The sequence below is a fragment of the Sciurus carolinensis genome, chromosome 3, assembly GCF_902686445.1.
Source record: "Sciurus carolinensis chromosome 3, mSciCar1.2, whole genome shotgun sequence".
NCBI lineage: Eukaryota > Metazoa > Chordata > Mammalia > Rodentia > Sciuridae > Sciurus > Sciurus carolinensis.
The window spans coordinates 164,829,126-164,883,823 of NC_062215.1; the positions used below are offsets into that span (position 1 = coordinate 164,829,126).

Below are 54,698 nucleotides of genomic sequence, written 5' to 3' on the forward strand. Positions count from 1 at the left end.
CCAGCCCAGCCCCATTCCCAAACTCTAATAGTGCACAGCAAAACCTCGCCCAAGTCTTGCTTTCAGAGTTGTGGATGTGGAAGCAGCAGGAAGAATAAGGTAGCAGTCCAATTCTTCAACACAGAAACTACTGGACTTAAACTCCTGCTTTGAAAGGAAGTGAAGACTTGTATCCTTCAATAGTTTGTGACTGGATAGGCAGGTCCAGGGGGATTTGGTTCTCATTTCCTCCCTATCTTGGGTCCCCCTAAGACCTAACATCAAGGTCTTTGGGGTCATGATTCCTGGGCCTGGCAAGGGCCCCTTGGCAAGTCTCACCTTCAGCCATGGAAGGGAAAAGGGTCATGAGCAGCAAATAGTGAGGGCAGAAGTAGCAGCAGCAGCAGCAACAGCAGCAGCACAAAGGGGAAGGCAGCAGAAGCTCAAGTATTCACAGAGGGGACAAGAAACCGTGCAAGGAAACTTTATTTTGAAAGGATTTTGCAATAAACATAGTAAGTAGGCTCCAGGCAGCTGTTCTATTCTTCTCCTTCGTCCTCGTCCTCATAGGAGTCGATGCCCACCTCCTCATAATCCTTCTCTAGAGCAGCCATATCCTCTCGGGCCTCAGAGAACTCACCCTCTTCCATGCCCTCACCCACATACCAATGCACAAACGCCCTCTTGGCATACATCAGGTCGAACTTGTGGTCCAGGCGGGCCCAGGCCTCGGCGATGGCGGTCGTGTTGCTCAGCATGCACACGGCACGCTGCACCTTGGCCAGGTCACCCCCAGGCACCACGGTGGGAGGCTGGTAGTTGATGCCAACCTTGAAGCCCGTGGGGCACCAGTCCACAAACTGGATGCTGCGCTTGGTCTTGATGGCAGCGATGGCGGCATTGACATCCTTGGGCACCACGTCTCCACGGTACAGCAGGCAGCAGGCCATGTACTTGCCGTGCCGGGGGTCACACTTCACCATCTGGTTGGCGGGCTCGAAGCAGGCATTGGTGATCTCTGCCACCGACAGCTGCTCGTGGTAGGCCTTCTCTGCAGAGATGACTGGAGCATAGGTGGCCAGGGGGAAGTGGATGCGTGGGTAGGGTACCAGGTTGGTCTGGAACTCCGTCAGGTCCACGTTGAGGGCCCCGTCAAAGCGCAGGGAAGCTGTGATGGAGGACACGATTTGGCTGATGAGGCGGTTGAGGTTGGTATAGGTTGGGCGCTCGATGTCCAGGTTGCGGCGGCAGATGTCATAGATGGCTTCGTTGTCCACCATGAAGGCACAGTCTGAGTGCTCCAGGGTGGTGTGGGTGGTCAGGATGGAGTTGTAGGGCTCCACCACGGCTGTGGACACCTGAGGGGCTGGGTAGATGGAGAACTCCAGCTTGGATTTCTTGCCATAGTCCACAGAGAGCCGCTCCATCAGGAGGGAGGTGAAGCCAGAGCCGGTGCCCCCTCCAAAACTGTGGAATACCAGGAATCCTTGAAGTCCTGTGCACTGGTCAGACTGGAAGGCAAGAAAGAGATCAGTGTAGGTAGGGGAAGGACCCAAGGAACTCTGTCTTGTAGCTGCATGTAGCCTAAAATATCTGAGAAGTCAAGGCAAAGACCAATCTGTATCCCATGGAAGTGTCACATTCTGGAACATATACTTCCTGAAATGGATGAGAAAAAGCTCCCTCCCATGCCAAATTCTCACCAGCTTGCGAATCCGGTCAAGTACAGGGTCAATAATTTCCTTGCCAATGGTGTAGTGACCACGGGCATAGTTGTTAGCAGCATCCTCTTTCCCAGTGATGAGCTGCTCTGGGTGGAAGAGCTGTCGGTATGGGCCATTTCGGATCTCATCTGGAAGGGGATAAACCACACTGTTAGGGCAAAAACCACAAGGCTGCGCTCTGCAGGGACCTTCCCCTGGGGTGGTAGCTGTGGCCAGATATAGAGAAGAGCTAGCTCATCCTTCTGGCAGTCTAAGATACCATAATGTGAGAGAAACCCAGACCTGCTCTAGTCCAGCCTGCCTAAGGTCAGGTTTGCCATCTTCAGCTTCAAATAGGGATAGAAGTTTTCAGGATCAGGAAAGTCAGCTCTAGACACCCTCTCTCCGGAGTCACTCTCCACTTCCCTCAAATTTGCTCCCTCTACTCACCAATTACAGTGGGCTCCAGATCCACAAAGACAGCCCGGGGCACATGTTTTCCAGCACCAGTTTCACAGAAGAAGGTGGTGAAGGAGTCATCCCCTCCCCCAATGGTCTTGTCACTGGGCATCTGCCCATCAGGCTGAATCCCATGTTCCAGGCAGTAGAGCTCCCAGCAGGCATTGCCCATCTGGACACCTGCTTGCCCCACATGGACTGAGATACATTCGCGCTAAGGGATAAAGAGAGGGGTCACATCATAAGTGCCACATCCACAAGTCCTCACTTCATGTTCCTTTCTCCCACCCTATAACCAGCTGGGATGACTCAGTTGGCAAGAAGGGAGGCTTAGGCTGGCAGTCTCCCCAGCTGGAGGTACCAGGTAGGGCAAGCAACCCCTTAGTCTACTTCACACTGGGGAATTTGTCAGGTGAGAGCTGAGGCTCAGCATGACCCTGTCACTTTCACAGGACACTGAGGACAGAGAGGGCATGTGCATGAGACCAGCAGAGGCTTCAGTAACAGATGAGGATAAGAGACTTTCCACCTGCTCCCAATCCCTCCTAATCACAACCCGCTTCTCCAGGTTTTCTAGAGTTAATATCCAGAGGCCTCCCCAATTAATTTTTTGCTTTGAGGATGAACTAGAATTTCCTATAACCTTCTTCCCTTCTTTCTTGTGGGAGCAGAGGTCTTTCAGCCTTTGGATCAGCTGACCACTCTGTTCATCAAGATGCCCTCTCTCCCCACCTTTAAATCCCATCTGGCTCTGGGGATCAATCCCATCTGTCTTCTCTCCCCACATCCACCCCCGCACTCTGCATGTCTTCACCACCTTCATCCACCGCGACAGCCCGCACAGAAATAGCAGTGATAATGCTGGTGAGCGCAGACGGCAGGGGCTGGCAATTAGGGTTGTGGGCACTGGGGCATTCGCTGCCTTAGGTAGTGTTCCTACCTGTCCAAAATTAACCCTTGCAGCACCAAAGTCCGCAGGGCTCGCGCACCTCCCTACCCACAAGACGGCGGGGCAACAGTTTCCAAATACCCAGAAAAGGAAGCGGAACCTGCGGTGAGGCCCCAGAGGTAACCCGCCTTGACCCAAGCAGTGTGAGCGCCATCCTGCAGCCAGACCCTACATCCGCTATCCCTCTGGAGTCCTTCCAGTTACATCCTAGCCGAAAGTGGGGATTGGGTTTCGGTCCCCGCTCATAGGCTATAAATACCACCCCCCCTACACACACAGCTTTCCCCTCCCCCCAACCTGGCCTCTGTCTGTGCTGTCGCTCAACCGCTCAACGCCAGCTGTCTCTGCCAGTCCTCCGCGCACCCGAGCTCCCGCAGGAGAGAGGCGGGCTCGCCTCACGAGGCCGAACCCCATTCCCGCCACCCCTCCTGGCTCAGAAGCGGGGTGCTGAGTCACGGGGGGGGGGTTGTGGGTGCGAGGGATGCACACGGGCAGGAAAACGGGATGCGGCACCAAGTAACTTGACCCCTTCCACCTTCTGGAGCCAAGCACGTGTTCGGTTGGTTTCAGGGACTGGGAGGGGTGGGATTGTGGCGGGGGCAGCCAAGCGGGTCAGGGCGGAAAGGACCGTGTGGCTCCCCTCAGGAGGGTTGGGGCACAAATGCTTGGTGAGACAGGAGGAGATTGCTAAGAGAGCTCCTTTCTCCTAGTGGAGAATCCCACCCCACGCCACCCCCCATCCCCAGCCTCCGAAGATGGTCAACACACCAGGTCAAAGTCACCCCCAGAGGGGGTTGGGGGAAGTGCAAAATCCTTGCACCTCCCTGAGATCCGGAATGCTGGGCATAGGGTCCCAAGCATCCCTGGAAGGAAGTTGCCTGGAAGGAGAAAGACAATTAGGGGACGGGACGGGTACAATCCCGGTGAGGCCCACTCACCATGGTGAATCCGGGCGGTGCGTCTCACGTTGAGTCGGGGTGACGGGTCTCAGTGAGAACTGCGCTAGCTGCAGTGCCGCACTGCTCTTATAGGCGGGAGGCGGGGCCCGCGCGTTCCGCTCGCCCACTAGGGTCTGGGTGACCCGGAGGCCACGCCCTCAAAGGGTAGGCGGTCCCGAAGGTGGGGCTACTTTGGGTGCCAGCCCCTTTCCGTTCCCGGGTACCTCACCTGTCAGGTTTGGGTTAGGAGTAGCGCCCAGACTTTAACCCTTCAATTCCTGTTGTAAACTGACACCCCAGACTCCAGAGAACCCCAGCAGGGATGTAGGGTACGGTGACACTGCGCGTCCCGTTTGCACCTGCGTCATGAAGGCGCCGGTGGTCCAGCTGTTCTGATTTAGGCATATGCTGGTGAAATCTTCCTTCCCAGGAGGCTGCAGACGGCAATCGCCGGAGGCCCGCTCCGCTCCCACTCCCTGGAGGCTCCAATAGGCTGTTCGGTCCCAGCCTGTCACCGGGGACCACCTTCCAATCACACGCCGCCTGCTGGTCCTGGTGGTGACGACGGTCCTTGGCCCACACCTGTGCGAGGTCGAGGACTGGAGCTGCACAGCCTGAGTCCCAGAGTACCTAATCCTTAGAGCGGAACCCCGCAGCCTGTCAGCGAAGATCGACCCTGGGAATCTGCTGAGGCTCTCCGGCCGCCAGGTGATCAGTGGTCCCTTCATCAGCGTGGTCACTATTAGTGAGGACTGTGGCCACCTGAACCCTGGAGCGCTGAACCTGAAATTCTGTGGACTTGGAATCCAGATTGTGCTGTGTGATCTTGGGCAAGTGACTTAATCTCACTGATACCTTAGCATTTTCAGCAGAAGCCATTTCTTCTTTCTACATTTCATTTCCAATTTTACAAGGAAATGTCTTTTCAAGTGATTTCTGCTTTTCCTGACTTGCATTACATTTTCTGTCTCTCTCCATCGGGGGGTTTCCTCAAGCAGTGCCCATGTGCTGGTTGACATGTCCTTAAGAACCCGTCTTTCAAGTCAATCATCACTTGGAAAGGATTCACCTGCTTCTCTTCCTATCCTGTTTCCCCAGGGCCAGGACTGTCTGGCAATGCAACACAACCCCACAAAATAACTAGTGACAGAAACTTTCTATCAACAAAATAGCTAATTGGTATTTGACTTAGGCAAGATGTAGAAAGGAATACAGTGAAATGTGACAAGGTATCTCTTCCCAGTAGACTTGCCATCTAGTTGGGAAAAGAAGACTCATTCATAAAAATAAAGCCAATAAGGGCACATAGTAAGGATCCTTTGGGAAATTGGATCATGGTCTCTGCAGAGGATGGAGCATTGGCGATCGATCACAGGGCACAAGTCTTGCAGACTTTCCTTCACCATCTTTTTTCCTTCTGTACCCCATTCCAGCAGAATGAATACAGTGAGACCTGGGTTATGTTAGGCAAAAGTCTTAACCTGTTTGACTTTTGGTGGGGCTAAAATGAGGATAGAACTCTAAAAAGACAGAAGTTGAAGACTGACTGCCTGGAGGCCCAATTCCCTCTCAGCAAAGTTTTGTCTGGCCTCTATGTTGTTAACCACCATAGCATTTAAAATATGAGAAGATTGGGAATTATTGTGTTGTAGTATACCCTAAACCACCCCATGTTAGCATATACACTGGAAGGACCCACTGGAACCCATGTATAGTCATGCTCACAGCAAAGGTTTATTACAGCAATGTAGTAAGGTTGAACAACTGGATCATCTGGAGGAATCTGTGTCCTCTCTCTCCCATCAGGCTCATACTCTTCCTCCAAAATATAAATGCAGTAACATTTACCTGCAGTGTTTCTGCCCAAGGAAACCCAGTACAGACTCAGTAGTCAAGATTTTTTTTTTTGGAAGTTTGTCACATAGGCACCTCTGTCTAGCACGTACCAAAATTCCAGACTCAAAGAAGAAAAGCAGGTACAATGAACCATCTTCTTTCTAAGAACATCAGTCTCAGGCCAGCTGTATTAACTTGTTTCTGCAGTCATATCAAATCCCTGATGTCTAGCCTATCTTGGAAAGAACTGGAGACTCTGGTCCTAGCAAACCTGCATTCCCATTTAGCAACTGTGTTAGGTAGAATAATGCAACCCCAACCCCAAGATACATTCTAATCCTTGGAACCTGTTACTATGTTTCCTTACAGGAAGAGAGACTTTGCAGATGTGATGGTGAGATTAACCTGAAGCATCCTATTGGGCCCAATGTTATAACAAGGGTACTTATTAGTTACAGGGGGAGACAGAATGGTCAGAATCAGAAGAGAAGAGGTCAAATGCAGAGACTGGGATGACATGATTGTTGACTTTAAAAGTATGCCATGAATTAGGAATGAGAGCAACTGGTAGCAGATGGAAAAGGCAAGAGACAGTGTCTCACTTGGGATCTCCTCTTCTAACACCTTAATTTTAATTCCATAGACTCATTTTGGACTTTTGGTCTCCAGCACTGTAACATAATAAATTTTGTTGTTTTAAGCACTAAGTTTGTACTAATTCATTGCAGCAGCAATAGGAAACCAGGACAGAAATAAATGGAGCTGCTAGCGGCTATCTTCTTAGGGTGAGAGATAAGCTCCCTCCAGTTCACCAGCCCTTTTTGCTCTTAATAGCTCTCTGACACAGAAAATGAGTAACTGTTGCTATTTAACTTCATACACTCAGCCCATGTTACACTGGGTTATGTTACCCTGACTTCTGAGCTAGGAGTTTAACACCCCTGAGCAGGCCTTTTTAGCTGAGAAAATGGAGAAGACAGGAGTGCAGGAAGAAATGTCCAGGGCATGTGAGTAGAATGTTGATGTTGCTTCTGATTGTGTGTGTGTGTGTGTGTGTGTGTGTGTGTGTGTGTGTGTGGTGTGTGTGTATGCGCGCGCAAGCGCATGTGTGTGTTCCCTCAGGATATATACAGACCTCTTGAATTAGGGCCATAAATTCTGTGACTGTGAAGGTAATGGTCCAAAGTATTTAGACATTCCCATGCATCTACATAATCTAGAGTGTTTCTTCACTCTTACCATTGAGTCACCTCTTAGTCCATCTACTCCATGTGGGTATCCATTGGTTCTCTCTCCCTCTTTCCTAACCTGTTGTTACCGCCATCATTTCTAACCCCTTCCCAGAGTCTCACCTTCACCTTGGAACAGGGCAGCAAGGTCCTTAAAGTTTAAACTGTCTCCATCAACTCCATCTTGGAGAGGTGGAGCTGTAGTTTTGTGTATCCTTCAGTTTGTCCTGAATTGGAACTTCTACCAGTCATCCTCCTTCTTATACAATAACCTTTAAAAGGGAGTGTCCCTATTGTCACCATCTCCATGTCTTCATTCCTCAACACTTGCCAGCAGCCTTGGCTCACATGCTCCACTCAGATGCCAGTCTTTAGTGACCCAAATCTTGCCAAATCCACAAAGGCATGTCTACATCTTTATCTTTCTCAGCCTCTTATAGTGGTGTTTGACATGGTAGAACATCCTTTCTCCTTGAGATTCTTTCTTCATGGCTCCTTGTTTTTGTCATGGCCACTCCTTCTTGGTGGTCTCTGATGGCTTACCTTAAACAGAGCTTCCCACAGCCCAGTCCCAAGTGCCCTTATTTTCTTTCAAAATTCTTTTCCCGGGTTGGAGAGATAGCTTAGCTGGTAGAGTGCTTGCCTTGCATGCACAAGGCCCTGGGTTTGATCCCCAAAACCAAAAAAAAAAAAAAAAAAAAAAATTTTTTTTTTCTCCCTGAAGTAGTACCTGTTGAATCTCAGTGACGAGTATATAGAATTTTATTACATTATTTCCACTTTGGGGTATATGTTTAAATGTCAATAATAAAAAGTTATCTATCATAACACTCCTAGAATTATTCATAAAGAAGTAGAACTACTGGGTGTGGTGATGCATGCCTGTAATCCCCTCAACCTGGGAGGAGGCTGAGGCAGAAGGATTGGAAGTTCAAAGCCAGCCTCAACAACCTAGTGAGATCCTAAGCCACTTAGCAAGACCCTGTCTCAAAATAAAAAATAAAAGAAAGGCTGGGGATGTAACTCAGTGCTTCTGGGTTTAATCCCCAGTGCAAAAAAAAAAAAAAAAAGAAAGAAAGAAAGAAAGTAGAACCACACTGTGTATATTCTCATGCAACAGTAAAATAAAAGGATAAAAAGAAAAGGATATGTCTGGGGGTGTCTCAGTGATAGAGCACTTGCATAGGACATGAAAGGCCTTGGATTCATAAAAACAAATCAAAACGATCCCTAGCACCCCCCCCCCAAAAAAAAACAAATCAAAAAATGGATGTCACAGGTATGCTGATGACTCTCAAATGTATTTGCCTTCTTGATATCTCCACTCGAAAGTCCATTAGACATCTCAAACAGCCCATTTATAGTGGAGCTCTTAATTTCCAACCCTCACCTGCTTCCCACCAAACCCTCTTCTGTTCTAGACATCCCACTCTGAGTGAACAACATTGCTCTGAACCCAAGTGCTTAAGTTAAAACATAGTATCATATTGTTTTTCCATCTCTCCTCCCCTTCTTTATTAGTTTTTTTTTTGGCTGCAAATAATGGAAAACATAACTAACCATGGTGTAAACAATGAGGATATTCATTATCCCATTACAAATCAGAGTGTAGGGCAGTCCCAGGGTTGATTCAGTGATGTCACCAATAACTCTGGTATTTTGGCTTTCTGCTCTTGCATCCTCAATGGGTTGGTGACATTTTCCTGAATGATTAAAAAGATGGCCACAGCAGCCCTAAGTATTATGTTCTCATATGACACTTTATTACAGGGGGTTTCTTCCCACATCTCTTCTTATCAAAAAGAAAATCCTTTCCTTAAAGCACCCCCTTAAAAAAGTTAAAAAAAAAGAAAGAAAGAGGGAGAGAGGGAAACAGACAGACATACAGACACTCAGAGTTGGGATGGGGAGGAAGGGGAAGGGGAAGGGAAGAAAGGAGGAAAGGAAGACAGAAAAAGCACCCTAGCAGATATCTCCTTGAGTTTCCAATTGCTGGAAGGAAGGAACAGAATTACCATGAATGGTTTACACTGATCTCCACTTACCTGAGCATCTGGGGAAAGTCGTTTTTCTTGAGCAAGTAGAAGGGTGAATACTCAAACAAAATCAATTCCCTGCCAGCAAAGAAGTGGGGGCAGGGGCAGGCCAGGTTGCTGGGGAGGTCTGTCATGCTTTGCCTTAGCAAGAATGGTTTTCACTTTTCTTTCTTTTTTTTTTTTTTCTTAAAGCTCAGTTACTTCCAATACCCCTCTGCTACATCTCTAGCCCAAATTACCTTCACTCATTTCTGGATGTCTCCAGTAGCCTCCCAACCTGCATCCTAAATCTGCCCTTGAGCCCCTAGATTGCATCCTCCACACAACGGCTGCAGTATTCGCTCTAAAACACTTAACTCCTGCCACCCCTGTGCTTCTCCCTTCCAAGGTCCCTTTCCCTCTGTGTTCTTTGAACACCTGGGCTTGCTCCTGTCTATCAAGTTTTGCACTTGCTGTTCTTTCTTCCTCGAACACTATTTTTCTAGAATTTGCCATGGCTGACTCCTCATTCAAATCTCAGTTAAATATCTCCTTCTTAGAGAGATGCTCCTTCTGTTTGCTCTGAAATAGTAGCTCCCCCATCTCTTTCTGTCCCCTTATTCTGTTTTATTTTCTTCATGCGCTATTGCTGTCTGAAATTTTATCATGTGTCTATTGTCTGTCTTCCCCACAAATATGTTAAACCCCTTAAGAGAAATTTTCTGTCCTCTACCTCATCTTTGGCCCCTGTGCTTGGCATATAGCAGGCACTTAGTAAATAAATATTTGCTGAAGGAATTAAGAGTATTGACTGCCTCTCTTTTTATAACTTAGATACGTTGATATGATTTTTTAAAATCTCAGCTTCTTTAAACTCTGTTTTATAGTAAGACCTCCACCTGCTGTTAGGATAGTAGAGTTGGTGATATCTAGGCCTCATCTGAGATGTCCAAGAAGTTTAAGTGTCACACAAAGAAGTTTGGGGCTCAGTAAGCCCTCTGGGCCTCAAATACCTTCATTCAGATAATAATTCCTCAGGTCGATGGTTTCATGAAGTAGGGAGTTTAGCTTGCTTACTTTTGATGTGTTGGTTGGCTGTATCCTCTCTCTGGTCCTTTTAGGTTCCAAAAGAAGAGAGAAGAGTTCTGACTTTGAAGATTTCAACCTGTAGTCAAAGCCAGAGTTAGTCATCTGGAGATTCAGGGTCATTCCCTGAGATGTGGGTGATGAGAGGGGCTCTGAAAAAGCCACCATCTCAAAATAACTCTTCTACTGCTGGCCACAGTGGTTGAAATTTCACATTGGTAACTACTTACTGGATAGGGTTGCTAAATAAAATACTTTTAGTTGCTAAATCTGGCATTCCTATTCCTGGTTATGGTTGCCATCTGGAAGAGTGATGGGAGAAATGTAGATGGTTTCCAGGCAGCTTTAGGGTCCATTGGAGGTTAGTGGTCATTCGTTTGAAGGCAGAGCAGTGAGCATGGTTCTGGGTTTTTCAACAGCCATTGTTTAATGGGTGAATGCAGGAACGAAGTTGATGAAGAAATGGATTTAATTAGGGGTGCGAGTTAGTCAAATAAGGATACTGAAGCTAGAGGGAGGCAAGTGAATTGAGGGGTGTGCAAGGAAGTGACCTGGATAGCCATGGATTTGAAGATGGTAAGGAAGGAGAAAAAGGCATTGGAGGGGCTATAGGGAAAGCATAGCCTGAGTCTCAGATGAATCTTAATTTCACTACTAATGAAACCCCATGTGCCCTTGACAGACACCAGAGGCTTCAATTTCCTTTTCTTCATTATGGGAAGAGGACCACCCTGCCTACCTCACAAAGTTGTTGAGAGACTCAAAGGAGATAAGGTGCAAAGCTGCCTTAAGAACTATAAGGTGGTAGAGGGCTGGCCTAAGCAGGCACCAGGCCCTGGGTTCAACACCAAGCACAGGTTGTGGGGACAGTGTATAAAGCAGGATGTAAATACGACAGATTGAAATTTTTTATTTCAGAATTTTTCCCAAGGCAATATGGAGTCTCCTTTGGGGACACAGGGCCAGGTTAGTGCAGCCATGACTTGCAGTACACTTGGGAGAAACATTTAAGAACAGCGTTGGGACTCTGCTCATCATCTTGCTTTGCCTTTAGGGAACAGCAGCAGTTCCATACTAAGCACTTGAGAGAGTTTATCTCCTTTGAGCCTCACAATGTTACAGATGAGAAAACTGAGTCCAAAAGAAGTTATGAGCTAGTAAGTATTCAGCGCAGGGTTCCCTATGAGACCCTAGTTCCTTATGTTCTGTGATATTGGGACTTTGCACCCAGAACATCCCAGGTTTGATCTCTTGCCCAAGGACTCATTATTTCTGGATGACTGCAGATATCTTCTTAGTCCCACCCACACTACTTCAGGTCTCACTAATCACGCGGGGAGGGAAGAGGGGGTGGTGTTTGGAGTTCTGGGGGTTTGTTTTCTAAATCCTCTCCCACTCTTAAAGGCTGGGCTATAACCAGAAAAGGGATAAAGTGGCTGGCAACAGATAACAGGTACCCAGGGGCCTGAATAGCTGTGGGGGTTCCTAGTCCTGGCCCTTCCTCTGGCTCCGTGTGGGCCCAGGCTCAGCCCTGCCTGCTGTGCTGTATCCAAGTCAACAGGCCAGTCCTCCTGGGGCCGTTTCTAACAACACTCCCCCAGAGAGCAACCAGAGAGTATAAGGAGGTCACAGTTGTGTGTCTCTCACAGATCCACCCCTGCCTTCTACCAAGAGGCAGACCCACAGACAGAGGACCCAGCCAGGCAACATGGTGAGCAGGGCAGATGGCTGGTGTGAGGGGACTTTGGGGGTCCAGGTATTCGTCGAGCTATAACTTGAGGTGAAGTGAGGTGAGGCAGGGAGACAAAAGGAGACCTCTGGATATGCGTGTGCCCCACCCCACCAAGTGTGCTGGTATGGGGGAGTATGCACAGGGGGTGGGGAAAGAAAAGATGACAGTTTCCAGGGCTGCATCTGAGCCTAGCTCAGGAGCAGGGTTGCTGAAGGGCTCTGAATTTAGGGGTGGGAAACATGTGGGAAGCAGGACTTGAGCAGAAAGTGTAGGCAATTTCCATACTGGCTGAATCTCCAAACCCTGGATCTTGCCAGAGATTCCCTGTTGGGCTCTGGTCCCCTTTCTTATCTGTGGTGACATGTCCTCCACAGAAGCTGCTCTTTTCAGGCTTCTCCCTTAGTTCTGCCACCTGTTCAACTTTGTTCAACTCCATATTTCTGCTCCAGATCAGTGGGAGAGGGAGGAGGAAGGAGAGGGAGTTGCTCCACCAATCTAGAGCCACTGTGCTGCGCACTGTGCTGGGCACGTTTGATATCTATAATAGTCTCCCTGCCAGGCAGGATAGAAGCGCAGTTAAGAGCATGGTTGGAGCCAGGTTGTCCCTCCTCTGAAGATGCTACTTTTGCTCTTGACCTTAAGCAGGTTACTTAACCTTCCTGAGGTCAGTTTCCTCATCTGTAAAATGGGGATGTAAAAGTACCCACCTAAGGTATCGTTGTGGGGATTGAAGGAGGTAATGTATGAGAAGGGCATAATACAGTGCCTAGTATCTAACCTGTGCTTTTTAAATTGGCACTAAACAGCACAGCAAAGTCTGCCACTTTTACTATCAAGAAAAAGGAGCTCAGGAGCTGGGACTGTAGCTCAGTGGCAGAGCACTTGCCTAGCACGTGTGAGGTACTGAGTTCAATCCTCAGCACTACATATAAATAAATAAAATAAAGGCATGCTGTCCATCTACAATTACAAAAAAATAAAAAATAATAAAAATAAAAAGGAGCTCAGGAAATCTGAGGTGAAGTAACTTGTCAGAGGTGTAGAGGCCAGGTCTGTGTGGCTCCTGAGGCTGAGTTCTTTGTCCCAAACCTGCTGCCCCAGAGTATGGGGCATTGTTCCCTGAGAGACATCCTGTGTAGACTGACAGTTATGAGGACCAGGATGGTGTCTGGTTTTGTGGACAGAGTCTGGGCAAGCTCAGAGGTGCAGCAGGCAGGGCTAGCCTTGCAAGGTGATAGGTGACCAAGTCAGCTCTCTCTCTGGAACCTCTCTTTAAGTCATTGTATCCCTACATCAACTTATTCCCTTCTCTTATCATGAAACCAGGAATTGGGGGCAGGAAATTGGTAAGGAGACCCAATATGTAATGGCATACCCTAGCATGTGTCAGGCAATGGCCAGACAGTCTGATGGTGTCCTTCCATTCAACTCTCTTCCATTCTAGGAAGGGACTTTTGTTATCATTCCCATTTTACAGGAAACCATGCCAACTTGTTTAAGATAAGTAGAGAAGTCATAAGGCTGGGATATAGATTACTTATGAATTAATTCCAGTCATCTGAAAATCCTAAGTCAAGGTTCTTATTTCATATTTTAAAAGTCAGTGAGGTATTAAATTTAAGGATTTAAATTTTAAAATTATGAAGTATTTCACATATACAAAAGTGTATAAAGAATAATGTAATGAGTTCTTTATGGGGGGAACTGGGGATTAAACTCAGGAGTGCTTAACCACTGAGCCAGGTCCCCAGCCCTTTTTTGTATTTTATTTAGAGACAGGGTCTCACTGAATTGCTTAAGGCCTTGCTAATTTGCTGAGGCTGGCTTTGAACTGGTGATCCTCCTGCTTTGGCCTCCCCAGCCTCTAGGATTACAGGTGTATGCCAACCTGCCCAGCTAAGAATAATGTGATGAACACTAGCTACTAAGCTTGCCTGCAGAATCCCATTCTAGTTGCATTCACTTCCTCCCCTGCCAGAGAGTATCAAATTCAGTGTTCATGTTTTCCCTTGCTTTCCTCACCAATGGCTCCTCATTTCTTTCTGAACATGGGTGGATTGATTATTGCTCTCTGCCAGACTCATCTGATCCGTCCATGTTCCTCACTGAGATGCTTAGTCACTGAGCAAGGCTGTATGATCTTCAATCTGCCCACATCTGCTTCCTTTGAGGGTTTCCAATGCCACCAATAAATGCTTAGATACAGGAGGTGGGGCAAGGGGAGCAGAGTCCAGGAACCTTGGTCCTCAACCAGAGAACCATTCAAGGAAGACAGGAAAGAATGATGTCCAGACACCATACTAAGGTTGTTCTCTGCCCTTTGCCACTCAGCGTGAGTGCATCTCAGTCCACGTGGGGCAGGCTGGTGTGCAGATTGGCAATGCATGCTGGGAGCTCTACTGCTTAGAACATGGAATCCAACCAGATGGGCAGATGCCCAGTGACAAGACCATTGGGGGAGGGGATGACTCCTTCAACACCTTCTTCAGTGAAACTGGGGCTGGAAAACATGTGCCCCGTGCAGTCTTTGTGGACCTGGAGCCCACTGTGATTGGTAAGTGATGATCAGTCCCTACCATAGCCTATTCCATCACTGGAGAGCACTGGAGTGAATGGTTATAGCCTCCCAGTTGCTGTAGCCAGTTAGAACTCCAGATCTACAGAATCGTTGTCACTCAGATCCTGAGTTCCAAGGCCACCTCACATCCCTTTCCATGTCATGGGAAAGCATGTTCAGGGAGGGTAATGACAGCAACCTGGATGTAGCTCTTCTGGATTCTAGAGTAGAATCTGGGATCCCATTCCCTATGAGTACCTTGGGACTTGGGAGTTGGATTGCAAATGAGGTGGAACCTAAAATTCTACTCCTTGCAGATGAAGTTCGGACAGGCACCTACCGCCAGCTCTTCCACCCAGAGCAGCTCATCACAGGCAAGGAAGATGCTGCCAATAACTATGCCCGAGGTCACTACACCATTGGAAAGGAGCTCATCGACCTGGTGCTGGACAGGATTCGGAAGCTGGTAAGGGATGACTGAGGACTAGGGCATGGGAATCTGGATCCCTGTTGTGAAATGCTCTGAAGCCCAGACGGGGGAAGGACAGCCTTATCCCCTGGGAAAGCCTTCTAAACAAAAGAACTGGAACCAATGAGGAGGGCCCCTGCTCTTATCAGTGGAGGCCAACTATAGTCCCAGCCTGGAACTGGCTGTCTTCTTTATTTTCCATAGTGACTGGCCCAGTGCTAGGCAATGACCCCTAATGCAAACATGTTGGCAGGTTGCTTGGCCAAGTTATGGAGGTCCATAAGCATTCCAAGAATACCATCATGAAAATCAGGGGTTAAAAGAATGTTAGCACAAGATTCTGTGATTGACTGGCTTCCATGAAGGATGGTCCTGAATTGTTGATCTGAGTAGAGAAGCCCTCCAGAAACATCTGAAGTTAAATTAGGGGGACATGGGCGTGAAGCTGGGTGGAATTGGCAAGTCATTGACAAAAATGACTATGTCACAAGATTCAAGAGAGCTGTGCATAGAAGGCCTCAGGAGATTGTAGAAAGGAAGAGGGATAAAGAGAAGAGTGAGGGATAAAGGAAGAGGGATAAAGAGGCCTCCCCACATGGATCTCTTGTGCTTTTGGGAAAGTCTTCCAAGGATTTCATGAAGCTTTTGGGGATTTTGAACAGCACAGATGGTTGTTTCTGTTTGCCAGCTGTTCATCAGACCTCACATTTCTCTTCTCTTTCACTCGACAGGCTGACCAGTGCACAGGGCTGCAAGGATTCCTCATCTTCCACAGTTTTGGAGGGGGCACCGGCTCTGGCTTCACCTCCCTCCTGATGGAGCGGCTCTCTGTGGACTATGGCAAGAAATCCAAGCTGGAGTTCTCCATCTACCCAGCCCCTCAGGTGTCCACAGCCGTGGTGGAGCCCTACAACTCCATCCTGACCACCCACACCACCCTGGAGCACTCAGACTGTGCCTTCATGGTGGACAACGAAGCCATCTATGACATCTGCCGCCGCAACCTGGACATCGAGCGCCCAACCTATACCAACCTCAACCGCCTCATCAGCCAAATCGTGTCCTCCATCACAGCTTCCCTGCGCTTTGACGGGGCCCTCAACGTGGACCTGACGGAGTTCCAGACCAACCTGGTACCCTACCCACGCATCCACTTCCCCCTGGCCACCTATGCTCCAGTCATCTCTGCAGAGAAGGCCTACCACGAGCAGCTGTCGGTGGCAGAGATCACCAATGCCTGCTTCGAGCCCGCCAACCAGATGGTGAAGTGTGACCCCCGGCACGGCAAGTACATGGCCTGCTGCCTGCTGTACCGTGGAGACGTGGTGCCCAAGGATGTCAATGCCGCCATCGCTGCCATCAAGACCAAGCGCAGCATCCAGTTTGTGGACTGGTGCCCCACGGGCTTCAAGGTTGGCATCAACTACCAGCCTCCCACCGTGGTGCCTGGGGGTGACCTGGCCAAGGTGCAGCGTGCCGTGTGCATGCTGAGCAACACGACCGCCATCGCCGAGGCCTGGGCCCGCCTGGACCACAAGTTCGACCTGATGTATGCCAAGAGGGCGTTTGTGCATTGGTATGTGGGTGAGGGCATGGAAGAGGGTGAGTTCTCTGAGGCCCGAGAGGATATGGCTGCTCTGGAGAAGGACTACGAGGAGGTGGGAATGGACAGCGTGGAGGGGGAGGGAGAGGAGGAGGAAGGGGATGAATACTAGAGGATCCTGTGTATCTGTCCTAAATAAAGTACTGTGGCCTTATTGTCTCATAAATGTCTTTTTCTCTCAGGGAAAACCATGGGGGAGGAGGGCTTATCCTTCACGAGAGAAAGGAAGGCTGATGTTCTAGCCTGGGCTCCCCTGAAGGCAGATCTGATTTAGATTTCATTAGACTGCAATTCCAGTGAGCAGAATGGGGGCCGTGGGGAGTATGGCAGGAAAGGAGGGCGAATCTAGCCTAGAGAAGATGCGGCTGTGTAAATGGCATCTCAGGCCATCCTGGAGTGAGTGGGCAGGCGAGGGTGGAGGAGCTTATGCACTGCTCCATTTTTCTGTGAGCTAGACCTTCACCCCACCAAACATCAAGTTCCCTGTACTTCTGGGCTGCACGCACTTGGGCTGCAGAGTCAATGGGAAACCCTGGGGGAAGAGGTGGTGCTGTGAAGCGTGCAATGTGAAGTTCACCCAGGGCTTCGACAGGAAGGCCCAGAGCGATGCACTAGAGAAGTCAGACGTGGCTGCTGCTCACTGGTCCACCCCACAGTCTGGACGCCTTTGCAGGGAGGTCAGCATACAGAGTCCAGAAGTTGGCAGTGAGACAGTAACATAGTAGCAGCAACAAAGAGGGAATGGCTAGCAGAAGGGCTAACCTCTAGTAATCTCCATCAACACTCATCACTTTTCCTAAGACATGTGACCAGCTAGGTGTGGTGGTGCACATCTGGAATTCCAGCACCTCTGGAGGCTGAGGCAGGAGGATTGCAAATTTGAGGGCATCCTGGGCAACTTAGGGATACCCTGTCTCAAAATGAAAAGGGCTAGGGATCTCAGTGCTAAAACCTCCTGCCTTCAATCTGCAGTACTGCAAATAAATAAATAAAATAAAAACGAGTGACCTTTTCTCAATCCTATGCTATGTGTTATGCAAGTACATGTCAAGTTTCCACTTCCAGGCAGAAGGTGGTCCTTAAGCCTTTCATTTGAACTTCCTGGAGACCCTTCTGGGTTGAGGGATGGTTTAACCATTGGGATTGTTGGAAGTAGGGTCATCCACATCTGACCCCAACAAGCAGGGATTCAATTCTCAGTGTCACCCTCAGCTTCCTTTTCCCAGGCTTAGTGCCACCTCCCAAAGATGGAAGGTTAGGAAGGTGACCTCAAAATTAGCAACATGAGGAAGCTGCTGTCACCACTCAGGCTAGAGGAACCAACAGATGAGATATGATACCAGAGCTGGGACCACCAGGAGGGAAATGGAACCACAGCAGGGTTACTTGGCGTTTTCCATCTTCCCATCTTCAATCTCTTCACTGGAAACCATTGGCTGAAACTAGACAGAAGCCATTTGGCAAGGGGGACAAAGGACATGCAGCCCTGTGAGATACAGAACAGGGCAGGAAAGGTAGGGGAATGGATCTCAGAGAAAGCAGGTGAATCACCAGAATCAACTGCCATGAGGTCCAGCACCAGGATGTCATGCAAGGAGTGGCTCCTTCCCCTCATGTCCTTGTCATTCTTGTCCCAACAAGTACTTTGTAGTAATAGAAGATGGAGTGGAAGCAACAGGATAGTGGGGGTTTAGAGGAGAAAATGGGCATGTCCAGCCCAGTAGCTTCCTTCCTCTCTGGGAGTTACTCAGAGGCAGCAAGTGTTCTAACTCATCTTCCAGGATTTATGCTTAACAGGCTCAGTTCTCAAAACAGAGAGTCTGCACTCATGTGTGTATAAGCATGTCATGTGCTGGGGTGCAGGGTAATTTAATTCAGAGAGCATATTTAGAAATGCATTTTGACTGAATAGCACAGCTATATTCTCGATCCATGTTTTTCTCTACTTAAAGAGCTGATTTTTAAATCACCGTCTGACTCCTGTGTCTCTCCCTCACCTAGCTTCAAATCTGGGAAGGAAAGAGGGTTACTTTGGGGGCCCTTCACACCCCAAGAAATTGCTGCCATTTTTTGAGCACCTACTATGTGCAAGACTCTGTGTCCATACTATCTTGTTTCATTCCGCAGTAGGTATAGTTACTATGCCACCAAAAGGGGAACTCCATGGGAACAGGACCTGGTTCCTCATTGATACATTAGACACTCAGTATTGTTGAAGGAACTTGTTACTTGAACAGAGATGGGGACTGAAGCTCAAAGAAGTTGTATGACCTGCCCAAGTTTACCCAGCTAGTAAATGCGAGGAGGGGGAATTCAAACCCAGATCAGTCCAAGCTAAAGCTTGGGCAGCTGCCCACCTTCCCTCAGATATTCTCCCTCCTACCCACAGTGGCTCCTCTGGCCTGTCAGGTGCCTGATGCCCAGACAGTGACTCAGGCACCTCCAGGGCAGGGAGGGAATGATGCCTGACTCTGCCCTGCCCAGGTTCTGGGGTGGGGAGGGCATCAAGGCTGTGGGCAGGAGCCTAGTATCGGGCCTGAACTAGGACAGATGCTTCTTTGGGGACAAGTCTTGGGCTTTCCGTGTCCTTTGGAAAGGGTCCCCTGACATCTCATAGGAGGTGGGGTAAGGGTCTGGGAGAGGCCTAGAGGACGGGCTGAGAGAATGTTGGGACTGTTATCTGCTAGTATGTCTGGGCATCCAGAGAGGCAGCCTATCTCCCCTCCTGCCTGTTGTGCCAGCCAACCTACCCTGGGCAGCTGTATGACTATCTCTTCTTGTCAGGCTCTGAAAGGCATCCCAGTGTACGCCTGCTGGCACGCACTGGCAAGCCTGGGTTGGACTGGGTGTGGTATTGGGAGGTGGCAGCTGGGAGGGCCACCCAGCCTGGCTCCTGGGGACTCCCTCAATGCAAGGGAATGCTTTCATCCCTGATGCTTCTAAGGATAGGGTACAATTACCTCCTGCAGATAGACACGAGAGGCAGCTTCCCAGAGTTGGATTCCACCCACCAAATTTCTTCCCTCACCTCTGCTGCGTCAGGGATATGTGTGCCTCTGGAGCTGCATTCTCACCATTCCCTTCTAGAGCGCCACCTTCCCCTGCTCCTCTCAGTGTTGCTATTCCTTCCAGTTTAGGTCGCAGCCATCCAGAACCTTCCAGCTCCCAGGCCCTCCCCTCCTCTGGATTCTCCCAGCCCCTACTGTCTGTCTCCATCACTCATTTGGCACTTGGTATGGGCTGCCTTGTAGAGCAGCATGTGGCTTCTTGTTCATGTCCTAGTTCCCAAACTAGGTTTTAAAAATTTTTATATGTATTTGAACAGTCCTTATGTGTTCATGCTTCAGGATGCAAAAGGTACCAAAGAAATCTGCAAAGTGCCAAAATCAATCTCCTTTGTCTTGTTCCCCTCTTGGCAGCCACCACTGTTAATTTTTTTGTTAGTGTTTTCTTTTAGAGACATCTACATACATCTCATATGTGTGTATGCACATTTAATACACATTGTGTTCTACACCTTGTTTTTTCATTTAACAATCTGGAAGATGGTCTTTATCAGTACACGTAGTGATGTGTCATTCTTTTGAAAATATTTCATCGAACAGTTTACCACTGTCACTCTAAACAGTCTGCTAATAATAAGTGTTTAGGTTATTTCTAATCTTTTCCTATTAAAAAGAATGCTGCAACCATACTTCTTTTCACCTATATACAACCATAAATTCTTAGAATTGGAGTTGCTGGATCAAAGGCCATGCACATTTAATGTTGTTACCCCATACTGCTCTTTAGAAATTATACCAAGGCCTGGGGACATGGCTCAGTGATTAAAGCACCTGCCTAGCATGCACAAGACCTTGGGTTCAATTCCCAGCACCACAAAGTAAAAATGAAAAAAAAATAAGCTTAACAGAAATTATACCAAATTACCTGCTCTCCCACTACCAAGGTATGAGAACATCTGTGCCTTGCTCATACAATGTATTTATACTCTTTGATCCTTGCCAATCATTCAGTAAGTGAAGTAGCCAGATGTGGTAGTACTTGCCTATAATCCCAGCAACTCTGAAGGCTGAGGCAGGAAGATTCAAATTGAAGACTGGCTTCTGCAACCTAGCAAGACCCTATCTCAAAATTTAAAAAAATAATAAAAAGGGTGGAGGACATACTTAGTGGTAGACTGCCCCTGGGCCCTAGTACCACAAAAACAAAACAGATGAAATAAGGTATTTTGTTGCAGTTTTTATTTATTTATTTATTTATTTATTTATTTATTTATTTATTCTGGTACCAGGGATTGAACCCAGGGGTGCTTAGCCACTGAGCCACATACCCATCACTTTTATTGTATTTTATTTTAACACAAGGTCTGGCTGCATTGTTTAAAAACTTGCTAAGTTGCTGAGGCTGGCTTTGAACTTATGATCCTCCTGCCTCAGTCTCTGGAGCCCCTGCAATTACAGGCCTTTACCACCAGCTGCAGCTTTTGCTTATAATTCTTTTGTTATAAATGAGATTGAGCATTTTTCATGTGTTTAGAAGCTAGTGCTTCATCTTCTGTGAGATGCCTGTGCCCTTTTCCCACTTTTGAAATTACGGTGGAGGCTGGGATGCAGCTCAGGGGTAGAACCCTTGCTTAGCATGTGTCAGGCCCTGGGTTCCATCCCCACCACTGAAAAAAAAAAATTGTGTTGTTTTTTTCTTATTAATTTTTGAATTTGTGGATAAAGGAAATTAGCCTTTTGTTTGCCAGATGCATTTAATATAATTTCTCTTGGTTGTCATTTGTTTACATCCTTTGTCTTATGTTCCAACTAGATTTTCATCTCCCTGAGAACAGGGACTGAAACTGAAACCTTCTGAATTTCTACCCTTACTACAATCTCACATATACGGAAGGTGCTAGGCAAATGTCTGTTCAGATGAGAGAAGAAAGAAAGATAAAGGCAATGACTTGGAAGATTTTCCAGTGACCTAGCCTTGCTCTTATACAAAATCTAAGTCCTCAGTCTTTGGGTCACTCAAGACTTCTATTGTAAACAGCAGATGGGAACTCTGGTAAATTTATAAAAGCAACAAAACAACAACACTCTCCCACCTTATCCCTGAAAATGTAGTAGCACACAGAATCATTACAAGAGCTGGAAAACAAGGCTCAGCAAACAGGCAGGCACCTGGGGAAGCTTGGCAGCCTGTATAGGAGACCCTTGTTCCCTCCACTAACTTCAGTGACCACGCCTCCCTTACAAAAGGTATTGATGCCGACATTTTCTTTTCCAGACACTAGAGGCCACTGCAGTCCCCATGGCAGCCACCACCACACAGAAATGGGTTGTCAATTACCCACACCTGCTTCTTGGTGACTTGTTCCAGATTTAAAGTCCCAGTTGCAGCACCTGATTGGCAGACCTTATGTCTTTTGCCTGCCCTTCCCACCCTTAGAGCTGGGAAGTCTGTGGGAGCAAGCTGGGCGCTTTAGTGGCAGAGGGCCATGTGGCAAGGCCCATGCAATGGAAATTCCCCAAATGTAGACGGGGATTCCCCAAATGTAAGCAGGAGGTTCTGATGGTGGACAGCCAGGAAAACTGAACAAATGCATGACATCTTCTTCCCTTATGTCTGGCTCAAGCATTGATGAAGCATTTCCAGGTCACCCATCCTGAAACACTTTTCTGGACTCATTAACAGTTACTCCTTGAGCCAACTGCGATGCCAGAGATGGTTGTACTAATAATATCTAATATGTACCATGCCCCATTTGACTTTCAAACAACCCTAGGCATTACCTACATTTAAAGAGAAAAAAGTGAGCCCTCAGAAGTTTCCCTAAGTCACAGAGCAGTGCCAGGTTGCAAACCCAGGTCTGCTTCCAAAGCCCTGGGGATGGGCTGCTAGTATATCAAGTTGTAGTCTTTCTTCTCTTTTCCTCTCCTGCCTCCGTTTCTTTTTTTGCAATGCTGGATATGGAACTCAGGGCCTCATGCATGCTGGGTAAATGCTCTACCACGGAGCTCTGCTCCAGTCCCCACGTTCTTCTTTATAAATCCTGGCTGCATCTAGTATGTAGAAGATACTCAACTATGTGGATTGACTGCATAGGATCTAGTAGGAGCCATTTCAGGAAGGTTCTTTTAACTCTCTCATAAGGCCTGAACCCAGGAGTCATTCTGAGGTGGAACAGGCCTATTCCAGGATCCATTTGAGAAGAAAAACCTTGAATCTGGGGAGTTTCCTTTTACTGTCTCCTGTAACCGCACCACTCCCAAATGTGTCAAACTGTCACCAAGGGATTTGCATCTGCTGGTTATTTAATTATCCAACGGATATTTTGGAACACTGACTACTGCCCTACATACTAGTGAAAAAAAGGACACAATCCCTGCCCTGTGGAATTTACATTCTAGAGGGGGAAGTGACTGCGAATCAAATAAGCAAACCAATAAATGCTAATCTGTGGCTCTGACAAACTTGCTGAGGGAAAAGGCGCGAGACGTTCTGAAAGGCAGGTCTGACCTACCTGCCTACTCAAGGAAGTTAGGGCAGCTTCTTTTGAGGGCCAGGGACAGGAAAAGGAATCTGAAGACGGGGAGGAGTTAGGACCAGAGGGGAGTCGGTGAGTCCTGGAGGTAGCCTTGACCTCCGGAGGGGTACCCATGGATCATAGAGTTTATAGCCGAGCGACAGAGGGACCAGAGCCAGGGACCTTGTTCGTTGGCTGCTTCTGCCTGTTTGCGCAAGTGCGTCACGCCTGGATGGATGGCGCTGGCCTCAGCTTCCCAGGTCGCACCTGGGGATGACGTAGCCCGGGTGCAAGCCCAAAATAGCCAGCTCCGCCCCCATCTCCCAGCAGCCCCTGCAGCCGCCCTCCCCTCTGTGTGACGGGTGGAGCTGGCCTTCTCCCGGTCTCTAGTAGTTTCCGTGCAGCTGACGCATGCTTGTCGCACAGCTGGGCCGGGTGCGTCCTACGCAGCAGCCGCAAGCCGCGAGCCGCGCTGCCCGTGCCAGACGGTTCCCGGCGGGGGGCTGGGGCGGGACTCCGGCACCGAGGTGCGGCCGGGCCCGCGTCAGGCTGGGGCCCGACCCAGGGTGCTGAAGTTAGGGGGCTCCGATAGGGCTTCCCGGGCCTGCGCATCCAGATAGCCCTGGGCACCGGCCTGCGGGGGCAGATAAGGCTGCGGAAGGAGTCTCGCTGCCGACTGCAAGCACCGCCCCGCGGGCTCCGCTGTCACCTCCGAGAGCCTCCCGCCCCCCCAGGGGTCTCCGCCACAGGGAGGGGCTGCTGGTTCCTTCTGCCTGACTCCTTCTCTCCTGCAGCCCGGAGAGGCCTGCCTGACGACTGACGAGTTGCCATGGCATCCTACTACGAGATTCTAGATGTGCCGCGAAGTGCAACCGCTGATGACATCAAGAAGGCGTAAGTGCCTCCGCTGTGCATCAGAAAACCTCCCGCTCCCTGCCCCTCCCCCCAGCCCCACGGGGCCCTTCAGAGTGACTCCCGCAGGGAGCAAGGAGACCCCTGGAAGAATAGAAGGAGGAAGTCCAGAGAAAGACCAAGTTGTGTTGGGAGCCGCACTGTGGTTCTTTCTCCAGTGCCCTCCCCTTTGCTCCCTTCCACTCCCCTCCCCTAGATGTGGGCTTTCTCAACATGCAGCTCAAAGATGCCCAGGCTGTAGGAGGAGGGTCAGTGCTCCTTGGTGCTGGTCCAGTTAGGGTCAGGGTGGGGGCATTCTCACTCTGGCATTGTCTGCTCATCATGTGGTCCCAGCTCTGGCACAGAAGGGAGAGAGGAGAGCTCCAGGAAAAGATGGCAACAGAGCAGCCTCAGCAGCTGGGGTGGACTGGGTTACAAGTTGTGAAAGGACAGTGGTGGGCCAAGGGAGAATGAATGGCTGGTTCATTTCCCTGGTGGGAAGAGCCTGACCCTCCCCTTGCTCCCATTTCCTGCAGGTATCGCAGGAAGGCTCTACAGTGGCACCCAGACAAGAACCCGGATAATAAGGAGTTTGCTGAGAGGAAATTTAAGGAGGTGGCTGAGGCCTATGAAGTGCTGTCCGACAGTAAGGCACTGGGTCAGGACAGGGCCCAGCACAACCCCTCCCTCTACTCATGCCGGTCAAATTCCTTCCCAGAGCTATGCCTCTGCCACCTGTCTCCATGCTTTTTTCTAACTTGGCATTTAAGTGCCCCCTTCTATAGGAAGAACTTTGTCTCCTCCCCAGAGTCTGGAGAGTGGCATGCATCCTGACCAGGGAAGGGAGTGGGGCAGGTGACCAATGTGTGTGAGCCCATCCGCACCAGGCCTTGATAATTTCCATGGGTCCTCTCAGGCAACCTGTGAGGCAGGTGTTCTTACCCCCATCTTGCAGGCAAGTTGACTGAGAGAGGTGAAAAAACTTGCTCAAGATCACACAGAGCTGGAATATGAGTCGAGGTCTGTCTTTTTTGTTTTGTTTTGTGGTGCCGGGGATCAAACCCAGGTCCTTGCACATGCTAGGCAAGTACTCAACAATTGAGCTGTCCCCATGGCCCCGAATCTGTCCTTTATTCATTTATTCGAAAACTATTGATTGGATTTTTACAGTGACAGCCATTAATTAGGTACTGGAGTGGACAAGCAGGCATTGCCCTTGTCCTGAGGGTCAGTGAAGATAGATACTAATCACAGAGTTATAGCCTGTGAAGAGCATTTCAAAGTAGAATAGCAGGGTGATGTGATAGGGAACAATGGGCACCTGTGTTATGGTGGTCTCAGAAGGTCTCTCTGAGGAAGTTGATCCTTTGGCAAACCCTGACTAATAATAACATAGTGATAATTAACTGACATTTATTTTTTATTTTGTGCAGTGCTGAGGATTGAACCCAGGGTCTCACACATGCTAGGCAAGCGCTTTACCACTAAGCTATACCCCCAGCCCCCAGCCAACATTTACTGAACACTTGTTATGTATCAAGTATTGTGCTAAACAGTTTACATGGATTATTTCATTTAATCCTTGCAAAAACCCTAGGAGGTAGTTGCTGTTGTCCATTTTACAGATGAGGAGCCAGCTGTGTGAAGAGCTGAGTTGCTGCTAAAACCCACAGCCTGTGTCTCCTGGACACCCTGCTACACCCTGCTCTCCCAAGCTTCTGTCTCTGGGCGATCTTCTGAGGGCCATGCTAGCCTGGGAGGGTAGGCCATCATCCCAGAGGGAGGGAGAAGTGATCAGGTCTCTTTTTTTCAGAGCATAAGCGGGAGATCTACGACCGCTATGGCCGAGAAGGGCTGACTGGGGCAGGTAGGCGGGGTCTGGGGTTGGAAGTGGGTCAGGGAGGAAGGGGGAGGGCAGACTCCTGCCATGGATGCTTTCTCTGAGATTCCTGGCCATGCCTTAGGTGGCACCTCTGGCTTGAGGTGAGACACACCTTAAGCCTCTTCCTCATGCTGCCTCTCCTCCAGCAACTGGCCCTTCTCGGGCAGAAACCGGAGGTGGTGGGCCTGGCTTCACCTTCACCTTCCGAAGCCCTGAGGAAGTCTTCCGGGAGTTCTTCGGGAGTGGAGACCCTTTTTCAGAGCTCTTTGGTGAGTGGACTCAGATGTGCTCAGAATGGCTCAGCGTCGTCTTTCAGGGCTGACCCCCATCAGCTGGAAGGCCCTTAGGCAGGAGGCTGAGAGGGAAGCTGAATTCCACAGGCAGAAGATTTTGTGCAGTGGGCCTGTGTCCAGTGAGGGCTGGGACAGAACCTCACACATGCCAGAACCCACGTGACCCACTAGTGACACTTTACAGACTGGCCTTATTAAATGACAACAACAATAGCACATTGTTGGACTTCCATAATAACAGCCATGAGAGCAAGACTCAATGCATCATGTGACAATAATAGTAGCATTACACATAACACCATATACTAGTTTTTGAATGATTACTGTCAAGTATTTTACATCCCCCAGTCCTCTTCTGAACCACGTTAGAGGTGAGTAATTTTAATCTCCATTTAAAGATGGATAAACTACAAAGAAAGAGAGAAAAATTGATAAACTGAGGCACAGATAGCTTGCTTAAGACTCATACCACAAATGACAAAGCCAGGACTCCCTGCTGTTCCCGCCTGTCATCACATCATTCTTACTTGTCTATATACGTGGAAGTAGCCATCTGTCCTTCCTGCTGTTTCCCACTTCCTTCTTTATTGTGAACAGAACTAACCAGCGAGCATTTTCATTTACTACCTTAAAAAGGAATTTATTTTGTGAAGAAGTCCAACCAAAACAGCAAAAAATCAGAAATGTATCCAGTTACTTAGCAATTTTTATTTCTAAACTTATAAGCAAAGTTCATACATTTTGGGGGGAAATCTGCTCGCCAGTGACTGTTGCTCTGCTTTCTTTGTTGCAGATGACCTGGGCCCTTTCTCAGAGCTTCAGAGTCGAGGCTCTCGACCCTCAGGCCCCTTCTTTACCTTCTCTTCCTCCTTTCCTGGGCACTCTGGTAAGTGTTGCCCCTTCCCACTTTTGGAAGCTCCAAGCCCTGGAATCCCCGCATCAACTTGTCACTTTTCCAAGCCTGTGCCCTATATGTAGAGCCCTGCCTCTGGACAGCTCTGTGGAAGGCCTGAGGTTCCTGGCCTTTGGTGTTTGTGGTGGTCAGTGCACAGCCTCCCCCTAACAGCCTCTACTCTGCCTCCTTCATCCCAATGCCAGACTTCTCCTCCTCGTCTTTCTCCTTCAGTCCTGGGGCTGGTGCTTTTCGCTCTGTTTCCACGTCCACCACTTTTGTTCAAGGACACCGTATCACGACACGCAGGTGAGAGCTCCTGATAGGGCCATGTGGGTGGAGAGGTCTGAGGTTGAGGGGTAGAGGTGGGAGCTGTGTACAAACAGAAAGTGTGCCCCGTCCACTGTGGTGACCAGAGTCTCTACCAGTCACTGAATTGTGCTGTTTCTCCCAGAATCATGGAGAATGGGCAGGAGCGGGTAGAAGTGGAGGAGGACGGGCAGCTGAAGTCAGTCTCCATCAACGGTGAGGGGTGGCTCCACTAACCAGTCCCTGGTCGGAAGCTCAGCTTTGGCCCCTGCAGCCCCCTCCCCACATTGACTCCTCTCTGAATTCCTGTGGGGCCTGGGCCCTAATTTCAGTCATAGACCAGATTCTCAGAATCAGAGATGACCACAGGGGTAGTAAACAGATCTGAGACCCAGCTAATCACCATCACATTAGTGGGGTGCCTTACATTTGCAGAGCACTTTACAATTTTTAAAGCATTTGCATGTATATAGTATCTCCTGTATTCTTAAAGCATCCAGGAGGACAAGCACAGCAGGTAGTATTTGCCCAGTTTTATTTGAAGAGACTAAGTCACAGCATGGTTAATGACCCCAACTTCCAAGTAGCCCTTGGTGCAAGACTCCTTCCTGTCAAGCGAGGGATAAAATAAACCAGGAACCAAAAGCAGGATGTGGGATTCCCAGAGCAGACATCACCATACCCAGCTCCCCCAGGATTGTAACCCCATTGCTAACCTTGCTTGCTTGTGATGCTAAGCACTGTGTGCTGAGTACTTTACATAGGTTGTCTTAATCAATCACTGGAACAATTTGCATATGTAGGCATGGTTATCATTCCCATTACATAACTGAGGAAGAGAGGCACAGGGAAGTTACAGAGTTTTCCCAAGGTGACAGAGCTGTGACCTGGTGGAGCTGAAAACCTCCCTTGCTCATAACCACTACCCTAAGGGCTGATGCATGCAGGCCAGTTCCAGAGTGAGGCTGTAAGTAGTCTGGGCCCTCACTTGTGTGAAGAGATGGACCTGAGTCTGGAGCCTCATGATGATTGTGACTCTTGCAGGTGTCCCGGATGACTTGGCACTGGGCTTGGAGCTGAGCCGTCGGGAGCAGCAGCAGTCAGTCACCTCCAGGTTGGGGGGCATGCAGGTCCGGCCAACCCCTGCCTCACGTCCCTCTGATAGTGACCTCTCTGAGGATGATGAGGACCTGCAGCTTGCCATGGCCTACAGCCTGTCAGAGATGGAAGCATCTGGGCAGAAACCGGCAGGTGGGCGGGGGGTGCAGCAACGACGGCAGGGGCAGCCCAAGGTCCAGCACCAAGATCTGGGCATGGGGGGGACCCATGAGGGTGCAAGGGGTGAGGCAACCAAACGTAGCCCATCCCCAGAAGAGAAGGCTTCTCGCTGCCTCATCCTCTGAACACCAGGCCCAGCTTGAGTTGACTCAGGTCTTGACTTGGGGTCCGACTGGCTGTCAGGAAAGCTGAGTGGAGCATGGCCTGAGTTACAGCAGCCCATGTCCCTCCATGTTTCCCTCCCAGGCCTGCTGCACTCTGGTGTGGATTTGGAATTTATTGTGCTCAGCCTGGGGCTGATAGGTCCCTGGGTGAAGCCCAGGGTCGGGGCATCAGGGCTGTGGAAGGGCTGAGGACGAGCCCAGATGCACTTGCTGGATGGGGAGTTTCTGAGTGGCATTAGTAGTTTGGTTGGGCCTTTTGTGCCAGGTTTTCTGTCACCTATGTTGCCAATTGTTTCAAGGAAGGAGGACTTGGCCTGGGGTGCTCTGAGCCCGAGTTGACAGCTGCCCTGGGCAGCAGTGCAGGCTGAGCAGCATCTGCGCCCTGTGGGTCCAGCTGCAGCCCCCGCTGATTTCTGTGCAGTATTGAGCTCTGACTGTGTCTGTGCTTCCCTTCTGGTGCTGCTCTCCTTTCTCCCACTCTGCTCTCTGCAACTCCCTGCGGGCCACATCGCTTGCTTTCACTGCCGTCTGGCTAGGACTCCCTTCTCCTTCCTTCCCCAAGAAGCCTCAGTGTGCCCAGGAAGATGCTGGGGCCAGTGGGGCCATGAGGTCTTCTGAGGTCTCCCCTCCTGCTAGGGGAGGCTAGCGGGGTGGGGCGGGAGCCTCTCAGCCATCCAGATTCGGAACCGGAGTCCACTCCTCCTCCCTTCCTCTTGCTGCCTCAGCCTGCCCCGGCCCTGGGACTAGGCAGAGGTGAGGCTGGCTAACCCTGGAGAGGTGGGATAGGGCCAGGGTGACCCAGGGGGAGGCCTAGGTGGGGACTGGATCCCATACTACTTTCCCAACATGCATCAGGGCTCAGGGAAAGGCCACAGGGCCAGCCCAGGTGTGCATGCTCAGCTCCATCCTCCACAGCTTGCTGCTGACCCTCTCTCCTGTTACCCGCCCCCACTCTCTCCCCAGATGTGTTCTGAGCTGGATGTCCGGGATCCACAGTCGCTGCACAGTTCCAACAGGACAGCACCCTCCCCCAAGCATTGGGAGGGGACACTCCATTCCTCTCCCTCACCCATGCCAAGTGTAGAACGGGGGCCTGGGTGGTGGGTGGGGACCGGGTGGGAGGCATCAGTAGTCTTAGCCTGTGAACTCTAACCTGAGTGTTTGCTGCTGTCTCTTGGGGACTACGAGTCCCAGAATGCAATGCACCGACCACCTGTCTGATAAACCTAGCTGGGAGAAGTGGCACGTGGTGCAAGGTTATAGAGCTGTGCTTCTTGGGATATGTAGTTCCGGCATGGCCGGCTTGTCACTTGCTCTAGACCGGGAAATCTTGTCTTTTGATTTGTTCTTGGCAGGGTGGCTAGAATGTGGATGAAGGGGGAATGACCTGAGCCTCAGTTCCCCTGACACCTTGCTGGCCCTGGGGTTGGAGTGGGCAGGTCAAGGACCTGCAAGGTCTGAGAGAGGTTCTTTTTCTGCAGGCAGACTGGGGTCTGAGGAACAAGCCAGGGGGGCAGCAGACTGAGGAAGCAGGGCTTGGCCCTGGAAGGCTGATGGGCGTGGGCTGGCAGAGCTTGGAAGGGGAGGCCACCCTTGCGGCGTGACAGGAACGCCAGGCATGCTGCTGCTTGAATGGCTTTCTTTGGCCTCTGACCCTGCTGCCCATTCTTTCTGTCCAACATCACAGACAAGCTGCCTCTCCTCCTCCCTGCCTGGGGAGCCCAAGGCCAGGGAGGGGACTGATGGAGTGGGGTGTCATCAGCCCCCGTAGCACTGAGCCTCAGAGACCTATCAAAGCCAGCTGGGCTGAGCTCAAGTCAGGAGGGAAACTGGAAGTCAATAAAGCTGTTTTGAGAGCTTGGTAGTGTGCTGTGTTCCTTCTTTCCTAGGTGGCTCACGAGGGACCCTGTGGGACAAATGGCCTCAGGCCTCACACCTCCTTTTTGCCCAAAGGGCTGGAGGTGCAAGCCTTGCCAGGTCTCCTCTCTGACATGTTGCCCTCCCCAAGTTTGTGGTTGAACCCTGAGAATTGCTTACCTTCTTGGTCTTTTCCTATTTGGGTCCCACAGTCAATTTTCCCCCATAGCAGATGTTCCTCTTTTGAGGGAGCCACCCAACAATATGCCACAGCACATTTAGGACCAGACTAAGTTAAGACTTAAGACTGGAAGCACGAGAACAGCAGGAAGCCTAGGACACATGCTAAGCCCCTCAGCAGGTTCCCTGTCTCACAGCAGAGGTGTGAGCTGGGGTGCCTGGAATAGCATGAGTCCTACCATGCTGGCCTCAGGCCCCAAGCCATCAGGTCTAGGGAGGAGAGAGCCGGCTACCCTCCCGGCTTAGCCGTGGGACAAGCACCTTGGTATTATCCTGTAGGGCACTGTGACTTGCCTCTCTGCATTCCAGGAGAGGCTCTTAGCTTCAACTTAAATAGCCAAAGGGCTTATGATGTATTTTTCTCAAAGTAAAGAAGTAGCCTGCTCTGAAAGAGGGATTTCAAGCCTCTATCCTCAAAAAGTCTGCCAGAAGTTTGCAAAAATGGCTGTCTTCCCTGCTTCCACTTTGAGATGTTGAGGACATTGGAGTTGCACCCTGGCAGAGTGGACGGACAGCAGGGGCTCGTGTGCTGGCTGCTCCCTTCACTCCCCACTCAGATGGTGTTTGCTCTGTGAAACTGAGCCTCTGCATGGGTAAGCGGCCCTGACTCCTATGGCTCTGTGTCTACCACCATGTCCAAGGCCACCTATGGCACACAGGTGAGGGCTCCTGGGAGAAGGAATGCCAGGAATACCCTAATAGGGGAGGCACCTGGAAACTGAGATGGGACAGAAAGAAGTATCCCACCCCCGCCCCCAGATACAGAGGTCTTCCTGGCACCACCGTTGGATGTGCCATAGAATCACCTCCATAGGGCCTAACCTTAGTCCTGCACCACATGAAAGTTATTCCCAAGGACAAAGGGCACAAAACAGCTGCCCAAGACCTGGGAGGAAAGGCAGCAAAGAGGTCAAGCTGCTGGGTCTGGTCTCAACTCCACCACTTACAAGGATGCATCACCTGGGCCAGTACCATGCTGCAGCCTCTTGATCTGCGAAAGAGGCTAGTCTTGGGTAGGGGCTTGTGAAACACCTTGGAGACTGCCAGTCACCTAGAAGCACAGGGCAAACAAGGACTGCCCCATGGGTATGCCCAACACACCACTGTTCAAATGGAGGAAAGCTGACCTCCAGGCCCGTGTGTCCCATCACTCTAAGGAGACATAGGAAGGCTGTGGCTGGTCTGGAAGGAGAGAAGACAGAAGCTCATAGGAGTCAGGGTTGCAGCTGCACAGACAACACTAACTTTATTCACATTGATACAAAAGTAGATTTTTCTAGAAATGCTCTCTTGTGCCAGAGGAAGAGGTTGATTGGCACATGGCAGGAGGGTAGAGAGAGGAGGCCCTGGGGGCAGGGAGGAGAGTCCCTGTGTGAGGGTCAAGGCGGCAGGCCAGTAGCAGCAGGGCTGGGAAAGCTGGTGCACCCCACCCTGCTGTGTTCACACAGCAGGCCAGGGGAATACACAGAGGTGTCAGGAGCATCCAGAACCACAAAGAGGGCCCAGGGAATTCAAGCAGGAGAAGGCTTGGGTAGATTTGCTGCCTACGTCCTCTCCTCTCCTCCTGGCCACTGCCAGCTCCTCTAGTGGCTGCCCCAGCTCTGGCATGCGTGAGGCTGCACAGGCCTGCCCTTCCCACTTCCCCTCGCTTACACGCTGCTCTTGGAAGGGCTGGGGGTGCCCAAGGGGGACCAAGGTGGTGGGTGGGGGCTGAGGAGTAGGTATACAGATAGATGCTCACACAGGCAGAGGGAACAGAGGCTGGGCTGCCCACTAGGAGGCTCTGGGGGTTCTCATTGGGGTAGGGCCTTGAGGATGGCGTTCACCTCCTCTGCCACAGCTGTCAGGGCAAATTCAAACTGGTCCTGGGGAAGGGCAATGACAAGGAGAGTCATGGGGTGACCTGGTGTTCTTGCCATGGTTGAGGGGTGGTGCTGGGCAGGTCACTTGGGAAGAGGAGAGCCTCCCAGGATGGTAGAGCCAGAAAGGAGAAACAGGCTACTGCTGCTGTCCCCAGAGTGGCTGACATGGCTGCTAGGGAAGGGGGGCAGCTAGGGTCAGGGCAGGAAGGCACAGTCACCTTAGAGCGGACAAGGCCAGGTCGCTGATCACGGACATGTTCCAGGGTGGCAGCAATGTCAATCTCCTTCACTCCTGGAGAAAGGGTGGGAACCAGGGCTGCTCAGGGGTGTCCAGAGGAAGCTAGGCATCCAGAGGTGGGGGTGGCTGGAGGATGGGCAATGCCGGGAAGCCTGACAGCATGCTCCTCCATAAGCTCCCAGGCACCTGGTGCTGGGGAGCCTTGAGCCAGGGCCCTGGAGCTGCAGCACTGTGGGGATGGTCCTTACCTTTCGCCATGCGGTTCAATACCATGTCAATGAGGATGTAGGTGCCAGTCCTCCCTGCACCATCACTGAAACAGGAGCAGTTGTTGACAGGCTTAGCTGAGGGGCCCAGCAGAATGGAGGGGGAGTGGAGGAGACCTGGAAGTTTGGGCTGGGGACAACACTGGTTGATCCATTAGGGTGGGCCCGGGGAGGGCGCCAGTGAGCCATGGGTGAGAGAAAGGTCATAGTGCTGGTCCCTGGGGCTTGGACCAAGAGAGTGGAGCCTGTGAGCTATGGGGCATCCCTGGGCACTGGGATAACCCAAAAGGAAAGCCATGGCTCAGCCCTGTGGAGGAGACAGCAGTGGGGAGTGGGAACAGTCCTCTCTAACCAGGAGCCAGGCTTTTGTTTGGCCAACTTTCTGTGGAAAGGGTCACAAAGAGTCTCTGTCATATTCTCTTTTTTCTTCTTCAACCATTCTTAGCTCATGAGCCACTAAAACAACAAGAACAAAAACAGGCTGTGCCAGATTTAGTCTGTGGATGGTAGTGTGCCAGTCTCCAGGGGACAGGCAGGCAGTGTGCATGGGATATGTACAGAGGGAGTAGGGCCAAAGAAGGGTGGGAATCAGGAAGACTCCAGTCCAGGGAACTTCCAGCCTGGGCTGCCCTGTGCCCGTGGTCCCCACCCACCTGCAGTGCACGATGATGGGGCAGGAGCGGCCCCGGTAGCACTTGTTCACCTTCCTGCAATGAGAAATGGATGTTAGGGCCAGTGGGCACCAGCAGTGAGGAAAGGGGAGGCCAGAACATACCTGTTGGCTTCGCCTTCTGCCTCCTCCCCCCACCCCAACCCCATGGTCCAGGGAAGAGGGTTGGAGAAAGAAGTCAGGGCTGGAAGCAAAGAATCAAGAGTTGGTGTGGGTGGCACTGAGCTTGCCTTGTCATTTAAGAGCTATGTGCCCAAGCTATGTACCTGGATTTAACCTCTTTGAATCTCAGTTTTCCTACCTGTAAAATGGGGGATATAATAACAGTAATCTTTTCCTTAGGGTTCTTATGATGACTGCAAGAAACAATCTATGTAAACAACTAAGTGCAAGATATGACACACAGTGCGAGCTCAATTAATGAGAGCAACACACAATAACATTAATAGCTGCCTCTGCTGGAATCCAAGGGGGATAGCTTTCTGGTGACTCCAAGGGCATCAGTCTTCTCTGCCCCTCTGCCATCCTCTACAACCATGCAGGCCACTCTCCTTTTCATTCAGACTCCAGTCCTCACCAGAGTGACATCAGGTCATGCTGGACATAGACTTTGTCTGGCCAGGGGAGGAAAACCACTCATCTCTGAACATTGGGCTGCTGCCTGTCTCCCTGGATCAACGTCACCTCAGCATGGACATTCTGTGGCTGGGTTATATTCAGAATTAGGGTCCACATGGACTTGGACCTTTGACCCTTCTCTCTGCCCCAATCACAGTTCAGCAAAGAGCAGGGGTTTCTCCCTCCCTCAGTGGTCTCACCTAACCTTCCATTGTCCCTTATGAACTTCCTGCTTCAAGAGTCACTGGCAGACTCCTGATACCCACTCTAGGTCAGGATCCAGAGGAATTTCTTAGGGGTCAGATTGTTTCAGGAGAAACTTGGAACTTAGTGGTCCTCCAGCTAAGGGACCAGATGACTTTGAATGATTTTACAGGAGCCATGTGGCTTTCTGGCATACTGGTGAGTGCATCAGAAGGCTTGGCTTGAATGGTCATGATAATGGTTTTCAGCTGGTTCATAATAATGATAATAAATAGTCTCTGGAATTAACTGAGTCTATGCTATGCACACTAGATTTTACATGTTTTATCCTTTTAAATCTTGCAACAGTTCCCTAAAGTATGTGTCATTAGCCTCATTTCACCAGTAAGAGAACAGAGGGAGGTCAAGGGACTTGCTCCCTCAGCTTCTCTCCCTTGCTCCCATTCTGGGGATTGAACCCAAGACCTTATGCATGCTAAGGCAAGTGCTCCACCTGACCTACATCCCCAGTCCTTCTCAGTTAGCTTCTGTCCCAGCTCCCACCCTGCTCCAGGGAGTTCCCAAGACAGACACCCTCCTGTTCTCCCTCTGACAGCCTCAGTCCTTTCTGTACCCTTGCCCCTGGCTTTCCCAGCTGAAAACATGTCTTGATTTTTCGGTCCGTGCAGCAGCCACACCTGCCAATGACCATTTTTGTGACTATGCAAATAGAGTGAGAATACTAGCTGCAGATCACAGAAGTGACACTGGTGTCCCTAAGGGAGAGACGGAAGGGAGAAAGAGGCAGGGCAGGAAGCAAAGTCCAGAGAAGAGAGAGGCGACAGGGAGGGGAGCTAGAGATGGCGTTTGTTCTTCTCCAGGGAAGCTAGTAAAGGAGGAGACAGCCACACAGAGGCAGGGAGAAAGAGGACTGAGATCGAGACGGCAGGACCAGAGTGAAACCAGTCACCGGCTGGGGATGGCGCAGTCAGACAGGGCATCCGCCCTGGCTTTGGGCGAGAGAGTGGCGGAGGGGCGGCAGGGGTCAGGGTCTGAGGCTCCAGGTCTGACCTGGGGCACCAGAAGAAGCTGGAGGGCGTCGGGGACACCGGGGAGTCCGGCCGGCCCTGCTCGGGTGCTCCTTCAGCTTCTCACCTGCGGAAGTCCAGCAGCGGCCGGGTGGAGGCCGGCGTGCCCTCTGCCGGCCAGCTGAGGAAGTGGAACTGCGTGAGCGTGCGCGTCTCCTGGGTCTGTACGTTCTTCAGGTAGAAGCTCCTTACCAGGAAGTCCTCGCACCAGATGTGCTCCGACACCAGGTTCACCTGCCCCGGACCCGCCCAGACCTGAGCGCGGGCAGGAGTCCGACCTCCGTGGCCTCTCGGATGCCCCCCAGTCTCCAGAAATTCTTCGGGCAATGTACCACACCGCCCCACCTGTCTCAGCTGTCCCCAAGAACTCTGGCTGCCTATGTCCATGTATGTACTACTCAGGACAACTGGTGACTTTTCCAACCAGACACAACTATTACTGTGAGCTTTTGGAGGTTGGAGCTTCCTGCTCCTTCTCACAGGTCTTCCAAAGTGTGCTATGTGTTCATGAACTTTGATGAAAATCCATAATATTTCTATTCAATTTTTTTCTTTACCCATAAGCAGGACCGAGAAAAGGCTTAATGATAATGAAAAAACTACTAACCAGGATCATCTGGCTATGAGAAATTTCTGTTGTGTTCTTGATATCCCTTGTCTTACAGGGACTCACTTTCTTCCATTTGTCTGGAATCTCTTTTACCTTCCCCTTCTTTGAGTCTGTCCCCTCCCCCCATACCTATCTATGGTCTCTCCCAGTGAGAATTTTTTTTTTCTATTTTACATAAGCAACATGTGTGACTGGTCATGGGGAAACTCAGAGCTCAGTTAGGTTCAGTTAAAGCAGGTCCTACTCTCTGACTTTGGGTATATTTATTTTCTCTGTCTCACATCCTCAGGGCTCTTAGCTTCTTATCTCAGTTTCAGTGGTTTTATTTCTATAGTTTAATCTTAAGTTCCTATAAACACTTTTTGACCTAGACGGGACACACAAACAGACATATATGTATATGTAGGTGTGTGTATCATATATATATGTCTGTACACATGCATTCATATAAATACATGAATGACTAGGCCATCATCCACCTGCCCTACTCCATTCTTGTCTTCCCCTTGCTGTGGGGGCCCTGCTGACCTCATATACATGATACAGAGAGGAGCCCTCATCTGGCCAGTAGCGGTCACACTGCTTGACGCCATCCTCCACCAGTGGGGTCAGCATGACGATGACAGTGCAGCCGCTCTCCCATACCATCTGTGGACAGAGACCCAGATAAACTGAACTGTAACTTCCCCCTCTAACCTGGCTGGCCCTTGCTGGCTACAAAGTCCCCTGATCCCTAGAGGTCCCTCCGAGAGCCCACCTGCCAGAAGTCTGCGATGGTATGGGACAGCGGTCCCTGCGTAGCTATGTAGGCTGGCATTCTCGGGTCGTGTTCAATCTAGGGGCAGGGAAGATACATCAAGAGCCAGAATGGGCACGGCTACTATGGAGAGGCTTGGCCAAAGGGACTGGGTCAGGGAAGACTGAGAAGCCCCTATTTCCATGCTAGAATGTCAGGCCCCAGAATTGCAGGGCCTTGGGTGAGGTGGGAAGTGACCACAGGGAATGGAGTCAAGAGAGGCAGGACACAGATGGGGTAGAGGGGGAGGCTGGAGTCAGGGCCACTCACAATGGGGCTGGCATTGATGTAATCACTTCGAGAAGGGCTGCTCTCCACCTTCAGCTTGATGCGGGCATGGTCATCTGCACAGACCCGATATCCCGTCCCAGATGGCCCTCTGGTCACTGGGGTCCTGGCACCTCTGCCACTCAGCCTGAGCCAGGAGCCCAGTGCCTTCCTCACAGCCCTTCAGAGGGCCCAGCAGAGAGGGCGGGGCCAGGCTAGTCAGAGGGCTCACTTACAGGGCAGGAAGTCCGGATGGCGGTTCTTCTTGATGTTGCCCTCTCCCTGTGCAGTGGCGCAGGAGTTCGGCTCTGCTTGGTAGGCACACAGGGCCTGCCACTCCTTGGCCAGGCGGTCCCGGTTCCGCAGGTGGTCCTCCATGTATGCCTGCAGGGCACCACAGCGTGGCTCTGGCCCACACTGCCAGTCCTATTTCTCCCACCATCCTGTTCCCTCCCCACACAGGACCCAAGCCCTGTCCTGACCAGAATCATGTGTCCCGTGGAGATGTCCATGTTGGCCTGTGCAGGCTCCTCGCACCAGGATGGCGTGCTGCTGTGGGAGCTGGGGCTGGCCTGGGCCGCATCACTGAACTGGGAGGACACACTGCTCACCCTCGAAGGCTCTGGTGGACCCTCTGCCCGGTTGAACAGGGACTTTGTGGCCATATGTTGGCGACACAGGTCCTGCAGAGGAAGGATCAGGTGGGGCCCAAGGCCTTTCAGCAGGGGCCTGGATTCAAGTCTGGGTTTCTAGGCACATCCTTGAACCCATCTCCTCTGGGGTAGAGTCTTCCATCCCAGCCTTCATCCTTGTCAGGGTTTTCTGCTTGCATGTGGCTTATGACAACCTCAGATATTACAGGGTGAAATCCCAGAACCTCAGAATCATAGCAGTGGGAAGAAACTCTGGAACCATCTGCTCCATGTGGGAATTCCCATTCATTCAAAAATGCCCCCATGACACCTGCTGGGGCCTCTCCAGTCTCTGTCTGGACATTCCCAGAGATGGCAGCTCACTCTCCATTGCACACCCACCTTCATTCCATGCAAGACTCAGACCCCAAGACCCGTGCTCTTCCTCCCCTCAACAACCTTCTGGGACTGCACACCTGGTACTCAAAGGTCGTGTCACCATGGGCCCCCTCAGGCCCCAGGGCTGCCAGGCGCTCCTTGTCCCGCTGCCGCGAGTGCTGGCGCATACACAGAGCCACTGCCAAAGCCACTAGCAGCCCGGCGACACCTGCCAGGGCTACCAGAGTAAGCAGCACTGAGCGCATGGGAGAGGTGCTGTGGGCTGGTCGGGGAAGGACTGCGGCTGCCTCCTCCCTCTGTGGGAACAAGGCTAGAATCAGGGAGGGGGAAGTGATGTGTGTGTCAGGGGGTAGAGTTAGGTGCTGCTTGTCACCCGTGCCCCTGATCCTTGCCAGGACATTTCCTGGGACAAAGCTGCAAGGGCAGATGGGCTCACATCCTCCTTCTCAATCCTCATCAGACCAACTCAAGTCTCTACGCTGTGGGTGACCTCCTCCAGAAGGATTTCCATAAAGAGACGGACATAGAGAAGTGGGGAGGGAACCAGCAGAATGGAATTTTGGAGTGAGGCATGAGTGTTGGATGCGGACTACAAACATATTTTGAGTATTGTGTTTCTTGTGTGCCAAGTATTCTCTTGGAATTTAGAGACTTTTTCCCATAGGCCAAGGGCACCTCAGTTCTTCCCAGCATAGGCCTTCCTTTAAAAGGCTGGTCCCATAGGGAGAAGCCACTGGGGCCATCTTCTGGTCATAAGAGGAAATGCATGGGGAGTGGCTGGTTGGCAAAGGGGGCTTGCCAGCCAGATAAATGAGATTTCTGCTCAGTTGTCCTGTCAAGTTTGCCTCAATCTCTTGTGGGCAATGTCAGCACTCATGTGTAGCGCCTACCTGTCCCACTCCTGTCTGCAAGATCTGGAGCCCTGTCTGCGCTTCCAGTTCAGACTTCACCAGCCCTGCAGGGAGGACACAGGTCAGGCTTTCTCCAGCCCTATGTGGTCTCCACCCCATGCCATGCTATGTCAGGTGGCAGGCAGGGCCCAGGTGGCAGGCAGGGCCCAAATGGCATGTGGGCTTGGGGTATATAAAGGAAGCACCAGCCCCAGGGCTGGATATTAGGACTGGGTCCAGGGTCAAGCCTGGGCTTGAGGTTGGGGGGTGGTATTTACCAGCTTGCAGGGTCACATCCGCCAAAGACAGGTTCTGTTCATTGTGCCGGATGCGAAAGGTGAGGGCCGGTCCCACCACACTGCCAAGTAGGTGCTATGTTACTGCCTCACCTACCCTAGACCCCAGGCTCTAACAGAGCCTCTCTCCTCATTAAAGGATGGGGCTGGAACAGATCAGGGATGCCCTACAGTGGTATCTGATGACAGGTAGATAATGGATGGGACCAGCAGCAAGACTAAGTGTGGCTGTACCTTTAGTACAGCTGGGAGCATCTTGGACCTCAGAACTTGTTTTCCTTTCCTCCCTCCAGCCACTGCTGGGCTCTTGCTGCTTTCCAGACCCCTGCCACTACCCCATCAAGATACCGGCCCCACCTGATGTTGATGAAGCTGCCTGAGGACATGTGCACATGCTCAGCCAGGATCTCCAGCAGCTTCACTCCTGCAGCCAGGCTCAGGGGTCTGGAGGTGGGTAACAGGAAGAGGAAGGAAAGTGGGGATGTTCTCAGTCACTTTCTTAAAACAAGCTACCTCACAGGGATGCAGAGCTGCCTACCACTTCCCTATCTTTTTCACATCTGGATTTCTGCTCTTGCTTCCTGCCAGGTGGACCAGCCCAACCCAAAGGAACTGAAAGACTTTCCTAAGCTGGAGCCCTTACTTCTGGTCAGTGACGATGTAACCATACTCCTCTGCTGATGGTCGAGCTAAAGGTTGTCCCATCACTGTGGGCTGGATTTGGCCTGGTGAACTTTTCTTCTCCAGCAGGACAGGTGTAGTGGAGGGACTTGCAGCTTTGGGGGGCTCAGAAGGCGCAGGGTTCAGTAGCTGCTGGTCTTTATTGGAGATAGGGCTGGCAGTGGGGTACCCGGGCAGGGAGGGTGTTGGGGGTGGAGGTTCTGCAAAGTCTCCACCCTGCACCTGCTCCTCCGTGGTCTGTTAGAAGAGAGGATGGAGGTGTAGGCTACAGACAGTGGAGGGGACTGGGGGAGGGGGCTTATACCCTGAATGCTGAGCTCTCCACAGTGGAGCTTAAGACCTATTTAACTTTGTACTCCCAGGGCCTGCTACAGTGCTGGGTTTGGACAGTGTATCCAGAAAATGTGAGCCAAGCGGATGAATGAATGAATAGAATATTGAATGAGTAAACACGATCTGTAATAATCCATGGGATGGAGCTGGAGGAGTGGGAGGAAATCCTGGAGCCAGAAAAGCTGGGGTGAGGCTAGAAGATGAACAGCAGGCAATGTTTTTTAGACTTTTGTTCAGCTACAATATCTTAGAAGTCTGACACCTAAAACAACGAGAAGCAGAGCTCCTCCAGCTACAGATGATCAGGAGCCTGCCTTCTCTCAACTCCTCCCTTGCTGCAGGAATCCCCAGGGAATAGTCTGAAAGGATTTTAGTGAAAGAGGAATGAATTGAGAATTCTGGTTTCTAATTCCAGTTCTGCCAGCAGCTTGACATAAAACCATAGGCAATGACTTGAGCTCTCTGAGTTTCTGAGGGACTGGAGTATACAGATTCGGGGTCCCAATTCTGAGATTAAGGTTTCAACAAGAGAGTGTATCACCATGGGACATTTACAGGTCAGGGAGGTGCTGGGAACTCACTTTCTTGACATCAGCTCCAACATTCACAACCCCTCCTGTAGAGACAGGAAAAACAAGAGTCTGGGGGAAAGGGCCAAGACCAAGGTCCACACAACACAGGCTGGACAAGGGGCTGGAGCACCTAAGCCTGTTCTATCTGCTGTGGCCTTGATCCTGTTATTTGGTGACCAAGACTCTGTTGATGGTCCCATTCTAAGCATGGCCCCATTCCTCTTTGCTCCTGCCTTCTAAGGCTTTGCTTTCTTAACTTCTCCTTTCATCACTGACCATCTCTCTCTAAGCTATTCTTTGTTCAGTTCTCCCTCTCCCCATCAATTTTTGACTTCTACTCACAGGCCATGCCCCTGCTCAGGTCCTCATTAGCACTGATCCATCCTTCATGTCTCCTTGTTCCCACTCACATCTTCTTTTGGATTCCTTTTCCATTACTTCCACCCTCTAATCTTTACCTGCTCTAACTCCTCCTTTCACCATCCTACCCGTTTGCTTCCTGTTGTTGGCTGAAAATTACACTGTGTCTCAAAAAAAATCTCTCTTCCCTTGACCTTGACTCTGACTCTTCCCCTCTGGGCTTCTCCATGTGGTCTTGAGAAGTGGGGCTAGAAACCTCCTTGGAGTTGGGAGTTGGTGGTCTTTCTGCTTGGACACTCACCCAGATTTCTTCCTGTGCCCTTGGGTAGCAGCTGCAGCAGGGTTGAGAGTGTGGAAAGCTGCTCAGGGGTCAGTTGGCGCAACTCCACTCCATAGCCCGCAAGGACAGTGGCCAGTCTCTGCAGGGTTATGTCTGCTGGGAGCCAGACACAGAGCTTAGGGCAGATGGTGGAATGAACTGACTGGGAGGGTAGACTAGCACATCTAAGTGATTCTTCTTAAATAATAGGACACTGATGGCCTCCCTTTCTCAGCCCTTGTACACACTTTGGGGGAAAGACCTCTCTGGGGCCAATACCAAACTCCAGGCCTGCCATGGACATTTCCATTCTCCATCTGAATAGTCATGTCCACTCCATACCCCACAGTACTCCCGTCTGTGCTAGTGCCTCCATAGATCACCTTGTCAATAGACATTAGTTAAATGTATGAATGATTTTAGGGACACTTTAACAGATGCTTGGGTAGTCAGGAAGGTGCCCCAGGGTTCTCCCAAAGCAGCCTTCACAGGCAGGGAGGTGGATGCTGAGGTCTGTTACCTGGCTGTACTGCTGGGGAAGAAGGCTTCTCCCCACGACCCACTAGTCCTTCCTCCTCATAGCCCTCTGAGGAGTCTTCTGCCCGACTGCCGCCCCCTTGCTCTGGCAGCCTTGGTATCCTGGCCCTGCTGGGGACTGGCAATTCCTGGGCCAAATAAAGCAATGCTGAATCCTGGAAAAGCTGAGCAGGTGAGGGCCCAGGAAGGTCCCCATAGGAGTGACCAGAATGGGCCCCAAACATGCCCTTGGAGGCAGTTCTGCTCAACAGGGGAGGAGCTTCAGCCTTGGGAAGGGGACCAACACTGACCATTCCTGGTGAGCTCTCTGGGCTCCGGGAGCCATCCCGGGAGCCAAACTGTGGAAAACCAGAGACACCAACCGGTAAGGGCAGAAGTCAGGGCTGGGGGATTGAAGTTGGGACAAGGGCCAGAGTCAAGGGCTCACCTGGTGGAATAGGTAGGGCTGCAACAAGGTAGGTTCATAACTCAGGGCAGGGTGGGGAGCCTGCGGGGGCAGCAGAAGATGCTCCAAAAGAGGGGGCAGCAACTCAGCCTGCAGAGGGGACAGTGGGGAGCCTGCCCCAGCTCCACCCCCACCCACTGGAGGTCGAGGAAGCCCCTGGGCAGCAGGGGCAGAACCAGTGGGGATGCCCTGTGATAGCAGCTCCCCAGCAGGACCGGGTCTCCTGGGCACCAAGCCAGATCTGGGGAGGAAAGCAAAGTGTGTGTGATGGTTTATGCGGCAAGAGGATAGAGAGCTTATGAGGAAGAGATGGTGGGGGTCAGACAGGTAGAGTAAGTCTGACCTCTTAAGAAATGAGGTGGCCTCAGGGGACAAGAGATGCACCAGAAGGGAATGGGAAGGGTCAGAGAGACAAGCCTGGGTTGAGGTATCTGCCTCCTTGGTAGGCTTGCCTACGTCCCTGAAACACGGCTGCAGAGGCCAGGGAAGCCTATGGCTAGGATTGGACAAGGGCAGAAGGGGAGTGGGGATAGCAGCCTGGAGATGAACTGTGGCTGCAGTTTGCCCAGTTGTCCTTGTATGCTGGTTCTCCACGTGTATGTTCAAACATTCAAGACTGTCCCATCACCCCCTACCCCTGCCACATGCTTTCTCCTGAGTTCAGTGAACCTCACTGCTCTTCCTCCATTTTGCTGGATCTGGGCACTGCCTTAGAGACCCTAGCCATGGAAAAATGGTGATACCTCCTTCCATAAACAAGTCCACATTTTTCTGTGGTACTGGGGATAGAAAGCAGGGGCACTCTCTCACTAAGCAACATCCCCAGCCCTTTTAATTTTTTTTTTTTTGAGACAGGGTCTAACTTAGTTTCAAATAACACTTTTGAGAGTATTTTTAATGTGGTTTTTTTTTTTTTTTTTTTTTTTTTTTTTAGATTCCCAGGGTACGCTCAGCTCCTACTGGATATGTGAACATGTCAGAGTGACCATTCCTGAATCTCTTTTATCTGTACTTCAGCCTGATAACCTTGGTGTTCTCTTCCCTTCCCCTCCCTTCTGACCATCAAGAAGACTACAGACCACCCAGCCTCAATATACTAAGGTTGCTAAGAAAGGCTGCCTACCTGTCCCTTGGGCGGGGCTCTGGGGGGCGAAGCCTGGGGATGCGCTCCATCTCCTGAGATATCACATACTGCGTGAGGTCATCATGCCAGGATAATCCTGTTGGGGCAATGATAGGGTGAGGGTGGTTCTAGAGTCTGGGGACTCAGTCACCAAAAGCACACCCCCTACACTGTAGTGCATTGGGTTTGGCAGAGCAGAGAGGCAGTGGAGGAGGCTGGAGACCCACAGGATGATGTGAGCTGCCTCTTCTCACCCTTAGTTTTTGGAGTCGGACTACTTGGGTTTGAATCTGCCTCTGCCACTGATGAATTTAGTGATCTTTGGCAAGTTGCTGTACCTCAATTATTTCAATTCTTTCCTATATAAGATGGGCATTTATACCTCCTAAGATTTTTGTATTAATTAGAATAACATATCAAATAGAATAGTGCCTGTCACATGAAGAACTTCCAACAAATTCTATTATTATAGCTATTATTATTATTCTCCTAAGCCTCAGTTTCCTTATTTTTAAAGTGGGAATAACATAGCTCACAGTGTGGTTGTGAGGATCAGGTGCGGTCAAGGAAATGAAAGTCCTTAGAACACTCTAAATCAGTGGACACACGCTTTAAACAGCTGCATCCTCTCCTCTTCATGGTTCTCATCATTATCATTCTCATCTTCATCGTCACCATCACCTTACCCTGAAGCAGATCTTCTGTTTGACCCTTTAACCTCATGAAACTGCTCTCAGGAAAGACCAGTCACCTATTCTAAAAGAATAATCTCCCACTCTCTACCTCCATTTTTTCTTCCATGTTCTGGATTTATAATCTGTGCTGCTCTTGACCAATATTCTGGGATCTGCCAACATCTCTATCTGGCTTCTTGCCTTTTAACATTAGATTAACTACCTGTGCTCCTCTTTAAAGTCAATTCCTCCACCTGAGCACTAGATTCCATTTCCTCTTACTTACTCAAGAACACCCTCCCGGAAACTTTCCCCTATTTTCTACATCATCATCTCCATTTTCTGCTGAATTGTTACTATTAGCATAAAAACATGATGCAACTTCTTCCACCTTAAAAAATACGATTTGGTCTCACATTTCCCTTCAGCTATCACCCCATTTCTTTGTAGCAAGATTTCTTGAAAGACTTATCTACAATGACTCTATCCAATTTCTTTCCTCCCATTCCCTCTCAATCTACTCTACTCAGGATTTTAATCCCATCTACCCTAACAAAGTTGCTCTCATCAAGGTCAGCAGTGAATTATGCTTGTCTAAATCCAGTGGCCAGTTCTCAGATCTCATTTTTCTTAACCTGTCATCATCATTTGACAATGTTGATCTCTCCCTCCTTGATACCCTTTCACTTGGCTTCAGGGACATTGAACATCCCTTTTTCCTCACTGATTTTCCTCCTACCTCACTGGCCTCCCCTTCTCAGTCCCCCTTGCTTCTCCTCCTCCTCCTCCTTCTTTGCTTTCTCCTTCTCCTCTTCCTCTTCTTTCTCCTTCTCATCCTTTCTTAACCTAAATAAGCTCAGCCTCAAAGTCTCTTTCCTTCTATGACTGAGTCTGGGTCAGAGTACCTCCTAAACTTACATGTTAGACTCCTAAGTTATCAGAGTCTGCCTGGTAACTGGTCATCCACTTAGGTCCTAACAGATTCCAGATGATTCAGCCCTCTGAGTCTGAGGACTGAAACTGCAGAGCCATTTGTAAAGGTGCAACTGATTTGGAGAATGTATTTTTGGCCTTAGAGTCCACATTAGAATATCAAAGGGAACTTGAGACTACTTCCTCCTCCATCTTCCCTTTCTTTACATTCTTTGTTGGGAAAGGTAATTTGGGCCTTGTGTTATGGGACACTTCATGGTATAATCCAGGAAAAAGGTTATTAGAATTCTCCAGGGCTTGATCTTGGTCCTCTTCTTCATATACTCTCAATCCTTTGGTTAAGTTATCTACCTTATAGATATATTTGCCATCTATATGCCAAAGAATCCCAAATTTATATCTCTATTCCAGATCTCTCTCTCAAAATCCTATCTTACATGCTTGACTTTCCATCCTACTTTCCACCCTAGACATAAACTCAACATATTAAAAGCTGAACACCCCCCAACTGCACCAAATTTGATTTTTGTGCAATTTGCCCCATTATAGTTAATGACATCTCCACTGATTAAGTTGTCTGGGCAATACAATGTGAGTATCATTTCTGATTCCTCTTTTTTATAGGCATATCTGGTATTTCATGAATCATCAACCTGGTGCAACCTACACTCATCTCTTACCTGAGTTATTTTTGTAGCTTTCATTGGACTTCCTGCTTCAACCCTTGACTCTCTCTACATTCTGTATATTCTCAATACAGCAGCAACAGTGACCATTTTAAAATAGAAGTTAGATCATGCACTCCTGTGCTCAAAACTCTGCAATGGTTTCCTCTTTAAGTCAGAGTAGAGCCAATGTCCATGCATTTTTCCAAGTCCCTGCAATGATCTGCATCCCTTCCCCCATGACTTACCCAGCTGTGTCTTCTGTTCTTCCTTTCCATCACTCCTCTCCCAGTCATGGTGGCATCCCTGTTGTTCCTAAAACTTGTTCCTGCCTTAGGACTTTTTTTCCTAGTTGTTTGGTTTGCCTAAAACACTCTTCTCCTGGATATCCTCTTGGCAAACTCTTTCTTCTCCTTGCAGTGTGTTCAAAATTTACATATATTCAGAAAGTTTACTGTAACTTTCTGTTTCACCATTTCATGTCCCTTTATTCTGTTGTAATATTCTATTGCACTTTCTAGCCTTCCCTAATATCCTATTCCTCACCTTCTAGTATACTATATATTTTCTAACTAATATAATGTGTTTCTTTCTCTTATCCTCCAAACATAAACCCCAATAAACAAAGATCTTTGTTTTATGCCAGGTTACCTCCCCAATACCTAAAACTATGCCTGCCACATAGTAAGTACTCAATAAATACTTGTTGAATGAGTGAATTGGATGACTGGGGTGTTCTCCTGCCTAAGGACCTTGGAATCTATGAGGAACACTCAGACAGTCCCAGGGAATGAAATTGGACCTAAAGAGAGGGATGGTGGCCTCTTCCAGTGAGTTCAGAGTCCAGAGTTCAGATGCAAACAGCCAATCTCTAGGATTTTATTCTGCCCTGTCTTATCCCCTTCTCCAGCAAGATCTGGGAAGGTGAGGTGCTAGCAGTTGGTATGAAAAGAATATTTCACAAACAGAAGTCTTTGGGTCAGGTGGTCCCTTACAACCCCACCCATATTTAACCAAGTTTGAATCTCTCTCCTTCAGTATACCCAGACCTCACCTTGAGACATGAGCTGTCGGAGCACACCTTGTAAGCGTTGGAGAACTGGAGAGGTGACTTGCAAAAGGGGCCGTGCCTGCCCCACTCCCACCTGGCACTGTCCAAACAAACCATCTAAGAACACAAAAGTGGTATCAGAGATCTTGGACAAGAGGTCTTTCAAAGTCCAGGTTGCCAATGAACAGCACTCTCTCCACCTTCTCTCTTGTTCCTTAAGGTCAGAGCTCCTTATCCCAAGACTGTCCCCCTCCTCCCTTCTGGGATCCCCACTTGCTTTTTATTGTACTTCTCTGTCTTGTGAGTCCTATGCCTGGGTCTTACTCACCCTGAATACAGACTTCGAGGTGAGAGCAGAGTCTACGGTCAAACAGACAGCCTGTAGAGGGACAGGTAAGCAGAAGCTTAGACACCCATGCACAGAATAGTAGGATGAATGAAAAGGCAGGGAAACAGGAAAAACAGATGGGCCCATTCTTTCATTTTAAGAAAGGCTTTAGGTTGGGAGAGAGTAGGGAAGAGGCCTAGAATCCTGAATAGAAGAAAGCATGAGATCTGGCTCTGGATTTTGAAGATCTGTGAGTCTGGATCCTTAAAAGCCTCCATTTGCTTTACTGAGAGTTGAGAAGCCTTTCAGGTTATGAGCAGAGTAGGGGCAGTGGTGGTGGAGGATAATGTATTTGTTCTCATAAAATTACTATGGGAGAGTTTTTGGTCAAATCCAGAAGGAAAAGTTACTTCCTCAAATCTTTAAAAGCCTTCTAAGTACAATAGCCTGGAACACATTAGAGGCGGAAACTCTAACACACCTCCCCCGCGTTGGGGAGAGGGTCAGGGTGAATGTGAGGCAGTGCTGGGCGCGCTGTTCCAGACCACTGCCGCTACCGCTGTCCGTGGTGCTGAAGCTACGAGCCTAGAGCAGCGAAGGGTTTGTCAGGAGGGAGTTGCGGGAGAGGGAGGGGTTGACGGGGCGAGGAGTCTCCAGAGGACCTGACCCCTCCGCTCCATCTTGTTAACCCACAGCGTCACAGGAAGAACCCTGCGTTGGTCTCCAAGCCCGGGTGGGGAAAGAGGGCGCCAGATGGCGAGGCTGCGCCCCTTCCCCCACACGCCACCTTCCCACCCCCACCCCCGGCCCGTGAGTCAGCGCTGACAGTCTCTGTCCGCACAGATGTGAGTCAGCACCAGGCCTGACTGTGGGGAGGGGTACAGAGAACGACCCTCCCCTCTTCATCCTCTTCTGCTTCCTCTCCCAGCTGTCCCCCTCTTACAGGAGATTAGATCTCAGCAACTGGTCTCTCTAGACTTAAAGAGAAATCCTGGCCCTTTTCCCAGCCCAATCCTCTACTGGATTGCCTACGGGCCCCAGCTCTTATTGCTCAGAGATCACCCTTACGTCTTCTTCTTCCTACCTCCTCGCCCCTCCCCCTCTCATTTTTCAGCGCGGGTCACCACCTCCCTGGAGCCTTGGCAAGACTTGCTTCTCCCGAGGTCTTGTAGCCAGTCTTTAAATCCTTCCGCCCACATGCACCCCCATTCCTCCTCCTGAACCAGCAATCTTCTCCTGAGCCCACTTCTCTTAGGTCCCGCCCGCGTATTCCCAGCCCCACCTCCAGGCCTACGCCCCTTTCGTCCCAGGCGCCCTCTCATCTTCCTGGTCGCACAGTGCCTTCTCCATCCCACCCCATACACATATCCTACCTGAGTTTCTTACCTTCACGACACTTTCCCTCACCCCATCCCTGCACCGAGTTTTGCTCCCAGCCCCATATTGCCCCCACCCCCAAGTTTCCTCCTGACCGTGGGCACTAATGGCGCTGCAGCCTCCCGGGTGGCTGCTCAGCAGCAGGAGACAGACGAGCAGCCGGAGGCCCCCGGACCCCCCGGGACCCCCAGGCCGCCGCGGGCGCCGCATCCTTCCAGGCTCCTAGCACTCGCTCCCCCGCCAGAGTCGCAGCGACGCTGGCGGGAGCCTGCCAGAGGAGCCAAGGCGGGGCCTGCCACTCCCCACCCACCTCCAAGGCGGGGTCTACATGCCCCTCTCAAGTCAACTCGGCCAACCGCAGGCTGGTGGTGACGACATCTCCACCCCCGGCTCTTACGCTTATTTGCGTCAACGTGGCGTAAGAGCCCTGTTTTAGCCGGGTACCTATGCAACCTTTTTCTCCTGCAGCAAATAGTGGGCGCCTTACTAGAATTCCCACTTGGCCCATTCCCTTTTGATCGATACTCCTCTTCAAGGACCACGGCCTCTATCTAGCTCCTACACCCAGGACTGCCGAAAAGGGTTGCAGTTCCGTGGGGGCCAGGGAAGCTACGTGGGTTTGGGAAAATAAATCCTAAAATGAGAAGCATAAAAGTGAATAGAAAGGAACTCTTACGTGTGTCTTCATTAGTGGTTCTGGCGTCATCCTTAAGGCCAGGGGTGGTTAGGCGAGAGTGCCTGATTCCAGTTCTGATGGTGCCACCTACTAGGGGTGTAACCGCGGGCAAGTTGCTTGTCTGTCTGTACTCAAGCTACGTTAAGTGAAGGAGCTAATAGTACCTACCTCACAATGTGATGGTGAGGATTGTATGAATGAAATTCATGTGAATCACTGGGACCAAGGACTGAACTGGTCCCTACTGAAAGCTCCATACATACATTTTTTTCATTCCTTACTATGTATTTATTGTCTTTTGAACTTTTTTCTTTGTTTTAAAACATTTATTTACTTTTAATTGATACATAGTAATTGAACATATTTATGGGGTACAGTGTGATATTTCAGTACATATATACGGTGTGTAATGATCATACCTATCACCTTAAACATACACCATTTCCTTGTGTTAGGAACATTCAGAATCTTCTCTACTGGCTTACTTTGAAATAATTAGTTGTTATCAAACGTAGTTATCTTTCTGTGCTATAGAGCATTAGAAGTTATTCTCCTATCCATCAGCACCCTTGAACGTTGTAACTTTTGTTATTAGTGTTGACTCTCTCCAACTCTCCCATTTGAAGCCTAAACAATTTTATGGTTAGTATGGCAAAGTGTATCTCATATCAGCCCACTTCTCTTCATCTTGACTACCCTATCTAGACCTCTGTGCCCACTTACGTGGCTATTGCAGTAATCATCTGACTGGTCTTTTGCTTCCACTAGTCTCCCAATAAGCTATGGAGTGAGCCTTTCTAGGGTTCAAATTTGATCATTGTACTGTCTTGCTTTCTAGTAAAATATGAGAGAGAGAGAGAGAGAGAGGTGCATTTTGAATGCTCATACCATCTAGACTTAACAGTTATTGGCATTTTGCCGTATTTGCTGCTTCTTAGTGTTTAAGCAAATTATAGACATCATATTTCCCTTATAAATATATCTCTAGGAAACAAGGACATTTTCTCACATAACCACAGTAACTCTCTTAATATTATTTAATACTTAATTCCATTCCCAAAATTCCTTTTTTCGGCTGTTTTGCTTAAAATGGGAGTCAATCAAAGGCCATCATTGTATTTAGATTTATTTATTTGTTTATTTATTTATTTATTTATTTATTTTGTACTGGGGCTTGAAAACAGAAGGACTTTATCACTGAGCTACATCTCCAGCCCCCCTTTTAAAAATTTTGAGACAGGGTCTCACTAAATTGCTTAGGGCCTTGCTAAGTTTCTGAGGCTAGTCTAGAACTTTCGATCCTCCTGTCTTAGCCTCCTGAATCACTGGGATCACAGACTTGTGTCATTGCACCTGGCTAGATATGTATCTTAATTCTCTTTAAATTAGCATTGATACTGATCCCCTTCCCCATTTTTGACACTGTCTTAAGAGGTGGGTCACTTTTTCTTTATAACTCACCTTCTGGATTCTCTGATGGTTTCTCCATGGTGTATTTCCCTGTATTTCCCACGTGTATAACATTCACATCCCCTGTATTTTCTGTAACCTACAAGTTACATCTGAAACTTTGATTGGATCGGGTTAAACACTTTTCTTTTCTTTTCTTTTTTTTAAAGAAAAATGCCTTCAATTGCATCATTTCTGGTGGTGTATGTTGTCTGCCCATCCCACTTATTAGTGATACTGAAATTAACAACTGGTTTGAGGTAGAACCAGCTAGATGTCTATATAATAAAGTTAGAGGGCTGGGGAGATAGCTCAGTTGGTAGAGTGCTTGCCTTGCAAGCAGGAGGCCCTGGGTTCAATCCCCAGCACTGCAAAAAAAAAAAAAAAATATATATATATATATATATATATATATTAAAGTTATGACACGATGATTATGTAATCTATGGGATGATAGTTTGGCATTATGAGACTACCTAGTTCCCCATCAACTTTTCACCTAGTTGATCAATCTTGACTAAATTATTTCATAAGAGGTAGCAAAATAGTGATTTTTCTTACTCTCCTTTCCTTTTACATTTATTAGCTGATATTTCATAAAGGGATTTCCATTATTAACTTGGTTTAACTGATTTGAAATACAATCCCAACTGAAAACATAGAATATATTTTTAGTTTTTACTTCTCATCCATTTTCAGAGTAATAAGTTGCTATACTGTTTATAATAGTTACCCCTAATAAGTTTTAAAAAGTACTTTAATGGTTTTTCTTTTTGAATGTTTCTATTTATATATTCAATATGAATCAATCACGGTAATTATTTTTTTGTTTTAAAATTATCCCAGAATAAGCTGGTGAAAGGTCGTTAAGCCGTCTCCGATGTCTTCTTCTTTCTCTTTTGTTGGTACTGGGAGTTGAACCCAGGGATGCTCTATCTCTGAGCTGTATCTCCAGTTCTTTTTATTTTTTTATTTTGAGACCGAGTTGCTGAGGCTGGCCTGATCCTCCTGCTTCAGCCTCCCAAGTCACTGGGCTTATAGGTGTGTGCCACCATTCCCTGCTCCAATGTCCTTTTGAAATATTCCATTAATCATTAAAATTCACCTTGCTTTTTGCTACTCTAAAATGTATCAGGTTCATCTTTTTCATTCCCTGTCCACACAGGGAAGCAGCCATCCCTCTAAAGACATAGATTTTACTAAGGGCTGATCTGGGTGGAAGGGGTGAGGGACTGCTACTTCTAGTCCCTTTCAATGACCAGAGATGGTATATTAAGACACAGACACAGATAGACACACACACACACACACACACACAGACACACACACACACACACTGATATTTACAAAATTTCACCATGATTCTTAATGAACTCTGGATTTTTTATGAAGTTTTTATTCCTACACTGAAAATTTTGGTTCCTACTCACAGTAACATAACTCGTGTAAGTTTAATCCTACAATATACATACAATTATTTACACAATCATACAAATGTTACTCTACTGATCAATGAATGCTTAAGTTTTTTGGCAGGTTATTTTTGTCATTGAATATAACTCCTGGGGGTATACCGTCAAAATACTGTGTTCTAAAGTCATTTGAAATAACTCTTTTGTTTGTATAGTCACAATTACCAATTCCATATGTAATTAGGCTTGTTTCTGTTTGTTTGATATTTTAGGATTTTGTTTCTTATTCTTTACATCCAGAATATAATTTTACTTTTGAGTTTTATTTAACATTGTCTTGGTGAAGAGACAGGTCACTTTTTTCTTTAGAAAAAATATTCTGCAAGTTTCTCTTCTCTTCTTCAATTCTAAGTGGAAAGTCAGATATATCAACAAAAATTCCCACAAAGAAGCTTTTTCTTCACCAATGTAATTCACAGACACTTCTGCATTGGGCCATAATATAGCAGTCTTCCACTTCTGACGGATGCCTGCATTTTGTGCAGATGTCTCTAAATTAGGCCTATGCTTTATCTCCCCCTGTTAGCTCGTCATAAGCAATTCCCCAGGAAGCCATAAATAAGATTGTTGGAGAGGTGATGAAGCAGTAGGAGTCCAAGCTACCTGCTCATGCAACTTCTTCCATCCAGATCTTCGTGGGTCCCATCTCATATGTACCAATTCCATTTAATAAGGGAGTGCTATGATGAGCCTCCAATTTTATGACTTGGTGGGTCAGATAATGCCAAAGCCATAATTACTCATTGTCCCATGACCAGGTGTGTTCAGTCTATACCAAGAGCCTGGTAGAAAACTAGGAGCTGCTTTTCAAATGGAGAATAGTTGGTAGAATAAAAGGGCATGGACTTACTCCAAAATCTTATGGGTCTACATTATGATAATCTGACTGGGGCTTGCCAGAGGATTCATCTGACATCTTGTTCTGCTATAAACACTTCCAATGTTGCTAGGACCACTGATTCATAATAATTAAATAAAAAGACGGGTGGCATTGCAACCTGGAACCACTGCAGAACATTTTCTTGCTTCAAGCGGGGTGGTTTACTGGTAAATCAGTCTGAGTAGCACATTTAAATGTTTTGTCTATTTCCTCAAATGCCATTGAGGCCCACTCTTCTCCAAACAGTATTGTTTTTCTTTTTAATTGTGATAATAGTCTAACATGAAGTAACTTATTTCACTTAACTGATTGATTATGATACAGGGATCATACCCAGGGTTTTGTGCATGCTAGGCAAACACTTCATCACTGAGTGACACCCCTGATGAATTTATCTCCCTTTAGAGAGGGGATCTCATCATGCAACAGACAACTGGACCTCTAAGAACTTCATTAATGTGGCAGGACTCTGAATTTCCCTTAAGTTCTTCCATGCATGTGTCTTATGGTATCTAGGGTACTTGCTACATCCTTCTTATGATATCCAGTTAGCACAATATCATCAAAGTAATGAACCAGTGTCATTTTATGTGGGATATTGTCTTACTTCAGGCTGCTATAAATATTACTATAAATTAAAAGGCATATAAACAATAAAATTTTATTTCTCACAGTCTGAAGGCTGGAGGTCCAGGATCAGGGTGCCAGCATGTTCAGGTTTTGGTGAGGGTTCCAGGTTGCAAACAGACAACTTCTGCAAACAGATAACTTGGTGCTGTTTATTCTCACATTGTGGAAAGAGAGAAAGACAGCCTTCTGGATATTTTATAAAGGCACTAGTCCCTCAGAACCTTTTTATCTCCAAAAGTCCCTACTTTCTAATACATAGTTTGGATTTCAACATACAAATTTGTCAGGAATGTTGTGACACAAACATTCAACCATTTTAAATATCAAAGTAAAACACATCTTTCTAGATCACAATTTTACAGAGAACAGGAGGGTTGATATAATCTTTGAGGAAGACAGTTTTAGGATATGGTGTTTTCTCTGTTATATGAGTACAAAGTGCTTCTGTTTTTCCTAATAAAAATGAAAAAGAAAGAATATTTTCTAAAGCATTGTTG

At 49.1% G+C, this 54,698-nt stretch overlaps 4 protein-coding genes across 10 annotated transcripts; 2 read left to right on the plus strand and 2 right to left on the minus strand.

Annotated features, from left to right (window-relative positions):
* Positions 1–447: 447 nt before the first annotated feature.
* On the minus strand, positions 448–4,164 carry Tuba4a (tubulin alpha 4a). Its single transcript, XM_047542747.1, has 4 exons — positions 4,029–4,164; positions 2,133–2,355; positions 1,683–1,831; positions 448–1,490 (listed from the first exon to the last, which is right to left on the minus strand). The coding sequence occupies exons 1-4, from the start codon at positions 4,029–4,031 to the stop codon at positions 519–521; spliced, it is 1,347 nt and encodes a 448-aa protein (XP_047398703.1). The 5' UTR covers positions 4,032–4,164; the 3' UTR covers positions 448–518.
* A 7,630-nt stretch (positions 4,165–11,794) lies between these two features.
* On the plus strand, positions 11,795–16,667 carry LOC124978858 (tubulin alpha-1D chain). The gene is made up of 4 exons (XM_047542746.1): positions 11,795–11,905; positions 14,258–14,480; positions 14,801–14,949; positions 15,684–16,667. The coding sequence occupies exons 1-4, from the start codon at positions 11,903–11,905 to the stop codon at positions 16,665–16,667; spliced, it is 1,359 nt and encodes a 452-aa protein (XP_047398702.1). The 5' UTR covers positions 11,795–11,902.
* Positions 16,668–23,407: 6,740 nt separating this feature from the next.
* Dnajb2 (DnaJ heat shock protein family (Hsp40) member B2) lies at positions 23,408–30,643 on the plus strand. Of its 4 annotated transcripts, none has more exons than XR_007107885.1 (10): positions 23,408–23,510; positions 23,870–23,969; positions 24,503–24,612; positions 25,780–25,833; positions 25,995–26,117; positions 26,935–27,027; positions 27,240–27,342; positions 27,488–27,558; positions 28,387–29,537; positions 29,748–30,643. XR_007107885.1 is itself a non-coding variant. In XM_047546842.1 (10 exons), the coding sequence occupies exons 2-10, from the start codon at positions 23,905–23,907 to the stop codon at positions 29,756–29,758; spliced, it is 849 nt and encodes a 282-aa protein (XP_047402798.1). In that variant the 5' UTR covers positions 23,408–23,510; positions 23,870–23,904; the 3' UTR covers positions 29,759–30,643. The 4 variants fall into 4 exon arrangements, 3 of the variants coding, with proteins under 3 accessions (XP_047402798.1, XP_047402795.1, XP_047402797.1); XM_047546842.1 differs by having other exon boundaries at positions 24,503–24,624; positions 28,387–28,593; XM_047546839.1 differs by having other exon boundaries at positions 28,387–30,643.
* A 1,459-nt stretch (positions 30,644–32,102) lies between these two features.
* On the minus strand, positions 32,103–49,480 carry Ptprn (protein tyrosine phosphatase receptor type N). 4 transcript variants are annotated; one of them, XM_047547153.1, is made up of 23 exons: positions 49,405–49,480; positions 47,718–47,768; positions 47,393–47,506; positions 44,067–44,163; positions 42,926–43,184; positions 42,482–42,836; positions 41,944–42,078; positions 41,292–41,326; positions 40,340–40,614; positions 40,054–40,140; positions 39,679–39,758; positions 39,401–39,465; positions 38,588–38,806; positions 37,962–38,162; positions 37,716–37,863; positions 37,483–37,556; positions 37,174–37,251; positions 36,945–37,064; positions 35,874–36,040; positions 33,901–33,954; positions 33,230–33,294; positions 32,962–33,035; positions 32,103–32,746 (listed from the first exon to the last, which is right to left on the minus strand). In XM_047547153.1, exons 3-23 carry the CDS (start codon positions 47,400–47,402, stop codon positions 32,675–32,677), a joined length of 2,670 nt encoding a protein of 889 aa, XP_047403109.1. In that variant the 5' UTR covers positions 47,403–47,506; positions 47,718–47,768; positions 49,405–49,480; the 3' UTR covers positions 32,103–32,674. The 4 variants fall into 4 exon arrangements, with proteins under 4 accessions (XP_047403109.1, XP_047403108.1, XP_047403107.1 ...); XM_047547152.1 differs by lacking the exon at positions 49,405–49,480 and adding an exon at positions 49,190–49,391 and having other exon boundaries at positions 41,944–42,075; XM_047547151.1 differs by lacking the exon at positions 49,405–49,480 and adding an exon at positions 49,190–49,391.
* Between the last annotated feature and the right edge of the window lie 5,218 nt (positions 49,481–54,698).

Excerpts from the sequence above, each read along its gene's own strand:
- LOC124978858 (XM_047542746.1), top strand. Across the intron at positions 14,481-14,800 it reads CCTGGAGCCCACTGTGATTG|ATGAAGTTCGGACAGGCACC; the intron begins GTAAGTGATGAT and ends TACTCCTTGCAG. Across the intron at positions 14,950-15,683 it reads TGGACAGGATTCGGAAGCTG|GCTGACCAGTGCACAGGGCT; the intron begins GTAAGGGATGAC and ends TTCACTCGACAG.
- Ptprn (XM_047547151.1), bottom strand. The coding sequence starts at position 49,304 with ATGCGGCGCCCGCGGCGGCCTGGGGGTCCCGGGGGGTCCGGGGGCCTC. Across the intron at positions 44,164-47,392 it reads CCGACAGCTCATGTCTCAAG|GATTATCCTGGCATGATGAC; the intron begins GTGAGGTCTGGG and ends TTGCCCCAACAG. Across the intron at positions 41,327-41,943 it reads GGGCACAGGAAGAAATCTGG|GAGGGGTTGTGAATGTTGGA; the intron begins GTGAGTGTCCAA and ends CTGTCTCTACAG.
- Tuba4a (XM_047542747.1), bottom strand. Across the intron at positions 1,832-2,132 it reads TCTGGAGCCCACTGTAATTG|ATGAGATCCGAAATGGCCCA; the intron begins GTGAGTAGAGGG and ends ATCCCCTTCCAG. Across the intron at positions 1,491-1,682 it reads TTGACCGGATTCGCAAGCTG|TCTGACCAGTGCACAGGACT; the intron begins GTGAGAATTTGG and ends CTTGCCTTCCAG.
- Dnajb2 (XM_047546839.1), top strand. The coding sequence starts at position 23,905 with ATGGCATCCTACTACGAGATTCTAGATGTGCCGCGAAGTGCAACCGCT. Across the intron at positions 24,613-25,779 it reads CTATGAAGTGCTGTCCGACA|AGCATAAGCGGGAGATCTAC; the intron begins GTAAGGCACTGG and ends TCTTTTTTTCAG. Across the intron at positions 27,559-28,386 it reads GAAGTCAGTCTCCATCAACG|GTGTCCCGGATGACTTGGCA; the intron begins GTGAGGGGTGGC and ends TGACTCTTGCAG.